General features: G+C 44.8%; 3 protein-coding genes across 11 annotated transcripts in view; 1 reads left to right on the top strand and 2 right to left on the bottom strand.

The window, feature by feature from the left end:
- Positions 1-13,699: 13,699 nt before the first annotated feature.
- Positions 13,700-51,396, bottom strand: Cbx5 (chromobox 5). 4 transcript variants are annotated; one of them, XM_090326762.1, is made up of 5 exons: positions 51,277-51,396; positions 31,766-31,944; positions 26,708-26,894; positions 21,620-21,720; positions 13,700-19,027 (listed from the first exon to the last, which is right to left on the bottom strand). In XM_090326762.1, exons 2-5 carry the CDS (start codon positions 31,900-31,902, stop codon positions 18,877-18,879), a joined length of 576 nt encoding a protein of 191 aa, XP_090182888.1. In that variant the 5' UTR covers positions 31,903-31,944; positions 51,277-51,396; the 3' UTR covers positions 13,700-18,876. The 4 variants fall into 4 exon arrangements, with proteins under 4 accessions (XP_090182888.1, XP_090182881.1, XP_090182866.1 ...); XM_090326755.1 differs by having other exon boundaries at positions 21,620-21,717; positions 51,277-51,359; XM_090326740.1 differs by lacking the exon at positions 51,277-51,396 and adding an exon at positions 33,600-33,666.
- Positions 51,397-51,976: 580 nt separating this feature from the next.
- Positions 51,977-58,184, top strand: Hnrnpa1 (heterogeneous nuclear ribonucleoprotein A1). 4 transcript variants are annotated; one of them, XR_016533870.1, is made up of 12 exons: positions 51,977-52,085; positions 52,649-52,765; positions 52,944-53,090; positions 53,196-53,406; positions 53,483-53,575; positions 53,669-53,761; positions 53,956-54,030; positions 54,224-54,379; positions 54,931-55,086; positions 55,362-55,428; positions 57,801-57,874; positions 58,037-58,184. XR_016533870.1 is itself a non-coding variant. In XM_090326716.1 (11 exons), exons 1-10 carry the CDS (start codon positions 52,071-52,073, stop codon positions 55,415-55,417), a joined length of 1,119 nt encoding a protein of 372 aa, XP_090182842.1. In that variant the 5' UTR covers positions 51,977-52,070; the 3' UTR covers positions 55,418-55,428; positions 57,801-58,184. The 4 variants fall into 4 exon arrangements, 3 of the variants coding, with proteins under 3 accessions (XP_090182842.1, XP_090182829.1, XP_090182852.1); XM_090326716.1 differs by having other exon boundaries at positions 57,801-58,184; XM_090326703.1 differs by lacking the exons at positions 57,801-57,874; positions 58,037-58,184 and adding an exon at positions 55,682-56,404.
- Positions 58,185-61,522: 3,338 nt separating this feature from the next.
- The window catches only part of Nfe2 (nuclear factor, erythroid 2), a 9,116-nt gene continuing 780 nt past the window's right edge, over positions 61,523-69,858 (bottom strand). Inside the window, exons 2-4 of one of the 3 annotated variants that reach the window (XM_090356453.1) lie at positions 68,606-68,711; positions 64,077-64,245; positions 61,523-62,543 (exon numbers count right to left, since the gene is read on the bottom strand). In XM_090356453.1, the coding sequence (XP_090212579.1) occupies positions 61,536-62,543; positions 64,077-64,211 (1,143 nt within the window). In that variant the 5' untranslated portion in view covers positions 64,212-64,245; positions 68,606-68,711 and the 3' untranslated portion in view covers positions 61,523-61,535. Of the gene's footprint in view, positions 62,544-64,076; positions 64,246-64,398; positions 64,890-68,605; positions 68,712-69,858 lie in introns of those variants that run through there. The other 2 variants (XM_090356436.1, XM_090356446.1) reach the window with 2 other exon arrangements.

Genomic DNA, 69,858 nt, shown 5'->3' on the forward strand with positions numbered 1-69,858 from the left:
CTTGTTGGTGTCAGTCAAAACGTGGTCCCCTAGCCCGGTGCCATCCTAGCCACTCGGACTGCTGAGATCTAAGGATCGCGGTTAGAGGCTAGCCCGGGCAGGAAAGCCCGTGCGATTCTTCTCTCCAGTGAACCACCAGAAAACCAGAAGTGGAGCTGCGGCTCAAGTGGCAGAGCACCAGCCTTGGGGGTGAGGGGGGGTGACGTTCGGGGACAGTGCCCAGGCCCTGAGTTCAAGCCCCAGGACCGGCACATAAAGGAAACGTGCCCAGCGATTGGCCTGGCGGAGAGGCCGTGTGCCCTGAGCGCACAGGTAAGGGCTGGGACCTGGGCAGCTCCTCCAGGGCCTCTGGGAGGGTGGGCGCTGCTGCCCCAGGCTCCGCTCCACCGTCAGCCAGCCCCGTCTGGTTAGGAGAGGGCCCCGCAAGCCCGGGGCGGGGGCGGGATGCGAGCTCCGGCCACCCGCGCGCTGTTGTCTGGGTGGGCGATCGGAGCACCTGGTCCGCCGCCCCGCGGGCCCACCGCCGCTTCCGTGGGGGCAGGGCTGCCGTCTCCACCTGAGCTTCTGGCCCTCTGGAACCGGGATCCGATGTGAAGGGGTTTCAGGTTACCGGCTTCCGAGCCCTCGGGAGCCATAGTCATCATCACTCGTCCCCCGCCCCCACCCCACCCCGTGACTGCCGATCTGCCCACCATCCCTGCTGCTTCTGCTGCATCGAAACCCAACAAGTTCTATCCTCACAGCATAAAGTTGGGTGCCTTAATGGTCTCCCTCTCCACGACCCACGATCACATCCCACTTCCACCCGGACCTCTCCTGGGTGTGGGAGGTCGGGGAGGGGGGAGGCGGGGAGAGTTCCAGGCTACTTGGATTCCTGATCGGTTGTCCCCAATCACGGATCTCTCTGGTTTATTCACACCCAAGTCCCCAATTTCCACTTCCACCCTCTCAGCTGAGCCCGTGTACAGCCTCAGTTTCCCCGATAGGGAACTGATGTTTCGGGGACCCACGCCCCCCATATTGTCACGCTCTTCCAGTGTGTCGCGGGCGCCGTGGAGACGCAGCCGGGGCGGGGCGGGGGGCGCGGCGGAGGGGAGCCCCGAGGGCGAGCGCCCGCCCTCCCGGGCGCCGCAGCCCGGGGAGCCCGAGGTCGCCCATTCTTAGCGCAAGGCGGACCCCTTGTGGCCATGGCCGGGAGCGCGGGCGGAGGAGAGGGCCCGATCCGGGGAAGCCCGCCCGCACCCCCACCCCGCCTGGTCCTCGTCTTCTCCCCGCGGGTAGTGACATCGCTGTGCTCAGGGACCCTTCTGCCCACCCCACCCACGAAGACCCCCTATAACCGGAAGCCCGAGAGCAGTCGTCTCGCTGAACCACACAGGAAAAAATAATTAGACGCAGTATCAATTGGGACTGCGGTTAGACTTCTGGAAGGACTTCTGCAGACTCGCGGCGGGGAGGCAGGAGGACCACAGAGCACAGGAACAGAAGGGTGAAAAGCGAAGCCTGCAGACGCAAGCTGGCCTGGAGCGGGGAGGGTGGGGTGCTGCGCCCCGCCCTGCGAAGGAAGCCTGGCCCGCAGGGGGCCGGGGGCTCCGCTGGGCCTCTGCCGCCCTCGAGTCCCGCGGGTGCCGGGGAGTGGAGCAAGGCCGCGCCACTCCCCCGTGCTTTCCCGCAGCCCTGCCACCGGGCCTCGCAGCGGGATTTGCATACATTGGCATACCCAGCTGCGCACAGCTGCATTCGGCTCCGGGCCATCAATTCCCGGCGGGATCTCGGCTCGGCCTGCGCCTCCGCTTCAGCGGTTCGCGCCCCGGGTACTCCCGGAGTAGCCTCGAGGCCCGTCCTATCCCCCATCCTCCCCACGGTCCCCTCGAGATCATGCCACTTCTTGGCCATCTGTCCTGCCTCGCACAGCCGCTGCAGGCTCCAGGCCTGAAACCCTGGGTCAGTGTTTTCTAGGTGTGCTCATCTTGTCCTGCTGGGGTCCAGAAGGCTTCTGGTCCCATGTTCCTGCAGGATTGGCACAGCAGTAGCTCCATGGATCATCTTGCTGGCTCATGCCTGTAATCCTAGCTCCTAGGAAGGCTGAGATTTGAGGATGATCCTTCAAAACTAGTCCCGGCAGGAAAGCCCTTGATACTCTAATTAACCACCCAAAAGCTGGAAGTGGAGCTGTGGCTCAAGTGATAGAGCCCTAGCCTTGAGCAGAAAAAGCTAAAGGTCAGCGCCCAAGCCCTGAGTTCAAGCCCTAGACACCGCCCCCGACCCCCAGACAAATAAATCTGATCCAGGACAATCTACCTACAATTCGCCTGAGCCTTGCAGAGTTAACGCTTAGGTTGCTTGTCCTGGCAAGCACACCTCTCACTCTCAGTCAGCGCCCCCGTTCTAGGGCCCTCAGTCACAAGAAATCAAAGCAGAGCTGGAGTTCTAGGGATAGAGGGCCAGCCTTGACAGAAAAAGCCAAGGGAAAGCATGAAGTCCACAGCAAACAGAACAGCACACGCACGGATTCGGTCAGTTGCTCTCACAGATCGTGAACCCTATTCTTTTCTGTGTTCTATTTTCAGCCACTGAGTCTGGGGGCCCAGACTTGGAAACCCTGGACAAACAAATAAATGAGATAAGTCCTGATTCTTCCAAGTACCCAGAGCATGACACAAACTTTCAGCTCCCTGCCAGTCCCAGGCTATCTTCCCAGACATCTCTGAGCACATAAGAGAGTCCATCCTCCCCCCAGTACCTTTGCAGTCCTCCCCTCTCTCCCCAGGGACCACAAAGCTGTGAGGGGTGCAGGAATGTAAGAGAGCACTGACTGAGAGCCAAGAGGGCCTCAGTTAGTCTGGTTCCCATGGTTCAGCTCATGCCTGTAAATCTTAGTACTCAGGAAGAAGAGGTCTTGGTGGTTCCAAGCTAGCCAGGCACAAAAAAAAAAAGAAAGAAAGAAAGAAAGAAAGAAAGAAAGAAAGAAAGAAAGAAAGAAAGAAAGAAAGAAAGAAAAAAAGATGGGCACAGTGGTGCCCAACTTCTAGTCATATGGGCAAGCCTGCTTAGGCATCAATAAAAGACACTATCTCAGCAAACAGGGAGAAGCTGGGTGTTGGTGGCTCATACCTTATCATCTTAGCTACTCAGGAGGCTGAGATCTGAGGATTTCAGTTCCAAGCCAGCCCAGGCAGTAAAGTCAGTGAGATTCTTTCCTCTAATGAACCACCAGAATACCAGAAGTGGAGCTGTGGCTCAAAGTGGTAAGGTGCTAGCCTTGAGTGAAAAAGTTCGAGGACAGTGCCCAGGCCCCGAGTTCAACCCCCATAACTCACACACACACACACACACACACACACACACACAAAGTGTGTAGTATTTCATTTGGTTAAAGGGCACTGGGTTCCTTGAAACTTCAGACAGATGACAAAGATGCTCTTCGTGCTCAATAGCCTGTGTGGAGCAGAGCTGTTCTCTCAGTCAGTCAGGAGTCTCAAGGCATTTCACCAGGGCACATTCCAGCAGGCAGGCGGACAGAGAGGGTCATACACCTGCTTCAGTCTTGGATGCTGTTTCCACTGTGGCTACCAGGGGGCAGCATAAACCCCCAAATCACCTCAGGCTACCTTACTGGGCTACAGACCACTTCCTCCCAGGACCAGTGAGTGCCCTTTTGCATGTCCTTTCCCTGTCCCCCTGTCCACCCTTCAGGAAAGATAAACCCCCTCCCCCCCATACACACACAGCCTCCAATCTTTTGGTTTTATGTGCCTTGGCTGATGTTGGACAAGCAACCAGGCTTCCTTACTGTCCAGCCCACCTCCTATCCTGACGACAGTCCCTCCTGCTCCTCCCCCTCGTGCTCCCCCTTCCCCTACCCCCTCCCCCCCTGTGGGCATTCAGAGACTGCTGAGGTACAACCAAATCCTCTGGGAACAGAGGAGTCCTGGGGGCGGGGGCAGCAGACTTAGTAGAGTGTGGTGATACAAGCTTGTCATCCCGGTTATCAGAAAGCTTAAATGAGGATGGTAATCCAGACTGGCCTTAGACCTTAACAGGAAACCAAAACCCATGAGAGTAATAAGGTCTGGGAGTGAAGTTCAAGGTGTAGAGCACTCACCTAGCAAGCAGAAGGCCAAAAAAAAGGTAAGGGGTAAGAAAAACAAAGCATCCAGGTGTCCATGACTTCCAGCTGCAGTCATTACCCAGGAGGCTGAGGTCTGAGAACCTTGGCTTGAAACCAGCCTGAAAGTTTTACCTTGAATTAGCCAGCAGAAAAGCTGGAAGTGGCTTAAGGAGTAGATTGCTAGCCGTGAGTGGCAAAAGTTAAGCCAGAGCCCCAAACCCTGAGTTCAAGCCCCAGGGGGGGAGATGGGGGTGGGGGCAGAATACAGGCTTATACCTGTAATCCTAGATACCCAGGAGGCTGAGACCTGAGGCTCTGGGTTCAAAGCCTACTTCCACAGACCAAACACTATCTTCTTCCAGGAAGAATCTACAACAACGGAACTCAAGAACTATCACAGAAGATGGCTATGGAAGCTGAAGGATAGGAGAGGGGAGATGATTGGAGGACAGAGAATTTTCCATCAGGCCAGAAGAACTTGAAAATGATGAATATAGTAATTTGCTTGATTTACTTACTCCACTCTGTATACATGTATCACTTTTTACCCCATAAATATAATTACAATTTGTCGTAACAGGTTTTTTTTTTAGACAATACACTGTGCCATAGAACTAATTTTAAATGTTAAGTAAGAAAAAAGCACAAAACATCACACATACTATGTAAACATAGAGATATGTCTCCAATGGACCAAATCTCATCAAGTATACAAAAGTAAAAATAGCTACTATATCAACATGATAGGATTATGGTTTATCCTTTTATCAATTTTTTGTTGTTGTGATTATAATAGAAAGAATAAAATATTTCACAAAATAAATGGAAGTGTTAGTCAACATTTGAAGTGAGTTCCCTCAGGAAACAGACACCCAAAGAGGATTAAGTGATGTTTGAGATCACACAGCTTGTAGAATGACAAAGCTAGACTTGAATTGCTTGTCTGCCTGCCTGCCTGCCTTTCTTACTTTCCCTCCCGCCCTTTCTTTTCTTCCTCCCTCCCTTTCTTCTCATCCCCCCCCACCTCTCTCTCTCTCTGACAATAGAGCTTGTATTCAAGGATTCACTCTCTTTTGTAGCTTTTTCCTCTCAAGGCTGGTGCTCTACCACTCGAGTCATACCTCTACTTCTAGCTTTTTGGCGGTTAACTGGAGATAAGAATCTCATGGCTGTTTCTGTCCAGGCTGGCTTGGAACCACGATCCTAGCTAGGATTACAGGAGTGAGCCCCAGCATCTGTAATGACAACTGGGAGTATCAGTATCTGCAACCCCCTGTACTGTCAATTACTCCACCCTTATCTCCCCATTTCTTTCCTGGAACCACCCCCAAACAGGTCTAGGGGATGAAAGAAGAAAGTATTGACATTCCAGGTCCTCCAGTCTTCCCCCACCCCCTTACTAGAGTGGGAACTGAAGTCATCCAGGATGCAAAGGCTACGATAACTCAGAACAGATGAGGGGGAATTCTAAGCTGATACATTGTGAGAGCTCTTCAGAATGCAGTTGCAACTGGCTGCATCTGTCAGGAAGAAGTCTCTGCCTTGAGGGAGAGCGTGCACAGCAAGGCCTGGGCCTTGGGTCTGAGCCCCCCTCCCAGGGATTCCACACCCTCGCACCTGTGTCCTGACACGCAGACTCCCTACACTTCATCTATTTTTCTACATTTTCCATCACTGCCCTTTTCTCATTTCCATCCCAGCCTCTTATTAGTTTTTTTCCAAGGGCAACCAACCTTCATTTTCAAAAAATGCTTTTGCTCTCCCTCTCACCCTTTCACTTCCTCTCCAAACTTGCAACTTGTTTCCCAACACCCAGATCTTTAATATAAACCACACACTCTCTTCTCTGCTTTGAGTGAAGGGTGAAAGAAAGCTGGGTGCTGGTGGCTTACACCTGTAATCTCAGGAGCTGAGGATCACAATTTGAAGCTAACCTGGGCAGAAAAGTCCATGAGACTCTTATCTCTAATAAACTACTCATAAAAAGCCAGAAGTGGGGCTGGGTGTTTGGCTTAGTGGTAGTGGTTTGGCCTTTGTGCTTGCCTAGCATTCTCAGAGACCTGATTCCTTGGTACCACATACATAACAAAAGCCAGAAGTGGTATTGTGGCTCAAGTGGTAGAATTCTAGCCTTGAGAAAGCCCAAGGACAGTGCTCAAGCCCCAAGTTCAAGCCTCAGGACTGGTAAAAAAAAAAAAAAAAAAAAAAAAAAGCCAGAAGTGGTGCTGTGGGTCAAGTGGTAGAGCAATATCCTTGAGCAAAGAGACAATACCCAAGCCCTAGGACTGGCAAAAATAAGAAAGAAAAAAATTGAAATGTGAAAGAAGCCCAAGAGGAAGTAAAAGGTGAGGAAGAAAGACCCAGTCTCAGAGTTCTAACTCCTGTGGGCTGGGGTCAGGAAATGCTCTGTACCTATCTCACTCAGATTCTGCACTTAGACACTGAGCTGATTAAAACACAAGAGAACACTAAGGGGGGGAAATTCTCCTTCCCGTGTTAAAAAGGAGCAGAAACTCTAGCCAGATGCCAGGCACCAATGGCTCAGGCCTATAATTTTAGCTACTCAGGAGGCCGAGGACCGATGATTTTGGTTTAAAGCCAGCCTAGGCAAAAACAAAGTCTATGAGACTGTCATCACCAAGTAGCCATGAAAAGGCTGGACATGGAGGTGAGGCTCAAGTGGTAGAGTTTTAGCCTTGAGCAGAAAAAGCAAAAGCTAAAGGAAAAGAGGAGAGGATAGTGAGAAGGAAGAGGAGGAAGAAGAGAGGATAGAGAGGAGGAGGAGGAGGAGGAGGAAGAGGAGGAGGAGGAGGAGGAGGAGGAAGAGAGGATAGAGAGGAGGAGGAGGAGGAAGCAGATCAGGTTCCTATAATTCCAGCTGAGACTTAAGGATTATGAATTTGAGTCCTGTCTGGTCTATATAGTGCGTGATTTTGATTTTCAGTTTTATGATAATACCCCAGATGGCTTCAATCAACCCCAAAGTACTTAAGAAATTCTCAAAAACTGATTAGGGTTGATTTGGCTTTCCTGTGCTGGAAATCAAGCACAGGGTCTCATATGTGCTAGGCTAGTGTTCTGCTGGTGTGTTAGACATTAGTCCTGCAAGTATCTTTTCCAGGTTAAGAACCCCAGTTTTATGACTCATTGTGAAAACAGAAGGACTAAGGATGGTGAGATCCTCAAATCTCCAGCAGGACAAAGATCATACCTTATCTCTCCCAAAGCAGGAGAAAAAAAAAATGTTTCTTTCTCCTTTGTTTTCCATGTGATTGTGTATGTGTGTGTGCTTGAATTCAGAACCTCAATGCTGTACCTTAGCTTTGTTCTATTCAAGGCTAGTGCTCTACCAATTGAGCTCCACTTCTGGCTTTTTTTTTTTTTTTTTTTTTTTTTGTGATTCATTGGAGGTAAGAGTCTCATGATGGGGCTGAGAGCATGGCCTAGTGGTAGCATGCTTGCCTAGCATGCACGATGACCCAAGGTTTGATTCCTCAGTACCACATACATAGAAAAAGCCAGTGGTGCTGTGGCTCAAGTGGTAGAATGCTAGCCTTGAGGAATGCTCAAGGACAGTGCTCAGGCCCTGAGTCCAAGCCCCAGGACTGGCAAAAAAAAAAAAAAAGTCTCATGAACTTTTCTGTTTTTGAACCCCAGTTCTCAGATCTGTCTCCTGAGAAGCTAGGGTTATAGGCGTGAGCCACCAATATCCAGCAGTCTATAGTTTTTCTCTCAGTCTTTTTCTTTTCCTTTCTGACATTTAAGTAAAAGCACAGGAAGCCAGGTGCTGGTGGCTCATGCCTGTAATCCTAGCTGAGATCTGAAGACTGTGTTTTGAAGCCAGTCCAAGCAAGAAAGGCTATGAGACTCTTATCTCCAAATAACCACAAAAAAAAAAAAAAAAAAAATGCAGAACGGGAGCTGTGGCTCAAAGTGGTAGACAACTAGACTTGAGCAAAAGAGCTCAAGGACAGTGCCCAGACCCTGAGTTCAAACCCCACAATCAATCACTTCTCCCCCCCCAAATTTATTTTTAAAAAAAGCAAAGCAAGAGAAAGGCACACTCAGTACCTGAGAAAGGACAAGGAGCAAGAGAAGAGAGAGTAGAGGAAACATCCCATTCCATGTCTAGAAGCAGGAGAAAAGTGGCCACTGGGCTACCTAAGGCAGCAGCCTGTCCCCCCCCCCCCAAGGCTGCCCTTCCCTTGGGGCATAGAGGCAAGCTGTCAGGGCTCCTTCTTCAAGTCCCAGCCAGACTCAGAGAGGGGCCATGAGACAGGACACAACAACAGCCAGACTCAGATCCCTCTGACCTGGCAGGGCTCCCTTGCCCACTGTGGTACTGTGTGTTTTTGAAAATTGTGTGGAGGAATCACCCACTCCATTGCTTCAGGCAAAGGAGAGCTCCAGTTCACCTGCCTGCCAGCTTGCTGCAGATGTGGAAGTGAAATTTCGCTAGCTGCAGCATCTGTGTGGCTAGTACCTCAGCTCCCCAAGGGCTTCCTTCTCCAGAAGGCCGCAGAAGGAAGGAGAAAGAAAAGGAAGGGGCATGGGGCGGGGGTGGGGGGAGGGAAATAGAGACCAAGACATGAGAAAGGGTATCAATGTTTGTGAAGTAAAGCACCTTCTATAATGTAACCCTTCTATTAATTACTATAAAAATATATAGAAAAAAAAGAAAAGGAAAGGGCACAAATATAACCTCAAACTTAGCATGGCAACAACCTCCAAATTTAGATTTACCATCCCACTCAATTCCCAACATCTCACCCTCCCTTCCTGGCTTATAACCAAATGAGGAGAAAGGCAGAGGAGAGGAGAGGATGATGGTCCAGGCATCTTCAGCTCCCCACCCCCCACCCCCCGAGTCTGGAAGCCATGCACCTGTTTCCAGAGGCAGTGTGGGGTAGGGAAGAGATCATAAAAGAGTCCCAGATTGCTGCAGAAGAGATAATAATTTGATGGGTTGAAATTAAATGTCCACAGTGAAGGTTGCTTATGGAATTTAAAGGGAATGAAGCAGACAGGGGGTGGAAAGACACGAGGGAAAAAAGAACAAAGAACAAGAAAAACACAATACAGCAAACAAAGAGGAGACGCCATAAAACAAAACAAAACAATAACAAAAGAATGACACAAATACAGACAGAAGCGGAGAGGAGGGAGGCAGCACCTGGAAAGCAATATGCTCCAGCTGCAGAGGGGAGGGGAACAGGAAGCTGGAGAGCAATGGAGACAAGGGCTGGAGCCTCAGAGGTGAGAGCCAGCCCCTTCCCTCCACCTGTCTTCAGATGGTGGGAAACATCAAGCAGGTGAGCAAACAGGGTTTTCTGCATGGCTCCTTGTTCCCCAGCCATGGTGCCTGACATGTGTGTGCACACGCACATGCATATCCCAGATGGCACCGGCTTCTACCTTGTCACTCCCTATCCAAAACCCAGTACAGATCACTCTCTCAGGCTTGGGTAGCACTACCCTGCATGTGTCCACAGGCTGTACTGGTCCCTTTGTACATAGTATTTTCAGATAACCCATCATCACAGGGCTCATACTTCCTTCTAAAGGGCAGAGGCTGCCTGGGGGCTGCCGGCTCTAACCTCTAATGAGCTGGTTAGAGCTGAGTGCACAGCGATCTGAGGAGTGCAAACCCCCACTCCCAGCTACTCCATTGCCCCCAGGCCACTAGCGCCACACTCATTTCATTAGCTCCCTGAGACAAAAGGAGAGACAGAATCGCCAGGTTCCTGGGGGTTGCTGGGGGGGAATTTAGCCTTCCTCACAGGAGAGATAAAAAAAACAATACATGATTGTCCAGGGGAGGGCAGGCTGCAGCAAACTTGTGCTTGTCTGTGGACCTGAGGCAGGGACAAACTGACAGAATGGGGACAGAACTAGAAAAAGATGGAAAGGGAAGGGGACAGACTAGTCCCAGGCCTCAGAGATAGGGAATAAATAATGTCCAGAAGGGCCCGGCTCTGAAGTGGACCAAATGGCTCTCCTGTCCCGTGTTTATGGAGTCATGGACCATTAAACCAGCCAACCTACAGATGTCTTCATAAGACTTTACGAGATTAGACGACAGAGATCCAATAACTCAGCAGAAGAAAGGGAAACAGGAGGGGAGAAATGCAGACTGGTCTTCAGGAGTCACACAGCTCCGTGAGACCACACACGGAGTCTGGGATCTGTTACCCCTCAACCTTTACTTCCTGTCCATATACACTAGATTCAGGGTTAAAAGGGGCAATGAGTTCTGGATTCTTCAATATATTCTTCCCTTCCCTAACCCAACTTCCAACTGGTCCACAGCACATCTCTGACCCACAGGCATTTGGTTCCCAGAGAAGATAGCTGGGTTTTTGTTATTGTTTGTTTGTTTTGTTTTTTATTTTTGGTATCCACAAGGCAAGTCAGGAAAATAAAATACAAGGTTACATTTACAGGCACACAAGATTTTAAAATGTGGTTTGGATTATTTGCTTGATGTGATGTGTCCTAATTTCTAGTGACCCTTACAGAGGGCCCAGAGATCCTGAAGGGTGATGTTTAGCGATCTGCTGCCAGGAGCAAGAGAAGGGACAAGTCAGATCTCATTCCCTTGGACTTGTGCCACCTTGTGGCTGCTTGAAGAAACTCAGCTCTTCTGGCTAGTCCTCCCTGACCCTTCCGAGTAGTGGGGGGGGGGGGGGGGGGCGCTACCATTCCAAGAACCAAATTAACAAGGTATGTAAGACTGGAGTTTCAAACTACCACTCAAGATGTATTTGAAAAGCAACCGTTTATTAGAACCAATACAAGAGTATGAAAAGAGGGAAGAGGGTGTGGAAAAGGGGGAGAAATGAGGTCTGAATCGGATGTCAGTTGTGAAAACACAGAAATGCCTACTTTTAAACATTTACATTTAAAAGGTGAACATATATGGAGAAATCACTTCGCCTTCAAAGATAAAATCAAAAGCAGATATGTTTCGTTGAAAGAAAACCAAGAAACACAACCAAAACTCCCCCACAAACCAAAAAGTCCATAAAGAATTCAATTTCTCATTTCCATTCAGGTATCTAACTACAAAGTGGGGCTGCGTACAGGACTGTGCGATCCTGGGAGAAAATCAGTCCCTTGAGTCTCGTATGGCGTCCATCCCGTGCGAAGTGCTGGGAGGTGGGCAGCCTGGCTCCTTGGCAGGAGGGAGCTCGCCTGTCTCCAGGACCCCACAGAACCATCTGGCACACCAGCGGGGACTGATACCAGTAGGGGCCCACACAAGAGTCAACAAAGCACAGAGAACTGGAATGTAACCTGAAGGAGCTAGGACCTTGTGCTTTTTCATGGGTTTACCAATTGGGGACCAAGGAGGGGAAAGGGGGGAAAGAGTCCTCCTTCTCTAAAGGGCGAAAAGAGGAGCTGGTTGAGCCCTAAACTGAGCCCACACCTGGGCAAACTAGAAAGTAGCATCTGAGGTTCAGTCTCAGATTGTGGACACTGAGAAAGACAATTGCTAGCAAACACAGTGACCTAGATGAAGCTTTAAGGATCAATGTCCGAAATTCCGAGCGTGACGATTTATTTCTGAGAGAGAAAGAAAAGAAATCCAATGTAGCTCTCTTCTGGGGGTATGGTGGGGATTGAGGAGAAGGTCATGTTTGTGGAATTATCTGGTTTCTTGAGGAGGCAGGGGGTTTACGAGCAGGTAGAGTGACATAGTTGTCCTGGGCCTGGGTGAGGGAGAAGTGGGGACAGCAGTGATAGAAGCAACCCTGCCTGGGATTTCCTAATCCAACGTTCCTAGGGTTGGAGACAGCCTCCCTTTGTGAATGCAAGACACAGGAAATACTGGTGCCGGCTCACACAGCAGCCTGTAACTGTGGACTGGTGAGACTCCCAACATTCATGAAAACACTGTCAACACCTGAACTAGCAGCTTTGATGAGGGGTGGGGGCAGAGGACGAGCCAGTCACTAAGCGGTTCCAAACCAGGAACCAGCTCTGTGAGGGCTGAGGCCTGTCACCAGGCCTACCCTTTGGCTCAAGGCGTCCTCCACAGAGGAGCCTGAAGTATTCTGTCATCCTTGATTCACAATGCCTCACAACACCCCTGTGAGGTAGGTCAGTATTATTACCCCCATTTGACAGATGGGGAACTGAGGCATTGAACGGAACGACTTGCCCAAGGTCAGCCAGCATAAACCAGTTGGGGAGGTTGGCACACAGTCAGCATCCACACAATTCTGCCATGTCTCAGAGCACGCTTTGGAGAAGAGGGGGCTGGGAGGGACATGGCGCTCTACACACTCCACCAGCCCACAGTACTAATTGGGGGTTTAGTATCTACCCAGCAGAACGTGAGGAACCTTGGAGAAACCATTTGCTCCTGAAAACCAGCAGTCAGTGGTGTTTTAAGAGAGAAAATTACACCTTAAACATTTAAAGACACAAATTCTTTTGAAAAGTAGACACAAAAACACATTTACTGAAGAGGTGAAGGAATAACTTCACATTGAATTCTCAAAGTATAGCCATGCAGGATTCCTAAAATACACAAAGAAGCCAAGACTACTCTCAGGGAGGAACAGTAGGGGTCTGCTGCCCCAGGGGAGGGCTTGCAGGGCTGTAAGAGCTGTCACACAGACATCTAGAACCGCTAAGCATTCCTGCAGCTTTACCTCTCTCCTGCCTGACCCTCACCGTGTCCTAGGCAGCAGCCTCCCAACCATTCTGCCTCAGCTCAACCCCCAAGAGTTGCAGCCTCTTAACTCAAGATTAAGTGGTGACTTTCATACTGGTACTACAAATGGACTCCTGCAATATTCCCTCCTCCTGCCAGAGGCTCCCTGACACAAGTTAAAAAAACAACAACAAAAACAAAAAGATCAGCAAGGCGTCCATGGCTCCCTATCCTAGCTACTCAGGAGGATGAGATCTGAGGATCAAGGTTCAAAGCCAGCTCGGGGCAGATAAATCCGAGAGACTTTTATCTCCAAATAGCCAGCAAAAAAAGGTGAGAAGTGGAGGTATGGCTCCAGTGGTAGAGTGCTAGCTTTGAGTGAAAAAGACAAGCAAGAGTGCAAGTAGGCCCTGAGTTCAAGCCCATTACTGGCACACACAAAAAAGCAAAAACAAGTAAGCAAATACTATTTTTTTTTAAGTTGTTCTCAATATAATTTCCAGGCAGAATGCCCCTCCTTCCTTCTATCCTCTTACAGCAGCAGTGTAACAGCAGGACTCTACATGTGACAGAAGCTCAGAATGACATCAACAAGCAGGACAATGTTCACCCAACACACCCATTTCTGGAACCATTCCAAGACCTGAATAGAATAGAGCATTCCCCCACTGACACAATTCCAGGGGATGACAAGGCTCAGGATTCCACGTTCCACAATGACAGATCAGATTCAGAATGTTTGAAATTCCCCCCAAAATATGCTTCTTAAAGACACAATAGTGGTATATGCCTGTAATCCCCACACACGGGAAGTTGAGGCAGGATCAAAGAGTTCCAGGCAAACCAAGGCCTGGAACAGAACAAGACCCTGTCTCAGGAAGGAAGGAAGAAGGGAGGGAGGGAGGGAGGGAAAGGGAGAAGATGGAAAGGAAAAAGGAAAGGAAGGCTGTGAAAGTGTGACAAACTGGCCACTTGGGCCTGGACAACTGTTAGGGTCATACCTGACAATGCTAGGGGACATTGCGAAAAAAGAGAGACTCGATAAAAAGTTCATTGCATTCAATTTGGCCTAATTTCTTGATAATAGTTTCCTATTAGATTTTCCGATTAATACTGATGGCTCTCACCTAGGCTGTGATAATTAGGTTTTGATCTATTGTGACATTAATGATCACAATCAGTTGACTTTGAAATTGTCTTAATTAATGACTCCTTGTCAGCCTCCAGAGCTGGGCCTGCCCCTCCCCCGCCACTCTGCTTTTAACTCTTTTCCTTCCCTTCTGACCTCAGAGACAAATGACACTCCATGATCATTTCTTACCATAAACAAGACTTGAAAAAAATGACTTTAATTTTCTTTTCTTTTTTCTGAAAGAGAAGCAATGAGATGACGCTAGGAAAAATGAGGACCTGGAGAAAAGGCAGGAGACAAAACAATCAATACAAAAAAGTCCATTTTAGAAAACAACCAGAAATCAAAGATGGTGTTCAAGTGGCAGTGACAGGCAGAAGTTAACTGTAAAAAGACAAGATGAAGGGCTGAGAGTGTGGCTTAGTGGTAGCGTGCTTGCTTAGCATGCATGAAGCCCTGGGTTCAATTCCTCAGTACCTCAGTCAGAAGAGGTACTGTGGCTCAGGTGGTTGAGTGCTAGCCTTGAGCAAAAGCAGCTCAGGGACAGTGCCCAGGCTGAGTTCAAGCCCCAGAACTGGCAAAAAGAGAAAAAGAAAAGGAAAAGATGAGGTAGATTAAAATTTAGGAAACTCAGCACAAGCAAAAAGAAACAATTTTTTTTATGAGGCTACTTAAAGAACATTACAGTTTTAACTTCTCAGAACAGTCAAATTCCTGATTCCCAAACAACCCAGGCAGAGATGAAAACTTCCATGACAAGGCTTGTTGCTTTAAAAAAAAAAAAAATCTTGTTGGGTAGCCTAAACTAGCCTCAAACTCATAACCTCTTATCTCTGCCTCCCAAGAGCTGGGTTTACAGGCGGCAGCACACTATTGTTTCCAGCTAAAACGGTGAACTTTAAGGTCAGACATATTTTTGTTGCTGTTGGTTATGGGGCTTGAACTCAGGGACTCAGCACTGTCCCCAAGCTTTTATGCTCAAGGCTAGTTCTCTGCCACTTGGAGCCACAGCTTCATTTCCGGTTTTCTGGTGTTAATGGGCAATGAGAGTCTCACAGTTTCCTGCATCGGCTGCTGGAACTGTGATTCTCAGATCTCTGCCTCCTTTGACTAGCTAGGATTACAGATATGAGTCACCAGCACCCCAACAATTTAACTGGACTAAGCTGTAATGAAGAGTTCAGAGTAATTGTGGCCCAAGCAGCAGGATAAGGACACCATGCTTCAACAAGTATTACGCAGAGAGGGGCGGGAGGGAGAAGGGTCATCTAGACTTTCTAGCACTAGGAGTGCCACGGGAACAAATGTTCTCTAGCCTTAAACTGCACACTGCCAGCCAGGATAGTCTTGCCAGCAGCTGCTGGTAACATGAGAGCCCAGGTCTGGAGTACCCGCTAAGCTGTCTTTGGCAGACTCCACTAGGGAGGATAGCACTGCAAAACTCTGTAGGCAGGGCTGTCGGTTAATGGAAGAATATGAACATTTGCAGTAGAAACATGTCCTCCGAGGGCCGGGAATTTGGCCTAGTGGTAGAGCGCTTGCCTAGCATGCACAAAGACTGGGTAGGGTACCGAATACACAGGGGGAAAAAAAGCAAGAAGTGGTGCAGTGGCTTAAGTGGTAGAGCTCTAGCCTTGAGAAAGCCCAAGGACAGCGCTCAGTCCCTGAGCTCAAGCCCAGGACAGGGAGAGAGGGAGGGGAAGGGAAGGAGGGAGGGAGAGAGGGAGGGAGGGGGGAAGATATCTTCTGAGAAGATTCAACAGAAAAAAATACACTTTGAGCACCTGAGACAGGTGTTTTTAAGAGTGTTTTGCTCTTGGCGACGAATGCTGCAGAAGGAAGAGGATTTCATGCTTTCTGCTGGTGCCTGTAGTTGTCCAGGCGCCAGCAAATGCTAGCAGGCAGCCATCTGCTTCCCTTTGTGCTGAGCACTGAAATGAGCACTGGCACCTCTGGCTCCCTGCTTTCCTACAGAGCCAGCCATGGGTAGCAAAGAGAGAACTAACAAGTGTGAAAAAATCTATAAGGAATACATGTCTCTTACTATATATATATATGACAGACCTCCATAAAAAAACTAGCACGCTGCAATTGGAGGCAAAGGCAGGGAGACAAGTTCAAGACCAATCATACAGGGTGAGACTGTCTCCAAAGAAATAACAGGAAAGAAAAACCATGATTCTATACATTGATTACAGAAAAAAGGGGAGGCGTATTAAAGGGGTTATGAACAGTCCACAATACTGGGGTCATTCTGGTCAAAGAAAATAAAGATTCTGATGAAGGTCTTAATATAAATTATAGCCATGAAACCAGATAGCCCAGACCCCTCAGGCCAATCTCAGAATTGAATACGGTTGCTTTCTTGTACAATGGCTATAAGCCTTTTTCTTTTTTTTTTTTTGCAAATGCCAAAAAAAATTAAAAATATCACTTTCTCAGGAACTCTGCCCTACTTTTTGTTCTATTTTCCTTTTGTGTGTGTTGTACTGGGGCCTTACACTTGCTCTAACACTGAGCGACACTGCCAACCTTTCTAGCTTTCATTATTTTCCAGATAAGGTCTCACTTTCTGCCTGTTCTACAATCCTACTTATGCTTCCTGTCTATTTGGGACAGCAGGTGTCTACTACTGTATCTTGTGAATTTCTTCCCCAAGCTGGGAAGAAATCCTCCCAATCTCTGCCTCCCAAGTAGCTGGGGTTACAGTTATGATCTGCCCTTCCTCATTCTACTTTTCTCCTGTTCTTACCTACTCTAAAAATACCCTTGGTTACTGGTATGTCAAACTGTTTTCTGACTGTACTTTCTGATGCTTGTCAGATTAAGTACAAACAAGTCAGTCATCCATCACTTGATGTAGCCTCCAATTCCTTCAGAGAGAAGGAGATAACCACTCCCCCCATGGGAGGCATGGGCTCTGAACTGTCACCCAACTACATTACCACTCGGAAGGAACTTCCTGGCTGTCTTATACCCAAAGCTTCAGTGTTCTAGCCTGCCTTCTTCTTGACAATGCAGTGTCATTTCTGACAAAATTTACACAAACACATCATTAATCAGCAGTGAGCAGGTAAGCAATGTAAACCAATGCCATGAATAGGTCTAGGACTTATATATGATCTGGCTCATCCGTGAACTGGAGCAGTACACCCATTCTCACTACTTTGAATAATCTCCAAATGATTGGATGCTCCTGGCAGCTAGCCAAATACTTTAAAAAATCAAAAGGAACTTCAATGGCTAATGAACTATAGAATTAAGGCTATTTCAAGCGCTTCTTTCCTTTCTCACCCTTTGGGGCTAGGACAGTGATGCTCAAAAAATCTGCTGTCTCCTTGCTTTGCCCTAGTTCTCTAGTACAACTATAAGAAGAAAAGGACACGGAAATATAGGGCCTTTCTTGGGGAACAATGCCAGAAGGAAGTACTCAGAAAACAACCTCTCAATACAACAACAAAGCAAGAGGAAGACAATAGGATAATGTTTTGTTGAACAGTGAAGGTGGTTATGCCGAAGTGCAAATAGCAGGACCTGTCACTTACTGAGATGGTTGTCTCCCAAGGAAATTCATGTCTTAAAACAGAGCCAGTTATGTGGCACATGCCTGTAATCCTAATTGCTCAAGAGGCTGAGAGCTGAGGATTGCAGTTTAAAGCCAACCCAGGCACTAAGTCCCTGAGACTCTTATCTCCAATTAATCACCAGAAAACCAGAAGTGGTACTGTAGCTCAGGGGTAGGATGGTAGCCTTGAGCTGAAGAGCTCAGAGACAGTGCCCAGGCCTATAGTTCAAGTCCCATGACTGGCCAAAAAGAAAAAAAAAAGGAAAGAGCAGTAGTGATCCTTGAAGGACTCTTGGTGGCAAATTTACGATTGAAACTGCTATGAATATTTAAAATACTGTGGCCAGTGGCTCTCCTCCAAGACTTCCCCACTGAAAATAATGGCATATAAGGGAAACTTGGGTCCACTGAGGAGTGAGAGTTCAGATCTGAAGCCTCTTTGGTAATAGGAATGCTTTGGGAGTCCACAAAAGTTGGCAGGGTTAGCGGGTGCTTAGCACCTTGGCACAAGCAAGCACCAGGCAATCACTCACACCGACACAAACACATGGTCTAACTATGAAGGATGGAAGGAAAGAATACAGACTGCTGATAATAAAGACAACCATACCCTGCCCATATCCCTCAGTTAACAATCTGGTTATTTCATGACAAACTGACAATGCCTTAAAGAAGCAGAATCAGGGATGGCTAAAAACAAGGCCAAAAGTCCTGGGGATAAAAGAAGTACTGTGACAAATTTCAATGTAAAGTTACAAGCTTCTAGCCCTCAAAAGTAGGGGAGTTATTTTGGGAGGATGGGTGAGGATGAGGATGACAACACAGGGCAGGCTAGAAGACCACACTAGAGACTGTGCATTCTCCCAGGGAAAGCTAAATGAGGCTGGGAAAACCCCAACAGGTAGGCAGGTGATACTGGCTTTTTGAAAGATGGGTAACATCCCTTCCACCCCAACCTAGCAAAACAAAGGTCAGCTCATCACCAACATGATCTAAGAAACAAAGCGATAAATGCACCTTCCTCATCACTGTCCTAAAATCCTCCCATCCAAAAAGCAATCCACTTTGAAAAAGAGCAAGACTCTAAGGTGATTAAAAAGTTAAAATTCATCTTGAGGTCACAGGAAAGCAGAAGGAGATCAGGGCAAAAGAAAACATTGTGGGGATGATACACAGTATGTGACTGCCTGGTCTTCACCGAGATACAGGATCAGGAATCAGACCATCAGTTATGTTACAAGAGAACCAATCTCATCATTCTCTCATGGAGCACAGTGATAAGCACTTTTTTTTTTTTTCTTTCATGGATGTGTGTTTAAGGATAGAAGGGGGTGGGCAGAAGAGAGTGGAGGCAAGGAGGTGAATGTGTTATGTACAAGGAGAAATGACAGAGGCCACCCCTTCCTTTAGCTCTTTGCAGATTCTTTCTCTTTGTTTTCCGCATCCTCAGGATATGCGTGCCACGTCAGTCTCTCTTCATAAAATGCTATCACAATCTGTGGACATTTCACATTAGCTTCTTTTGCGAGAACCAGGTCTGCCTCATCTGTGTCTTTCCTGGAAAGAAAGAAAAAGAGACTCAGAAGGAGAAGAGCCCAAACTGATTGAATCTGTCTATCATTCCACTATTGGGATGCTGCCGGCTTGATTTCTTCTCATGTCCTGGTTTCAAATGAAAAGGACCCTAACAGAGATGGAGGTTAGCTCAGTGACAGAGTTGAGGCAGTGCAGGACCCTGCCTTCAGTCAGCACCAATAAACAGAAACAAACACAAAATAAAGAAAAAAGCAGGCTGGGCACTGGTGGTTCATGCCTGTAAACCTAGCTATTTAAGAGGCTGAGATTTTAGGATCATGGATCAAAGTCAGCTTAGGCAGGAAAGTCTGTGAGACCCCCCCCCCATCTGCCCCCCGCCTCTCTCTCCAGTCCTGGGGTGGGCTTGATAGAACCTGGGCACTATCCTTGGACACTTTTTTGTTTTCAAGGCTAATGCTCTGCCACTTGAACCACAGTGCCACTTCTGTTTTTTTCTGTGTATGTGGTACCAAGAAATAGAACCCAGGGCTTTGTGCATGCCAAGCAAGCACTCTACCACTAGGAAGCACTCTACCACTAGGCCACACTCCCAGCCCCGTAAGACTCTAATCTCTAACTACCATAAAACGGAAGTGGTAGCACACTAGCTTTGAGCAAAGAGCTAAGGGATAGCACTCAGGTCCTGAGTTCAAATCCCAAGACCAGCAAAAAAATAAGTACATACAAAACAACAAAAAATAGCCTAACAGTTCAATATTTTCTCCTCCTCCTCTTTTTTTTGTGAGTCATGGGGCTTGTACTCTGGTCCTGGGCACTGTACTGCTGAGCAACAGCACTATTTCCTGGTTTCTAGTGGTTAATTGGAAATAAAAGTCTCAGGTTCTTTAGTGCCTCAGCAGGCTTTGAACTTCAACCCTTAGATCTCAGCCTCTTAAGTAGCTAGGATTACAGGCATGAGCCACCAAACCTGGCCAGTTCAAGGAAAAATATAAGTAAATGAGTTGAGTTATGACTGGCTATCATTTAACTACTGATTCAGACAGATACAGCATGCAGCTTCAGCCAAAAATGATGAATAACAAATTATGTTTATTCTACTGCCATAATTGTATGTGTATATGTGCATGTGACACAAATGTAATCACACTCACATGCAACTGTACTGATCGCGTACAAGTTGACTGAGTTCTGAGTCACCTAAGTGAGGAAGTCCCGTTCTTCCTCACCTCTGGCCTTTTAAATACTCAACTGTTTTGGTCAGAACTGTGAACTTGAACAGTAAGAAAATATAAATGCAGCTACAGGGGCTGGGAATGTGATTTAGTGGTAGAGTACTTGTCTAGCATGCACAACACCATGGGTTCAATTCCACAGCACCAAATGAAGTTGGAAATGGGGCTATGGCTCAAGTGGTAGAGTGCCAGCCTTAAGCAGAAGAAACTCAGGGACAGTGCTCAGGCCCTGAGTTCAAACCCTAGAACTGGCACAAAAAAAACAAACAAACAAGTAAATAAATGTAGCTGCCAATTTCAATTATCCATGTTATACAGATTTACTATCAAGTATAACAACAACAAAATAATCTTGTAACATGCTTCCTTAATTAACCATGATTCTAAATCAAGAATAAAATAAATCAAATCCTCCTGAGCTTGAACTACCTCCTTTTCTAAGAAGACTCAGTTTCTTTGTAGAAGTAAATATTATAGGTGAGGGGAAGAAAGGTAAAACATATAGCATCAGCACACTTAAATTCTGGATTATGATGAAAAAGCTACTCAATAAATGAACATAATAAGCAAACGTGACTGGGTAGAGGCAAAGGAAGCAATGGCTATGGCTCCTTTTGAGAAAGCATGATGGTTCTTCAAATAGAGGCTTCTAGGTAATCTGCCAGCAGTATTTCAGTCAGATAAAATGTTAAGTCTTATTGCCTAGCACTTGAGGCTCTGGCTTCCATCCCTTAACATCACAAAAACAAACAAATACCTAGCCTTTCATTATACAACTTTCAGAGTAATTAGCTTCCTTACTGGCACTATAGTGCCATCCTACTTAGAAATAAACAGGTAGTGAGGGCCACACCATAAATCGCTCTGTCTTTAAGAAACCCAACTGAGGAGGAAGTACTTCACTTTCCTCTAACAGCCAGTCTTTCAACCGGACGAAGTAACTTAGGCTTTGACCAGTATCAGCCCTAATGCTTCTTATTGGAATGGTTTTTCCCCTATAGACATCACTCAGTGGTTTTGGCCCACAGTGACCCAGAGCCTTGCCTGGCTCCCATCCCACAATCTCAGGCTTATGCTCTTACAGTAAATGATACAGTTCTGTGTAAACAGACACTGAGATCATGTTTACAGTTCCTACCCCAAACTTACCATTTTTGACATGTGCGCTTATAATATAATGTGGCTACATACTAGAACTTGAGAAAGCCATAAATCCATTCTGAACTATAATTTCCACTTAGTACTGAAGTTATTATAGGTCAGGGATCTTTGACATTCAAACTTCTTAGTTTGGGACATCTCAGCCTTGCCACCCCATCTCCACACAAATTCAAGTCACTGGCAAAGAAACACAATTGTAAAGTGAGGCCCAATCTCTCACCATTTCATTAGGAACATTAAATCGCCACAGGAATCTGTTGCCCCAATGATCTTTTCTGGTTCCAGTCCTCTCTCAAAGCCCCGAGCGATATCATTGCTCTGCTATAAACAGAAGATGAAGAGAGGTTATAGATTGGAGAAAGAGTAAAAAACCTGTTTCTCAGCTCAACACAGCACGGCCCACATTAGCATCACTGATACCATTTGTGTGTCACCAATTCAAGAGAATTCTCACAACTTAAATACAATGCCAGTGATAGTGATGCTAAGGGACAACTTTTGCAAAAAATTCAGACATTCTTGGTATTCTCTCCACCAGATCATGACCCTTAAACAACTTTAATCTCCTATGAAATACTCAGGAGTCATCAGCTAGTAATTCCTCTAATTCTGCTCTCTTGGAATCTCAAGTCTAAAATGACTACCACTACCTTGTAGCTTCTGAGACAACAAACAAATTTGTATTTATTTTTCATTGCCTCTACTTAAAATATATCGCCCACCTTTCTCTTTATTTTTTGTAGCCTTTTAATGTGCCCAATAAACACAGTACTTCTTTTCACACAGTAGTCTATACTCCGAATGATCAATCAGAGGTAACAATGATTCAAGGCTAACAGACAATGGCAGACTTCAAACATCCAAAACATGAATAGTCAGGAACCTGGCTGGAGAAGAGCCTTGTCTGGCTAATATGGACAAGCTGTGAACACTAGAACGCAAAGCTGGACTGCGATTTCAAACTAATTAATGAACAGGTCATGAGTTAAGTGGTGAAATTTGGACGTTAGCAACCATGATATCTAGACATAATGCATGCTCTGCTTCAGGCACTGGTCAGGACATAAGGAGCAAAACTGTATCCAAGCAAGATAATTTCTTTAAAACTTTAGTATAATAAAGATAATAAAAGGAGTAGAGCTGTGGCTCAAAGTAGTAGAGCGCTAGCCGGGAGCACAAAAGCCCAAGCTCTCGGTTCAAGCTCCATAACTTACCAAAAAGAAAAAAAATAAAAGCTTAGTTAGTAGTAACACAAAGGATATTCTTAGATCAATTACTGTACCAGATGAAATCTCTAGTGTCTGATTTTCATAAGATCTCTTTCATCTGATATGCATCCTACCTCCTCTGAGAAACACCAAAGCATGCGGGGTCCAGGTGGCCCCCAAAGACACCAGGACACACATTAGGAAGGAAATTCCATGCATGGAACAAGGGGAGATAGTGAATTTTAAAAACATAGCTTCTTTTGGGAAGCGTAAGGGGGAAGAAGTTCCCAGATGTGCACACAGCTGCTCACAGCTGGAACGCTGGCTCATGGACTGAGTGGTAAATCATTGCTGGCGGCCAAAACAGTTTGCCACATAGGAAGGGGAGGAAAGGGGGGTGGAAGGGGGAATAGAAGAAAAATGTTCAAGCTGCTGAAAAGGAGCCGAGGCGAGGAAAATGCTAAAATCATCACACAGGCAGTAATCTTAAATCAGGCATAATGCCGACTAACAAATTTCCTCTGCAGTGGTCTAAAGAAAGAAACGCAATCCCCCCTGTACCTTTAAAACATACAATCACCTATCTTCCCAGCTGCCGACCTGACAGCCACCAGTACTGCTGAGAATGCTATCAGGGGCCCCAGAAGAACACCATGATGTAAAGGGCATGTGGGGGCTGTTTTCAAGGTCAGCAGCTTCAGAACCTGGCCTAGGAACAAAACTCTGCTCTGGTCAGTGGTATGAAACCAGATTACTAAGATACATAGCTCCTTTTAGAAAGACAGAAACCCTAGGTTGAGGAAATACACATCATTTGTCACACATGCCTACTCCGAAGTTTTATACAATGTTGTTTTTGCTTTTTTAACTGAGCTAGAAAAATGAATCAAATGACAAATGCCTGCATACAAAGGAATACTAAAAAAGAAAAGAAAAATCAAGGCCTACGTCCTTAAAAAAAAAGCATTCACAAATCCTTTATCAATACAGTATATTATAATGATATACAGACCTCACCAGAACAGAGCAGTTCTTAAAATAAGGTTGCAAAAAAAAAACAAAAAACAAAAACACAAAAAACCTGACTAGCCAGGTGCCAGTGGCTCAAGCCTGTAATCTTAGCTACTCAGGAGTTTTAGATCTGAGGATAATGGTTCGAAACCAGCTCAAGCAGGGAAGTCCATGAGAATCTTATCTCCAATGAACTACTCAGAAAAAGCCAGAAATAGTGTTGTATGATGAGCTATACTTGAGCACAGACAAGCTCAGGCCCCGAGTTCAAGCACCAGGACTGGGGGGGTGGAGGGGAGAGCCCACTTTTAATTGCAGCCCGCACTCTCTCTCATTTCAATTCTTTTTCATAACTGGCCCTACTACCTGGCCCCAGGCTTGGTCTTAAACTCCAGATCATCTACCTCACAAGTTCTGGGATAACAAATGTGTACCACATCCGGCTAAAACCATAAAAGGCACAGGGACAGCGCCCAAGCCCTGAATTCAAGCTCTAGGACTAGCAAAAAATAAAATTAAATAAACTCAAATGCATGGGATTGCTTTTACCATAAAGGCTTTATATAACCTTACACAAATGGAAAGAGTAAAAGCTTCAAAGGCACATAAAATATAGAGAGAAAAGAGCAGCAATAACAATGCTAGTTACATCAGCACTGAAGATCATAAGGAGCAAAATGAATTAATCAAACCAAATTTTCATTAACTTTCCAAACAGAAGAACAAAAGCGAGCGAGTGGGGGGGGGGGAGAGAGGGGGGTTCTTAACTGAAAATGCGTGAATCAAGAGAAAGTATAAGCCAGCCAGGAGTGGTTCACACCTGTAAACTTAACCACTTAGGAGGCTGAGTTCTGAAGATTGTGGCTTTGAAGCAGCCCAACAGAAAAGGCCCTAGTTACACAGCAAGAAGTCAGACTGAAAGCACGGTTAAAGTGTGGTAACTCTGGAAGGAAAAGCCAAGTTAGAGTGTGAGGCCTAGAGTTCACACCTCAGTACTGGAGAAGGAGCGAGGGAGAAGGAGAGAAGGAGGGAGAGAGGACAGAAGAAGGAAGGGAGAGAGGGAAAGAGAGAGACAGAGGGACAGAGGCAGGGAAGGAGAGAGCAATTATATAGCTAGTGGACATCTGTTAATTTCAACACTTAAGAGGATAAAGGCAAGTGGGTCAAGAGTTCCAGGTCAGGCCTCAAGTGTAGTCTAATGGTAGAGTACTTGCCTAGCATGCACGAAACCCTGGGTTCAATTTCTCAGTACCACATACATAGAAAAAGCTGGAAGTGGTGCTGTGGCTCAAGTGGTAGAGCGCTAGCTTTGAGAAAGCTCAAGGACAGTGCTCAGGCCCTGAGGTCTAGGCCAGGACTGGCAAAATAAGAAATAAAAAAAGAGTTCCAGACCAGCCTGGACTATATAAGAAGATTCTGCTACAAAGAGAAAGAGAGAGAGAGAGAGAGAGAGAGAGAGAGAGAGAGAGAGAGAGAGAGAGAGAGAGAGAGAGAGAGAGAGAGACACAGAGAGAGATATGCCAGGGCTGGCTCACACCTGTAATCCTAGCTACCCAGGAAGCGGAGATCTGAGGATCATGGTTTGAAGCCAGTCCAGCAGGAAAGTCCGTAAGACTCTTATCTCCAACTAACCACCAAAAAAGCCAAAAGTGAAGGTAGTAGAGTAAAAAAGTTCAAGAACAGCACCCAGGCCTTGGGGAGGAAAAAAAGGTAAAATAAAAATGCAGAGAGAAAATGTAAATGCCATTGAACTATAGGCTTGGAAATGATCGACTGTATCAATTTCACCTCAAGGAAAAACATAAATGTTTAAAAAGAAGTGCTGTGAAATAATATACAGAACGTAAAGAACCCCCCAAAAAAGGAAATAAAGGACCCCCTCTTTAATCTGTTTTAATGTTATTGGAAGACTCTGTATTTTGGGGTACCTTATATATGGAGTTTATGGGCATAGAATCAATGGTAAGCAAGTGACAAAGTACAGGCAGCCAGATTCATCAGTGGCACCAGACATTGATGAAAAGAAACTCAGCAATGCAAGGGAGTGATGGGAGGGAGAGAATGAGAGAGAAAGATGGAACAACCTATTCCCTAGCAAAGGGAAGAAATGTACATAACACTTTCTGATCTGGAAGAAAATGTTTTATTGTCCATGTTCAAAGAGTTAAACCTTTTGTTCTATGTAAAACTAAAGGTTTTTTTGTGTATTTCAACATTTATAAATTTTGTAGACAGAATGATGATGCTCAGTATTATGAAAGTAAAAAAGTGACTGTGATATTAGCTAAGTACAACTATGCCACAGTATTGTAAAATATATGTAACTACTTAATTTCAATTTAAAAAAAAAGTACTGTCAGTGGAAAAGAAAAAAGTGAAGTCCTGGGGGACTGGTGAGGGAGAGGGGTAACAAGTTTGACAGCAAATACATTCTCCTACCTTACATATGTAACTGTAACCCCTTGTATATCACCCTGACAATAAAATTAAATTTAAAAAAAGAAAAAGAGTGAAGTCCTAAGCATTTCAGAGCTTATTTCCTCCATTAAAAAAAAAAATTCAAAAGGTCTCTCTCTCTCTCTCTTTTTTTTTTGGTTGGTTGGTTATAGGGCTTGAACTCTGTGCCTGGGCTTGAACCACAGCGCCATTTCTGGTTTTCTGGTGGTTAACTGGAGATAAGAGTCTCACAGACTTTCGTGCCCCAGTTGGCTTTAAAGTGCAATCCTCAGATCTCAGTCTCCTGAGTAACTAGGATTACAGGAGTGAGCCACCAGTACCCAGCTCAAAAGATCATTTTAGAAGACTTTTATGTATATGTGCATACATAATCCACTATTCCCTCTAAAATAACTAAACCTTCTATTTTTTTGCCACTTCACTAAAAATTCACTTATATTTCTCACTCAGCCAGAAGGGGGCACTGCAGTTAATCAACTTACCTCCCTGGCTGCTCCTTTGTTCAACCATTTACCTTATTTACCTTACCTTGTAGGTTCTTCATGAGAACAAATAACTAAAATTAAGGATCTTTTTGGATTCAGATGCCAAAAGAAGAATATGTAAGGAAAAAGGAGAGAAAGCTTACTCACCTCTCTCTTCTTTTTGGATTTAATATCATCGGTGCTGTTTGAGAAATTAGATTTCCTCTTGTTACTTTCCGACTTCTCCCTGGGTTTATTATTTTCGCCTTCCTTCATCTTCTTATACTTTTTCATAAACTCAGAAATTAGTTCAGGACAATCCAAGTTTTTTTCAGGTTCCCAAGTATTGTGCTCCCTGGGCAAGAAGAGTGGAGAGGAAAGGCAAAGAATCAGGGATTAAATTCCACTACCTTATTTCTTGGTCTCTCTCCTTTTCACTTTTTGCAATGCTAGGGATTAAATCCATGCTAAGCAAGTACTGTATCACCAAGATATATTCCTAGCCCTTTCCAATGCCTTGAAGAGGAAATGTAGCCAAAAAGGACAGAAATCCTACATACTATGCCTTAATAGAGATTAAAAAAAAAATCTTTTCAAACCATTTAAACTCATATATCTGGTACTAAATCCTTGTCTCACTACCAGCAGATACGTCATCTTCAGGAAAAGCCACACTAACATATTCCTGTGGAAATTGGCTTTAACAAGAATTTTAAAAACTCAAGAGGAAGAATATGACCATTGCCTAGCAGTAGCAACAGTAGTTGCTACTCATCTGTGGACTCACTGTCTGTGGTTCTACTTATTCTTGGTCAACAGCAGTCCAAAAACATTGACTAGAAATTTTCAGAAATAAAGCTGGGCATGGTGGCTCATACCTGTAATCCTAGCTACTCAGGAGGCTGAGATCTGAGGATCATGGGTCAAAGCCAGCCCAGCACTAAAGACTGTGAGACTCTTATCTACAGTTAACCAGTAGAAAACCAGAAGTGGGCTGTAGCTCAAAGAGGGCAGTAGCCTTGAGCTGAAGACAGTGATCAGGCCTAGAGTCCAAAGCCCCATGACCAACAACAATAAAAATAAAGGAAGGAATGAACAAAGGAAGGAAAGAAGGAAGGAAAAGAAAAAAATTTCAGAAATAAAACAGTATGCTTTTAATTGTTTATTGTAATGTGGAGGAATTTGAGTCCTCCCACACAGTAGAATGAATCTACACTGCACAGGGCACCCCCACCCCCACTGGCTGCCGTCTCTATTATCAGGTAGTTGTAGTGCTTGTGTTCACACGACTGTGCAGGAACAGTGTGCACTGTCACTACTGCACATGCCTCTGCCATTCCACATCGACTCACTGCCCAGGCACTTGACTCTAGTGAACATCCTGCAGCATCATCACACACAGCTAGTACAATGTACTAAGAAGTAGGTATGTATTATACGTGGGCACGCACATGTGCTGACATTGGGAGGCTGGAACTTAGGGCCTCACATTCTTGCTTGCATTTTCTGCTCTACATTGACATTCTATTACTGGAGTTATACATCCACTACTACTACTACTACTACTTCTTTTTTTAAAACTGGGCCTGGACTGACTCTACCACTTGAGCAACAGGTTTTCTGGTGGTTAACTGGAGATAAGAGTCTCACGGACTTTCATGACTGGGTTGGCTTTGAACCACAATTACAGGTGCCTGGCATACCTCTACTTCTAAGAGCTTTTAAGAGACTACATTCACATAGTTTTTATTGTATTACATTACCACAATTATTCTACTTTCCAATTAGTTATTACAGCTAACAACCTCCCCTGTACCTAGTTTATAAATATAAAAGACTGGTACTTGTTTGTTTTAAGCACCCTCTGTTATTCACTGATACTCAGGCAGGACTTTGTCGCAGCAATGCTGGGGTAAGGAGAAAGCAGAATTTGTTCCAGTCATTTATGAAATTTCAGGTATTTATGACCAAGTAAGAACAAACTTCTATTTATCTATGGTAAAATAGTTAAAAGATAGAAAGGTTGTTTTCCCCTGTGATAGTATATCACAGTTTAAAACTAAGTAGCTCAGGTTGGCCTCAACCTCTAAATGATGGTGCCTTTTTTTAACTTAATTTTTTTTTTTGCCAGTCCTGGGGCCTGGGAACTATCCTTGGACACCTCTTTTTTTTTGCTCAAGGCTAGCGCTCTGCCACTTGAGCCACAGCATCACTCCCAGCCTTTTCTGAGTATGTGGTATCAAGGAATCGAACCCATGGCTTCATAACCCTCTACCTTTAGGCTATATTCCCAGCCTCCCCCTCCCCCCCGCCTTTTTTTTGCCAGTCCTGGGTTTGAGCACAGCCTGGGCACTGTGCCTGAGCTTCTTTTGCTCAAGGCTAGCCCTCTACCATTTGAGTCACAGCCCAACCAACTTCCAGCCTTTTTTGTGGTACTGTGGAATCAAACCCAGGGCTTTATGCATGCTAGGCGAGAACTCTTCCACTAGGCCACATTCCCAGTCCAGCCCCAAACTCTGATTCTCCTGCCTCAGCTTCCATAGTGAAAAGGTTAAAGGGAAAACCACCTAATCAGGTTTCATAGTTTTAAGTACATAAAACATAAAAGGGCTAAGATTATAGTGTATACCACCACATCTGGCTTAAGAGATCATTTTCGGGGGCAGGGAGTGTGGCCTAGTGGTAGAGTTCTGGCCTTGCATGCCTGAGGGCCTTGGTTTCTTTTCCTAGCTAACACATAAATAGAAAAAGCTGGAGGTGGTGTTGTGGCTCCACTGGCAGTGCGCTGACCTTGAGCAAAATGTGCCCAAGAAAAATGTAGAGTCCCTGAGTTCAAGCCCCGCCCCAGGACTGGCCAAAAAAAAAAAAAAAAAAAAAAAAGAGAACATTTTCATTCTTTTTTAACACCCAAATATTTACACTGATGATTCAATGGGCCTACAAAATACCCTAAGGTTTTTAATGTCTCTCAAATTCAGTGGTTCTCATAGCTACTTTTTAGAAATATGGAAAGTGTTTTCTGACCACTGCGCTATTCCCATTTAACATCAGTGCTACAGAAGCTAAGCAATCTGAAATGTACATTTTCTCAGCTAAAGCCCAACCCCACAAGAAGCCCTCATTTGTTTAATGAAATCATCTGTTATGGGCTGAAGACTTTAACTGGAAAAACATGGAATCTGTTTTCCGCCCCCTTAGGGCAATACTAGGGTTTGGACTTAGCACCATGTACTCAGTAGGCAGGCAATCTACCACTCGAGCCACACTTCAGATCTGCTGTTTGCATTTGGAAAAGGAAGTCTAGTGAACTTGGTAGCTAGGATTATAATAGATGTGGACAACATGCACTTAGCTTTTAAAACTTTTTTTTTTTTTTTTAAAGCCAGGGTCTTATGCATAAGGCTGACCTCAAACTCAGCATTCTTCATACATACCTCAGTTCCACCAGAGCTGGGATTACAAATGCATCCCCCTGGTGTGTTTAACATTTTTACCAATGAAACACTGACCTCCGATTGATTGCTTGGTTAACTGACAGTAGTACTGGAGTTTGAACTCAGGGCTCTATGCTAGCTTGGAAGATGCTCTGCCACCTGAGCCACACGCTCCCTCCCTCTCCACACTTCGGATTTAAATCTTTCTTTAAGATGTATGCTTTAGACTGGGAGCTGGTGGCTCACGCCTGTAATCCTAGCTACTCAGGAGCTGAGATCTGAGGATCAGGGTTCAAACCACCCCAAAGCCAGCCTGGGTACAAAAGCACAGAAGTCTATAAGACTCTTCAATTAAGCACCAGAAAACAGGAAGTAGTTCTGTGGCTCAAGGGGGTAGGGTGGTAACCTTGAGCTGAAAAGCTCAGGATTTCAAGCCCCATTACCACCACCACCACCACCACCACCACCACCACCACCACCACCACCATTCTTCCCCCTCCCCCCCCACCCAAAAAAAGTGTGCTTTTGCCAGGAGCTCCAGTGGCTCATGTTTGTAATCCTAGCTACTCAAGAGTCTGAGCTCTGAGGATCATGGTTCAAAACCAGATAGGGCAGAAAAAAATCCCTGTGAGACTCTTACCTTCAATAAATCACTCAAAAACTGAAGTAGTTTGGCCTAGCGGGAGAGTCTAGCATGCACAAAAGACCCGGGTTCAATTCCTCGGTATCAATTCCTCCATTGCACATACATAGAAAAACCTGGAAGTGGTACTATGGCTCAAGTGGTAGGGAGCTAAACTTGAGAAAGCCCAACAACAGTGCCCAGGCCCTGAGTTCAAGCCCCAGGACTGCCAAAACAAACAAACAACAAAAAAGAATCACTGAAGTGGCATTGTGGCTCAAGTACCACTATCCTTGAGCAGAACACAAAGACAAAGAGGCTCAGGGCCAGTGCCCAGGCCGTGCAATTCAAGCCCCACAACTGACCAAAAAAAGTCTGTTTCTTTCTGGGACCATTCTAATACCCAATACTGGAGAATGATGGGATGGGATATGGAATCAACTTTTTCTCTTTTCCTTTCCTTTGCTTGACTGTATACATTCTAGCTTAGTTATGTCCAAAGAATACTAACAATACTGGTTTATACTTATACTGAGCTTTTGTGTATGCTCTGTGCATCTACCCAGCAAATCTATATATTTATCCCAGTTTTTATTTTTCTTGGCAGTGCTGGGCATTAGATGCAGAGCCTTGAGCATGCTAGCAAGCACACCAATAGTGAGTTGTATCTCACATCCTTTATTTGACTAAGCAGATAAAGACGAAGGAAATGAGCCAAGAGCATCTAGCTAAAAATCTAGACCAGATAATCACCTCCCAAGTGTGTGCTCTAGGTAGTTCATGACACTGCCTCTCAAGCCAATGGAATATCATCAGCTCCTACGGAACAAGCAGGGGCTGTGTGGTCTGTCCAGGAAACATGTACAGGTTGGTGAAAAAGATAAAGATGGTGGTGGAGGGCCGGGAGTTTGGCCTAGTGGTAGAGTGCTTGCTTAGCATGCATGAAGACCCGGGTTCAATTCCTTGGTACCACATACATAGAAAAAGGCTAGAAGTGGTGCTGAGGCTCAGGTGGTAGAGCTCTAGCCTTGAGAAAGTCCAAGGACAGTGATCAGACCCTGAGCTCAAGCCCAGGACTGGCAGGAAAAAAAAAGGTGGTGGTGGCTCATGGACCAGTAAAGCAAGGCATACCTCTGCAGAGAACCTGAAAGGCCACAGAAAAGCACTTACTCAGAAAAGCCTTTCCACTTCAGCAGATACTCCACTTGCCCTTTTACCACACGCCTGTCTAACACCTTTTCCACGACGTATTCCTCCTCATCCTCAGAAGAAGAACTGTCAGCTGTCCTCTTGCTTTTCTTTCCCATGTCGTACAACGTTCCACCTGAAGGAATAAGGCCACTGGGTTCCTACAGAGGGGAAAGACAAAAGGGTCAGAATCCCCTGGTGAGGTTAAAAATTGTCACTTCTTTATGGGCTAGTGAATGACACAAAACTGCTGCAAAGTTGCTCTACAAATACTCTACTGATGCTCTGAAAACATTAAGAAATGGGGGAGGGGGTCCAATCCTTACTTTCCTAGCTGAACTTTCTCTTCAATTGAAGAATTGTCCAAGACCTCTAATTACACATTCCAACAGAAGTTGTTCAACGTTTTTGTAACTGTTTACAAGCAGGAACTCAAACCAGAAATGTGGAAACTTTGCAGCTAAACCAACAAGGACTGAATGAAAACTTTCTCCTCCAAGGTGAATAAGGGCTTTTATAAAATGAAAACAAGTAAAGCCATTAAAATATAACTTTTTCTGTAATCTGAGCATCTTGTCCAGGGTCTCTTTTGCCACATGTTCAGGTACATTTCCCGCAGACAAACTGCGCCTGTCCTTCTGAGCATCCATCAGCTCACAGCGCTGGAGCTGACATCTCCAACACACCCAGCCTCCATTTCAGCAAACTCATTTGGGGATGGAAGGGAAGCAGAGAGGAGAAAGAAACTTTCAGTTCTAAAATGCAAACTTAGTCAGTGGATTGTTCTGTAATTCCCAGTGGTCAAGTAACCAAAACAGCAAAGGAAAAACCTCTCCTCTTAAACTGAAGTTGACTTTGGGCCAAAGGAAAAGGAGGAAGAAAGAGAAGTCTGGCCCCAGACTCAGTATCAACACCAAGCCTCCTCAAAACACAGAGGAACCATTCATAGGCCCAAAGAGAGCCCAAGCAAGGCAAGACAAATGGAAACTGAGTTAAGCTCAGAAGTATGCACATCAGGGGGTGTTCAACAGAGAATTTACTTTGTAAAACTCCCACACTGTTGTGAACACAGTCATTTTTTAAGAATTCTTCCTGACCCCTGTTAAATGGTGCCTATAGTCTGAATTATAGAATTGCATAAGTTGCTTTCTTAGCTGAACTCCACGTTTATTTTGCTGTGTTATCTTCAAAACCACTCTTCAGTACTGTCTTTCCAGAGACAGGATGAGGAATAATCTCAGGATTATGTTCAAGGAAGCAGCAAAGTTGCATTTACCAAGTCCCTTCTGATGAGTAAATTTTAAGAAATCATCACAAGAATCCATTGGCTATTGTTGGAAACAACTTACCAGAAATAGGTAAGATACCTAAGGAAACTGCCTGCACTGCTGCCCTTACAGTTAAACTTAAAACATTTGGATGGGGTGTGGGAGAACGTAGGTAGATTTTAAGTAGCCCTTCCATGTACGGGGAGAAGAGTCCGGAGAGTCTAAGAACCTACCTGCTTAGGTTTATTTAAGATAAAACCAGCCTGGGCCTCACCACACCCGGAAGGGCGGGTTCCGGGCGGTGGCCCCCGCCCCCTCCCCTCGGAGCGAGCTTCCGCCCAGGGTCAGAGGCCGGGCTGGGTGTGCAGGGGCACCGGGAGGCCGAGGGCCTCCGGGCCCACCGGGACAACAGGGCTAACACATGTGTTCTTCAGCGGGAGGGGGGGTCGAGGGGGACAGAAGAGGTAAAATTTTCCCTTGTCCCTTCATGCAGAAGAGAAGCCCCCAAATAGGAGATGAACGGGGGGGGGGTGCCCTCCTTTACCTACCAGCTCGCCCCGGTTCTTCCTCCCCGCCCCCACCCACGGCCCGGCGCCACTGCGCAGCTGCCTTGGCCCGTTGCCGTGGCAACTGGCAGCCTGGTAGACGACGGGAGAGGCAGGAGAAAAAGTTGAAATACTTTCCTTGTCCGCTGAAGACTGGCTGGAGAAGCTGCAGGGTATGTCCCTGCGACTAAAGGCTAAGGCACTCAGACTTCAAGGGGCTTCTTACTTCTTAGCTCGAAACGCCAGAATTTATGTTTCTAAAAGCACTGAGTTTTAATCTGTATCATTTTAGGATCATCGAACAAGACTGCAGCTCACCGGAAAAGGGAAGGGACAGGCTAGGTCTTTGTACAACCGGGCAGTACAACCATCCCCCCATATCCAGCCCACCAGAAGCACTGGCGACAAAGCCTTCCCACCATCTGCCACAGTACAGTTAATTCAAATCGCTTGAGGATTAAATAACAGAAGAGTTTCGGGAAAGGGGAAGCACTTTATAAACACACTACCTATGTTTCCTTGTGTGAGAGGATCACTAGATGCAGGATTAAAATTAAAAGATTGAAATATTGGCAAGCCAAGTTTGAAATTATAGGTGCGGGGGGGGGGGGGGGGGGAGGGGATTAGCTTCTAAGTGACCTAGTTACAAAATGAAGGGTCAAACAAGCTGGCTGCAACCATCATTTCATCTCAATAGTTGTTGCTGTAAATGTCCTGGAATAGTTCTCCTAGTAATTATCACCCATCTGATTTTACATATATATATATATATATATATATATAATTTTTTCCCTGTATATATAAATACCTGGGAGGGGGGAAAGCCTGTCAAGACAGAGGCTGAGATTGGGGAGTTGGGGGGTGAAGATGGGATGGAGTGACACAAAGTTTCAGAAATTTTCCTTTGGCCAGGCACTAAGAAAAAATTTAGAACTCTGAAACTCTACTTGCCCAGGCATCTGCATGCACACTAACCACTGAACCATACCCCCAGCCCAACCCAGTCCTAGAGCACTCTCAACCCAGAGGGAGCAGTTGCTACAGCAGAGTAAGGAAAAAGGACCATCAAAAGAACTCCACTAAATGATGATAGTTTTGACTATCAAATAGTAGGAACAATAGCCTTAGCATGAGAGTAAAATAGATTATTTTCCCCTAGCTTTGCTGGAGATTGAATACTGGGCCCTAAGCTCACTAGGCAAGTCTCTTACTACTTGAACTACACTCTCAGCAGGTTTTGTTTTTTTTTTTTTTTTTTTTTTAGCCACAAGGGATTTTCTCTGGAGCAAATTCATCTGGAAACTGAAGTAAAAATTGCTTTTAGAGGGATAGGCACAGTGGGCTACTATGATTTCAGCTATTTGGGAGGTAAAGATCAAGAGGGTAGGAGTGGGAGGGTGGCCTAGTGGTAGAGTGCTTGCCTAGCATGCACGAAGCCCTGGGTTTGATTCCTTAGTACCTCATACACAGAAAAAGCTGAAAGTAGTGCTGTGGCTCAAGTGGCAGAGCGCTAGCCTTGAGAGACAGTGCCCCCGAGTTCAAGCCACAGGACTGGCAAAAAAAAAAAAAAGGTAGAGTTGATTGCCTAACATGCATGTACCCTGGGGTATAATTCCACAGTACCATATAAACAGAAAAAGCCACAAGTGGCACCGTGGCTCAAGTAGTAAAGTGCTAGCCTTGAGCAAAAGAAGCTCAAGGACCATGCCCAGGCCCTGAATTCAAGCCCCAAGACTGGCAAAAAAACAAAATGGGCTGGGGACCTGGCTCAGAGATAAAGCACCTGCCTAGCAATTAGCAGGCCCTGGGTTCAAGCCCCGTAGCCTCCAGAAACAAAACATGAAAAAAATTGGCACCTTTCCTGATTAAAGATTAGAAAATAATGTCAAAGAAATTAAAACAAGATCCAGATTCCGGGATTAACTTGTCTTATACAGTCTTGAGAAAATAAAATTTAGATCTTACCCAAGCATCATTAAAACATAACAAATAAAGCCAGGCATGGTGGCTTATACCTGTAATTCTAGCTCTCAGGAGGCTGAGATCTGAGAATGTGATTCAAAGTTAGCCTGGGCACAAAGTGAAACTCATTTCCAATTAACCACCAGAAAAAAAGGAGGTGGCTCTGTGGCTCAAGGGGTAGGGTGTTAGCCTTGGGCTGAAGAGCTCAGGGACAGTGCCCAGGCTTAGAGTTGAGATTCCACACCAATCAAAAATAAAACAAAAAAGGGCAGAATTTAACATGTTCTTAAGGTAGAAAACTTTATACCCAGGAACACCTGCAGCTCAACATGCTGGCAGATAGCAAGAAGAGGAGAAACCATGCTTTATACAGGCACTAGAAGTAAATTCACTAAGAAATAGGGCAAAAGATTCTAATGTCAGGCCAAGAGTTTGGCCTAGTGGTCAAATGCTTGCCTAGCATGCAGGAAGACCCAGGTTCGATTCCTTGGTACCACAAACATAGAAGAAAAAAAAAGCCGGAAATGGTGCTGAGGCTCTAACCTTAAGAAAGTCCAAGGACAGTGCTCAGGCCCTGAGCTCAAGCCCAGGACTGGCAAAAAAAAAAAAAAAAAAGACTCTAGTGTCCCCTTCAAACATCAGAACATAAAGGCCTACATCAACTTCCTCCTCCTCCTGCCTACAGGGCACTCAAGCTGAGGTCCCTTTCTCTTTGGGAAATGGATTTTGTAACAGCTGACAAATCAAATTAGGCCTAATGCCAGGAGTCAGACTCTAACCATAATATTCTTTAAAGAATGGTATGCAATTGTCTTGTAAATCTCCCAGACAGTCACAGATCAGAAACTGGCAAGGATGACGACACAGCTCTGATGGAATGTGTCTTATCTTAACCTTGAAGTTACAGATTCGCTCAGGAGCAGCAGCAAGAAATGAGAAATGCACCCAGACACAGAAGGGGACATAATTCTCTTTTAGACAGAGTGACCCAGTGTATTAGGGTCAAATGAAACACAAAGCCAGACGGACAATTTAAAGCTAGAGCCTGGACCAGATAAAGCATCAAGACTGGTGGTTCACTCGGAGCCTGGGAGGAGGGGGCATGCTGGTATGAGAAATGAGACTAGACTGGCAGGATGATGGAGTGATTAAGGCAGGATCCTGATAGCATGACTGAGGAAGAGAAGAGCCTCAGCACAACCTTATCCTCATGGAAATCTTCAGGGGAAGGATGATTGGTGTCTCAAGTTTCTAGAGTCTTTCAAGCAAAACAGCTTTCCAGCCCCACTCTGAATACAAGTAGAACCAGTAAAAAGAATTAATCATGGAGAACTTAGAAGGAGCAGAAAGTGGGGGCTCTTCAACCCTTCATATGGAGAACACACCACAAATTCACTTTATTGGCCTCTAAATGCTGGGAGAAAACACTGAAACCAGGGATCTGGACAGAAATCGTCTTGGAAAAACATGGAAGAACTCTGTGGACAGACTCACATTCCAACACTCTTTTAACAGATTATACTCCCACTCCCCACCCCCCAAAAAAGCGGTGAAACAAAGGAAAACAGTTCTGGGAGGGTAGCAAAATGTTTAAAAACTACCCATCTCCAGCAATTATGGAAAGGATAGTACAAGAAACTGGGGTGATCTCAGCAATGGATGGATGGTCAGCCCTTGGCATTAACCAATCAGTTGGAAAAAACCACAAAACTACCCACACAAGTCTCCTTATCAGGCTGCTTGATCTGTTCAGACTGCTCTAGTCCCGTCCCCCACAACCTGTAAATACCAGCTGTCCTCCTGGCTCTCCTTAGGCCTCTGTGTAGGACATTTAATTTTCGCCACTTAATGAGCAAAAGCACATATTAGGGAATTCCAGAATTCTAAGCTTTCTTTTATTGTTAGAGAGAATGAAAGCCAATACATAAACGGCATCACTGAACTATTTTAATAGTTAATCAAACCAAATGTCAGGGTACATAACCAATGAGTCCTCCTTTCATTTTTGAGATTCACTAAAAATTCCATGCGTCCACTAAGTGGGAAAACAAAACTCTCCAGGTCATCCTTGCCTCTTCATGGCCAAAGAGCTAGGAAGGAAGGGGGCATGTATATGCATCGATCATCACCTACCATATAGGCTAATTAAATTTGTTACTGGTGAGTGGCTTTGGTTGGCCCAGGCTTGAGAAGTTCCCACATCTGGATTAAGGTCCTTGGGGAAAGACAGGCAGTTCAGGGAAAGATTAAATTGTCAGCTACAGCTCTGTCTTCTAACTGTCCCCTGCTCTGTCCTATTCCACAAATAAAAGGTGAAAACATACCATGTTTACAGAACCATTTTAACCTGCTGGATGTTCTTCGCTCTCTATAGATATTGAAGTACCAGTGGCCATAAGTATGTTACAACACATAACAGCATAAAACTAAAACATCCCTCTATAAAGATGTTTTCTTGCGCTGGATTTATGATTTCCCAAGTATTAGCCATGTGGCATTTTAACAAAAACACAGCACAGAGATGCACATTATAGCTGTCCTGGCTGTCTCAGGTTTTGTTAAATGGGCTGATAACTATCACTCCACCTCCACCAAAAGCCTTAAGTACCTAATTCAAGAGGAGTTAAAAGCTTTTTAAATGTCTATTTAAGAGACTGGATTAGGAGAGAGTTGAGGAGGAAGATTAACTGTGGTCGTTAACACTCCTATCATTAACAAGCCACATATAGACAACACAAACTTTATTAATAGAGGAGTGTCCAGAGAGGAAGTGCTCTCCCTTTGGTAAGCAAAGCTACAGTTCCTGGTCCTTTAAAAATCAGGCCAAGCCCCCAGCCTAAACTGCACATTACCACACGGTTTATACTGATATTAACCCTTGCCATCAGGGGACATTCCAGTTGCACAGAGCATGGCAGTAACTTTCTTAAACTCTAATTCCAGACAGCTGTAATTATATCATGTAATAATGTTTTGATTACCTATAAAGTTTAATTTATTGTGGACATAAGACCTAATGAATAAATATGTTAAAACATGCAAAAAAAATATCAGGCTAAGAGGGGCCAGGAGCATGGCTTGGTGGTAGAGTGCTTACCAAGTATGCACGAAGCCCTGGGTTCAATTCCTTGGTACTATATACACAGAAAAAGCCAGAAGTGGTGCTATGGCTCAAGTGGTAGTGTGCTAGTCTTGAGAAAGCCCAACGACAGTGCTCAGGCCCTGAGTTCAAGTCCCAGGACTGGCAAAATGGGAAAAAAAATCAGTCTAAGATGCTTAGCTACTCAGGAGGCTGAGATCTGAAGATCAAGGTTCAAAGCCAGATCAAAAGTGTGCAAGACTCTTATCTCCAATAAACTATCCCCCAGAACCTGAAAGTGGAACTGTGGCTTAAGTGGTAGAGTGTTGGGGGCCGAGTAACGCCACGTCTAGTAACTTTCTGCTGAGACAAGGCAAGGCGCAACAGGCAGGGCGTAAGACTTGATTACCATTGGTTACAAATGTGTTATTGTTGATCACTCTCTGCTGGGACCTAGAGTGAAGGTATATTAGCTGGAGGGACTTCCTCAGAAGGGGGTTTTTTGGGAGAGAGGATTTTCCTGCCTTGATGAAGCTGCGTGCCGTCTCTGTTTGTGCTCCAGGGAAGGAAGGCTGAATGCGGGAGGACAGTGGGTCTTTCCTCTCACAGCTTGGACTGGTCGGGTGTGTTTTTCTCCATATTCTGACTAGTAGAGAGAGACTGGGAACGACAGTAGATTGCAAGCCTTGAGCACAAAAGCTCAGGGGCAGCCCAAGGCCCTGAGTTCAAGCCACAGGCCAGGTACATACACATTCACATACACAAACAAAAGTGTTGACTGCAGAACTCAATTCTAAGAACTGTTTGAAGTATCGGTAGGGCAAACTGGTATATGTAGTAGTATTATACAAATTCTTGATATCATAATTATCTGAGACATTTTTCCCCTTTAAAAAAAATCTACTGAAACTTGTTCTCTCAAGTGTCAATCTTCTTGAAATTTAGTTAGGGTATATCTAAATCCAACCACTGGGCAAGAGGTTAGATAGCCAGCTGTTTCAAGATTTATAAGGAAGTGGAACCTGGCACTGTAATGGGAAAACTTCTTCCAGATGGAGCATTCTAGCAACTCCACCTCTGGAATGCACTGAACTAGTCTCAGGGCACCCCGCTCTCAGGTGGGTGCTAATTTCACATGCTCTCCTTTCTTAATTAAATGTGATGAAGCATGAACTTGTGGACCCTGTCACCTCTCACATAACTCTCCAGACAAATGGATAGTAGCAATGTTTGAATAGAATCCCATGAACCTCAAAACATATAGGCATCACTTTGTCAAATCATGCTCACAAAATGAATAAGAGTTAAAATGGAAAGTCACTATCCTGGCATTATCTGGCAGATTTGGGGCATCTGCAGCTCAAGAGTTACAAAGGCCATTTTCAACCAATTATCTACTTAAAAAAAAAAAAAGAACCTGTACTAAGACAATTTGGGTTCTTTCAATAGTCTTAGTTAAGCAAAGACATTCAAGAGACATAAAAAGGAACTTGCATAACCATAAAATAAAATCTTAAAAATATTTCCAATTTAACTGCTGAGATTTATCTAAATCAATATACTAAAGCCTGATTTATCCTTGCTGACAATAAAGGAATTTTTATATAATTGGAAGAAGAAGTATCTCAGGCCATAAACTTAAGGGAGTTAAGAGAGCATTCTTTCCACAGATGGCACAATTTTGTGCTTTGCCATCACCTCAGTGTATTTGCAACATGAATTATATTAGAGTCATAGCCTACAATTTAGACAAATAAAATCAAGCCAGTATTGAATTTTTCTCATCCCTTACAAGGGTATCCTTGGCAGCTCCTGGGCCATCTATTATGATCCTGACCAATTTCGTCCATGGCAATTTAAAAGCTGTAAAAAAATACATAATGGGTGATGACAGGGGAAACAAACCCACACCAGAAGTTATTGAACCTTGCAGGTCTTTCTGAGTGTCTCTATTGACATTTAAGTGTGAGTTACTATGCCACAATATCATAAAAGTGTGCTCTATACTTCAGATATATTGATAGTTAAATGCAAGGAAAGGCCACCATCAGATAAACGGCTAAAGGCATGGCCAATTTCAGACCACCCAGCTCTTCTAGTGTTTTGACATGTTACTTAAGCCAAGGAAGACTTTTCTTTCTGTGGGGTTTCCAACTACATTCCAAATTCAGATTCTATGCCAAAGGGATGATTAATACAGTCATTCTGTTCCTTGCTCTAAAACTGTTTAGTTGGCTATGGGATATTTATTGAGGGCCTAATAAGTGTCAAACATTACAAGGGCACTAAATCTACTCCAGTCTACAGAAAAAAAAAAAAGAAAAAAACCTTCAAGCTCTTTAAGTTCTTCCTTAGTTAAGTCAGCAGTGTTTGGTACCTATCTAAAGGTAGTCACAAAATAAGAGACCACTTGCTAAAGGTGAAAAGATGAGGACTAGAAGCAGACATAGATCCCTTCCCAAGATCACTAAATGATGGTTAGCTCATTAAACTTGCAGGGTGTTATTTTCCGTGTGTGTGTGCGTGTGTTTTGTTTTTATTACGTTGGATTGTGAAAGAAACAAACACTAGTGTTTTCTTTTTTGGGGGGGCAATCCTGGGGCTTGAACTCAGGGCCTGGGCACTGTCCCTAAGCTTCTTTTGCTTAAGGCTAGCACTCTACCACTTGAGCCACAGTGCTACTTCCAGCTTTAGCTGTGTATGTGGTACCGAAGAATCAAACTTAGACTTCTTGCATGCTAGGTAAGCACTCTACCATAAGCCACATTCTCAGCCTCCAAAACTGGTGTTTTCTTGGCATGATTTTTTTTTGGGGGGGGGGAGATGGAGGTACATACTTGGGCTTGAACTAAGAGTCAAGTGTTTGCTAAGCGGTAACTCAGTTTCTAAGCCACAGGGTCCTTTTTTGCAATGATTATTTTGAGATAAGGTCTGTCTTTTTTACCATTAGCAAATACATAGACCAAGATCAACCTTTTTGTGTGTGGGGGGGGGCCTGTGGGGGGGGCTTGGGCGGTGTCCCTGAGCTCTACAGCTCAAGGCTAGTGCTCTAGTACTTGAGCCACAGTGCGACTTCCAGTTTCCCAGTAGTTAATTGGAGATAAGTCTCAGACGTTTGTGCCTGGGCTGGCTTTGAACCTCCATGCTCAGATCTCAGCCTCCTGAGAAGATAGGATTATAGGTGTATGCACCCAGCCCTTTGTGTGTATGGAAGTACAAGTCCTAAAGGGCTTAAACCAGAGACAGTGCCCTATCTATGGGCTTTTTTGCTCAAGGCTAGCATTTCAGCTTTTTAGTGGTTAATTGGAGATTAATCTCTCAGACTTTCCAGCCTGAGGTGGCTTCAAACTACTGTCATCAGATCCTAGCCTTCTGAGTAGCTACAATTACAGGCAAAAGTTACCAGCTTTTCAATGATTACTCTATACAAGCTCAAGACACCATAGCTAATGGTTGAGAAAGTCTTATAAATTTTTTGTTTTGGCTGGCCTGGAACCAAGATCTCTATCTTCTCAATCTCAGCCTCCTGTGTAGGGATGATTCGAGGTATGAGGTACAGTGCCCAGGTTGTAAGATAGCTTTTAACCACAAATGCCAGTCCTTAAGAGATATAGGCCTAATTAGTGACCTTTCTTTCTTTCTTTCTTTTTCAATGTGGGTACTAGGGCTTGGACTTTAGGCTTCTAGTTGGGCTTTCTCTCCCAGCCCCACTCAGCTAACAGACTATCATTTGTGTCATACCCCCATTCCTATTTTGCTCGTTATTTAGAGCTAAATGAGTCCCTCAGATTTGTCTGTCCAGGACACAGGTAGTGTCTTCTAGGACACAAAGTGCAATAGCAGTTTTTCATATTTATTATCTAGTATTTTGAGACAACCCAGGTTGGCCTCAAACTCATGATCTTCCTCAGCTTTCCAAGTGATGGCATTAGTGCCATCACACCCGCTTCTTTATGATTTTTTTTCTTTCATTTATTTGCTGGCCCTGGTGACTGACCTTAGGGGCACCATGCTTGTGTATGGCTAGAGGTCTACAACTGGAGTTACGCCTCCAGACTGGCAAACTAGAGATGAGGTCTCACTGAATTTTCTGCCTGGGCTGGCTTCAAACTGTAGTCTTCCAGGTCAGCCTCCTGGGTAGCTAAAATTAGAGAGTGAGCCACCAGCACCCGGCTCATTGTCACTTTTTAATTTATTTATAGGACCAGTGTTCCTTCTTTTATTCCAAATATGCTAATTTGTAGTATCTATATTTTCCTGATTTATCAATTTTATTCATCTTCTCAAAGAACCTGCAATTTTATTCTTATTCTTTTCTTTTTTGTGGGTCATGGGGCACTGTCCAGGAGCTTTTCAGCTCAAGGCTACTGACTTACCCTTGAACCAAGCCCCACTTCTCGTTTTCTAGAGATTAATTGGAGATAACGAGTCTCAGGTTCTTTTGTGCCCAGACTTGACTGGCTTTGAACCTTGATCTTCAGCTTTCAGCCTCCAGAGTACCTAGGATTACAGGAATGATCCACCACACCTGGCTCACACACTTTTCTATGACCCAGAAGATGGTCTGCATAAGTATTGCACATGCACTTGAAAACACTATGCTGCTGTTATGTGAACAATTCTGCAAATACCAAGTATCAGACTAGTTAACAATGTTCTTCGAGACTGCTATTTCCTGAAGGATTTTTCTATGCATTTGCTTAATCAATCAGAGGGAAAGGTACTAAAATTTCCAGGTATAATTACAGATGTCTAAAACTTCCTGTTTTCCCACATGTACAATGAAACTTTATTATTTGAATGCTGGAGTTGGAACTTAGGGCCTTTGTGCATGCTAGGCAAGCACTATTACCACTGTGGTATGTATTCCAAATCCTTGAAACTTCTATTTTTAGCTGTCTAAACACTTAAGATTATTATGTCCTCTTGACAAATTGATTTTTATTACTTAACCTGCTGTTATTTGTCCTACCTAACTCATAGGTCTGTTATGGAAAAAGAACAAGAGAACACTTTGGGAAATATATAGGAAACAGAAGGTAAAATGCTTGATAATAGAGGAAGTTAAAAATAACTTTAATTAATTTTCTGAGTAATCTGCAAGTTTATCTGTGCTTGTCTCCAACTACTTATATAAATGAATTTTACCGTTCTTTCGGATCTTTAGATATAATTTGCCATTGTAAAATATCTAACAAATTAGCAGTATATTACCCTCTGCAAGCCCCTGGGAGGTAAGCAAGTCTTACTGATTTAAGGATGAGAAACAAGGCACAGAGAGTTCAAGGATCTGCTTCAGAAAGCAGACTTAAGATGTTCCAGCTTGCTAGATGACCTCTTTAGCACAGGGCATTTTATTCTGACATAATTATACCCGCTGGCTCAGATATGAGCTTGCTTTATTCTAAGAAATATAGATTAAAATCAGAGAAATACTTGAATTCATCTCGGTTCCTCTGTTCCATGGAAGAAATAAATAATAAGTGTATCATAAAATATGATCTTAAAATAGTCTTTTCAAGTCTACCAACTTGATTTCTAGTATCCTCCCTAGCAAGGAAGCACATTGGAACAGGCGTTCAATCAATATGAAGACTCTGTTCATGACCTAATTTCAGGTAGAAAAATCTGTCAGTGTTTAACTGTGATGAACTACTATTACTGGAAGGGAAAATTCATGCTACACAGTTATCTGCCTCACTAGGAATAGAGTAAAACTGACCAAAGTAGCACCTTATACCCTCTGCAGAAAAATCTTGTCTTAAAAAGGCTAAGAATATTTTGCACATCACCTTTAGAGTAACAAGAAACTAAAAAAAAAAAAAAAAAAAAAAAAGCCAAGCACAAGCCAGGCTGCTGTGGTTCTCACCTGTAATCCTAAACTCAAGAGTCAAGGTTTGAAGTCAGGCTAGACAGATAAATCCACAAGACTGATTTCCAAATGAGAAAGCTGAGCAACTGGCCTGGAGTTAGAGCCCTCTAGTACATCATCAGGAAAAAACAAAAACTTAAGCAGAGCATAAAGGTAACAAGTACAGTTTTGGTATTTTTGTATTAATATACCAAGGAACTGATAATCAGCTAGTAAGTTAGTTCTCAACTCTTAGGCAATGGCAATGTAACACCATAAGACTTCACTGGCACAAATGTTAGAATAAGGGACTGGAGTTTGGCCTAGTGGAAGAGTGATTGCCTAGCATGCATGAAGACCTGGGTTACATTCTTCAGTACCACATACATAGAAAAAGCCAGAAGTGGGCCGGGAGTTTGGCCTAGTGGTAGAGTGCTTGCCTAGTATGCACAAAGACCTGGGTTCAATTCCTTGGTACCACATACTTAGAAAAAGCCAAAGGTGGTGCTGAAGCTCAAGTGGTAGAGCTCTAGCCTTGAGAAAAATCCAAGGACAGTCCTCAGGCCCTGAGCTTAAGCCCAGGACTGGCAAAAAAAAAAAAAAGAAAAAGAAAAAAGAGGGCTGGGAGTTTGGCCTAGTGGTTAAAGTGCTTGCCTAGCATGCACAAAGACCTGGGTTCGATTCCTTGGTACCACATACATACAAAAAAAAAAAAGCCGGAAGTGGTGCTGAGGCTCAAGTGGTAGAGCTCTAGCCTTGAGAAGTCCAAGGACAGTGCTCAGGCCCAGAGCCAAAGCCCAGGACTGGCAAAAAAAAAAAAAAAGAAAAAAAAGAAAAAGCCAGAAGTGGTGCTGTGGCTCAATGGGTAGAGCTCTAGCCTTGAGAAAGCCCCAAGGACTGGCCAAAAAACTTAGAATAAGCTCTTGATTTGCACTTGTAATTACTGGTATAAAAAATGATGGCCGGGAGTTTGGCCTAGTGGTAGAGTGCTTGCCTAGCATGCACGAAGACCTGGGTTCAATTCCTTGGTACCACATACTTAGAAAAAGCCGGAAGTGGTGCTGAGGCTCAAGTGGTAGAGCTCTAGCCTTGAGAAAGTCCAAGGACAGTGCTCAGGCCCTGAGCTCAAACCCAGGACTGACAAAAAAAAAAAAAATGAACTAAGCTGGGTGTGGTACCTCATGCCTATAATTCTAACTACTCAGGAGGCTGAGATCTGAGGATCAAGGTTGAAAGCTAGGCCGGGCACAAAAGGACCTGAGATTCATCTCCAATTAACCTCTAGAAAATAGGAAGTGGGGCTTGGTGGGGTAGGGTGGTAGCCTTGAGCTGAAGAGCTCAGGGACAGTTCCCAGACCCAGAATTCAAAGCCCCAGGACCCACAAAAAACAACAAACAAGTCCAGCAGTCATTTCTTATCAGTTTAGCCTTAGCATAAGGCCCTGGATACTGGATTCAATCTCTAGCACAACAAAATATATTTTTGGGTTTTTTTTGCCAGTGGGGCTTCAACTCAGGGCCTAGGCATTGTCCTTAGACAGTTTTTGCTCAAGGCTAATGCTCTGCTACTTGAGCCACAGCACCACTTTTGGCTCTTTCTGAGTAAGTGATACTGAGGAATCGAACCTAGGGCTTCTTCACCCATGCTCTCTGCCACTAGGCTATGCTCCCAGCCCAAAATAAACCTTTTGTCTTAAAAGTTTCTAGCTATCACTTACCAATGGGTTCTTTGTAAGATGGAGACTGTGGACCAAAGAGAGCAAAATAAAATAGTTCACAACATTACAGCACAAGAACTGGGAATGTGGCTTAGTGGTAGAATGCTTGCCTGCAAGGATGAAGCCCTGGGTTTGATTTCCCAGTACCACATTAACTGAAAAAGCTGGAAGATGCACTCTGGCTCCAGTAGTAGAGTGCTAGCCTTGAGCAAAAGAAGCTTAGGGACAGTGCCCAGACCATAGTTAAAGACCCAGAAATGGCAAAAATAAATACATAAAATGACAGCACTAGTTAATGGCAAAAATAGATTAATAATTCAGGTTTTGAGCCATCGCCATCATCATCATCATCATCATCATCATCATCATCATCATCATCATCTCTTTTTAGTGGTGGTAAGGCCTGTACCACTGTAGCTTGTCAGACTTGTACTCTGGGCCTGGGCACTGTCCCTGAGCTCTTCAGCTCAAGGCTACCTCCCTATCCCTTGAGCCACAGCACCACTTTTTTTTTTTTCCTAGTGGTTAATTGGAGATAAGAATCTCATGTTCTTTAATGCCCGGGCTGGCTTTTAACCTTGATCCTCAGATCTCAGCTTCCTGAGTAGATAGGATTACGGCGTGAGTCACCACACTGGCTCATTCACTTTTTAAAATTAACTTATTTTAGGGTGGGAGCATGGCCTAGTGGTAGAGTGCTTGCCTAGCATGCATGAAGCCCCAAGTTCCATTCCTTAGTACTACATACACAGAAAAAATGGGAAGTGGTGCTATGGCTCAAGTGGTAGAGCACTAGTCTTGAGAAAGCTCAAAGGCAGTGCCCAGGCTCTGAGTTCAAGCCCCAGGAGTGGGGGGGGGGAAAGGAAAAAACAAAGTCAGGGCTCTAGGTTCATTCCCTAGCACCAAAACAAAATACATAAAGGTTAAGATACATGCAAAACTATTTACTGACCCCAAAAGAAATATGCTTCAAACTGGACATAATAGCTCACACTTACAGGCTGAGGTAGGACTGAGACACTGTCTCAAACAAACAAAAAACAGAAACTAAGCATTGTGGCTCATTCCTGTAATTGTAGCTACTTTGGAGATTAGGAAAATTAAGGAGGCTGGACTGGGCAAAAAGTTCAAGGAACCATATCTAGGATGAGAAAAGCTGGTCCTAATGGTACATGCCTGCTATTCCAGCTAAGGGAAGAGGTATAAACAGGAGTTGATCAAGGTCCAGAGCAAAAAGATCCCATCACAAAAATAACCAGGGCAAAAGGGCTAGTAGCACAATCCAAGTGATAGAATACCTGCCTAGCAAGCTTAACACTCGGAGTTCAAGCCCCACACTGCTCCCCACCTTGCCTCCCAAAATGCTTCAAATAACCTTAAGAACTAAGATCTCTCCAAAAGGTAAGTCAAGACAACCACAGGATACAAATCAAAATAAACTGGCAGAAAGGCTTGATATTTACATAGCTGCTAACAAGAACTGTGCAGCTTTTACTGCAAACATACTAGCTACTTGATCTGCTGGACAGACTAAACATAGGCAGTTGTTGTCAACGTGGGTGTTCTGCCAGCACAAGTATAAAGTTGTCATCAGAAATGAATATGTGGCTTCAAGTGGCTTACAGAAATCCAACAAATCTATACTGTGGATTGTATACAAGCCAACTCTTCTCAGAAGTACCCAGACTTCTTTTTACTAGTACAATGATGAATTGAAAGTTATCTTCTAAAGCCCAGCTTGGTGGCTCACGCCTATAATCCTAGCTACTCAGGAGGCTGAGATCTGAGGATCATGGATCAAAGCCAGTCCTGCCAGGAATGTCAGTGAATCTCATCTCCAATAAATTATTAAGAAGAAGCCAAAAAGTAGTATTGTGACTCAAGTGACAGAGTGCAAGACTTGAACACAAAGCAGCTCAGAGACAGAGCCCTGGCCTGGAATTCAAGCCCTACAAGAACCAAAAAAAAAAAAAAAAAAAAAGTGGAATTGTCATTGTGGTTCATGCAGTAGAATGCCAGCCTTGAGAAAAAAAGCTCAGGGACAGTGCCCAGGCCCTTAGTTCAAGCTCCAGGACCAGAACAAAAATAATGGTTTTAAATATTATACAATGTGAAGGTGAGGTAGAAGGATCACAAGTTCAAAGCAAGCCTAGCATACATGAGTTCCTGTTTTTAAAAGGGGGGTGGGGAGAGGAAGCTGCTGGAGGAATAGCTCAATGATAGAGCTCTTGCCTAGCAAGTGCAAAGTCCTGAGTTCAAACCTCAGTACTGAAAAAAAACAAAGCACTACTTATAAAAATGTTTTCATGGGGGCCGGGAGTTTGGCCTAGTGGTAGAGTGCTTGCCTAGCATGCACGAAGACCCAGGTTCAATTCCTCGGTATCACATACATAGAAAAAAGCCGGAAATGGTGCTGAGGCTCAAGTGGTAGAGCTCTAGCCTTGAGAAAGCCCAAGGACAGTGCTCAGGCCCTGAGCTCAAGCCCAGGACTGGCAAAAAAAATTAAAATAAAATAAAAAATATTTTCATGGGCCAAGTTTGGCCTAGTGGTAGAGTACTTGCCTAGCACACACGAAAACTCAGGTTCTATTCCTCAGCACCACATACATAGAAAAAATGCCAGAAGTGGTGCTCTGGCTCAAGTGGTAGAGTTTTAGCCTTGACAAAACCAAAGGACAAAGCTCAGGCCCTGAGCCCAAGCCCAGGACTAGCCAAAAAAAAAAATCTGAGGATCAAGGCTTAAAGTCAGCCGGGGCACTAAAGTCCATGAGACTCCTATCTCTAACTAACTACCAGAAAACTCGAAGTGGTGCTGTGGCTCAAGTGGTAGAGCACTAGCCTTGAGCTGAAGAGCTCAGAAACAGCACCCAGGCCCAGAGTTCAAGCCCCACGACTGAAAAACAGATTCTTTTTCAGAAAACCTTCAACCTAGATCAGTAAATTTTCTCTTTTCTAAAATACCATTAAAGAGCTATGAAAAATCTCCAGATTTATTTTTATTTATTTATTTTTGTCAGTTATGGGATCATGGTGGACTTTCCTGCCCAGTCTGGCTTTGAGCCTCAGATCTCAGCCTCCTGAGTAGCTAGGATTATAGGCATGAGCCACCCCTGCCCAGCTTCCAGAACTTTCTTAAAACACATAAAAGTCAAATCACTTTAAATGTATACCTCCTTTCTCTTTCCTCAGCTAATATTTTGCTTTTAGCTCCAGCAGATTAGTAAAAGGTGTTCCTTTCAGATTTACTAAATAATCTTTTAATTTTAGATGCAATAGTGGTCTTTGAAATTCTAAGTACTTCAAGTTTTGAAAGACAGGCTAAAACCCTGTATTATTGAGTGGGGAGTGTAGCTTAGTAGTAGAGTGCTTGCCTAGCATGCATGAAGCCCTGGGTTCAACTTCTCAGTATCAAACGCACAGAAAAAGCTGGAATGTGGCTCAAGTTATAGAGTTCTAGCCTTGAGCAAAAGGCTAGAACTAAGTACCCAAGCCCTGAGTTCAAGCCCCAGGATTGGGAAAACACACACCTTTGTATTAATAAGAACTTGGTTCTCCAGAAGCAAAAGGTAAGCCTAGTTAGTATTTTCAATGTGATCATTTCAGAATTCCAATGGAAAAATTATCACCAAAACTACCCAAGAGACAGGTTTATCATACCTATTAATGATCACTATAGTTCTTAGCTCCACAACTGCATTAGCATTCCTATTGTACGTTTATCCTTTTGAAAGTACCAGAGAATGCAGAAATCTTTGTTCATTTAAAGATTCACTAAAATCATTGTCTTTGCATAGTCAGAAGGTCTCAAATCATATTTCATATGGTGACTGCATTTAAATAAATCAATTAACAAGTAGTATAACTTTAACAGTTAATAAATGATAATTTATGTATACTTTTCCAAAAGATACTGGAGTAAGTAGAGTGTACATTAGCAAGATAACTAAACTGTATTTAAAATATTACCCAAATGAAGACTCCTTTTTATCCAAAGTCAGGCATCCTCAAGAGGAGATCGAGAAAAAATTTAATGCTGTAAAGATATTTATGGGAAGGAAAAGTTTCCGCCAAAGAGAGATTACAGCACTGAACACACACACACACACACACACACACACACACACACACACACACACACAATAATAATGAAAAGGGACAGTGAAAAAAGTACATGACTGGAAACACAAAGACAAATGATTTTTTAAATTCATTTTTAATGACAAATTATCTCTGCCGAGATTTAAACATTGCAGACACAACCTGCCTCAACCCCACGATGTCCCTAATATTACACTATGATACGCAGCCTTCAAAAACAAATCTAGTCTGCAGGACCTACAAATCTACACCTCATTACGATGTACATTTTTCTTAGACGCCTTTCAACGCAGCTCTCGGTTATCCTAATCGTTTCAACACATTAAGCACTTTTCTTTAAAAAAAAAAAAAAAGTGGAATCTCAGAATCTAGAGTGGAGGGGGGCGCTCGGAAAATGCCAAATTAACACAAGGCATGGAGGAAGAAATTTTACACTTGCCCTTACAAGGTGTATGCCATGGAAGCCTAAGGAGAAGTCATTGTGCATAAAATAACCTCTCACATCTCCCACAAAAGATGGCTTTTGGCGGAGCCTGTCCATGTTCTGGCTCTAGGTAAGGTCGACCTATTTACCAGCCCGACTCCCGCGCTCTCCAGTGGAGTTGAACCTCAGCCTCCAGCAGATGGCAAACCTACCGCGCGCTAGGTGCTCATTGGGTCGAAGAGCCGCCGCTCAGGAGCCGAATACCCGCCTCCTTCATTCTGATGGCCCAAGGGCCTATCAACCGGCAGCTCAAGGCAAAACCAATTGGCCTCTACACTTGCCAGTCAAATTCTCCGGCCGCTCTGCTCCAAAGAACCTGCAGGACTAAAACATCCCGCCCCCTATTCTCCCATTGGCTGACCGTATCCATCGCTGCCCCTTCACTAACCCCCCCACCACCCCGCGGTCCATTCATTTCACACAATAACGGGCCCCGTTGGAGCCGGTTCGAGACCTCATATGGGTAGACAAGACTCTCAGCCACTTACCCGGGATCGAGGGTAATCACTCACACTAACGCCAGCCCTGTTCCTCTGTGGTGAGGCCGCACCACCAGCCTCCGCTACCGCCGCCTTCTGCGCAACGCCAACCGCCCGCCAAAACGGATCCTTCCCTGCGCCTGCGCAACCAATCCCAGGAGCGGACCTTTTCTCTCCGCCCATTACGCCTGCGCAAACTGAGACACAACTCCCGCCACTACGCAAGCGCCGTACTTTCACCGCCCTCTCCCGCCCGCCATTTCACGTGTTCCAGGCAGGCGGAACTTCTTAATACGCCTGCGTAAACTCGCCATTTTACTACACATGCGCCCAATTGGTGAGGGTCGCCAGAAGCCTCTTCTGCGTAGTATTAGCCATGTTCTTGCCAAGCGAATCGAACATAATGGTTGCGCGTGGAGGGTGAAAAAGGCACTTAAAAATCGTGGGGAAAAAAAAACCTTCAAAAATAAGTGACTGGCAAGATAGCCAATCAGGCTACTTACGAATAACATGGCTCGGGAACCAATGAGCTCTCAGGGGCGGGGACTGCGTAGTACGCCCTAACGGATGACGTTTCACATCCTGGTTGTACCGCGGACCAATAATAGTGGGAAGCTGTTTCAAATATCCAATCAGAACTAAGCAGGGGTGGAGTCTACCAATGCCAAAGGCGAGGAGGCGGGATAAATAGGCGAGGCTGACGGTACGCTGGCAGATACGCCTTTTCGCTTACTCCTTTCTCTTCGTGGCTGCGACCGAGGAAGCATCCCTCAAGTGTCTCTTCCCACCCTCCTCTTGCCGTCATGTCTAAGTCCGAGGTAAGGAGACGGTCTCTGCAATTTGATCTTCCCCCTCTTCTCTAGGGTCGGGTGGGAGGCATTTTTTTTTTTCCCTGTTGCTGCTGTTAACACTAGTGCTTGCAGCCGTTTTACGCAGGTCTCTGCCAGGGCCTACTCCCAAAGTTCAGGTCGCCATTTTGTTTTCATGGCCGCCATGAGGCCGCCGGCTGCCAACCATTATCACACGCTTGTCCCGTTGCTCGTAGCAAAACTGTTAAGCACTTGCTATCTAGAATCTTTGCTTGTTTGGTTTTTCTGCTTTATTGAGTTGTTGCCGCTTCCTAAAAAGCTATGAAGTGCTTCACAGACATTGCAGCCCTTCCCGCTTCGGCCTGGCCTTTTGTTGCGCGTGCGTGAGAGGAGTTAGAGCGCATGCGCCCGGCGCTCCGCACCACCCCGGGGGATGGGCCGTGCGGCACGTGGCGTGGGGCGGTAATCGGGAACAATAAGTGCCCTAGGCTTGAGCGTCGGAGTTGAACCTCACAAATGAGGATCCATGCGAAAGGCCCCACTAAACCCTGTCCCCTCCCCTTTCACTTCAGTCTCCTAAGGAGCCCGAACAGCTGCGGAAGCTCTTCATCGGAGGGCTGAGCTTTGAAACGACCGATGAGAGCCTGAGGAGCCATTTTGAGCAATGGGGAACCCTCACGGACTGTGTGGTAAGACTCTTTAGGAGTGGTCGATTTTTCTCTTCTGTGCCTGACAGTAGTTACTCCTTGAAAGCTTTTAATTATCCCACTATGAGCTTTGTGTTTAATCTGTAGCCGTGGAAATTGAAGAGTTGTAGGCTGGTAATGTTTGCTCTGTTGGCCTTAACTCAATTAATGCTCTTCTCAGGTAATGAGAGATCCAAACACCAAGCGTTCCAGGGGCTTTGGGTTTGTAACTTATGCCACTGTGGAGGAAGTAGATGCAGCTATGAATGCAAGACCACACAAAGTGGATGGAAGAGTCGTGGAGCCAAAAAGAGCCGTCTCCAGAGAAGTAATCGTTTGTTTAATTGCACGTCATTTGGAAGTGTAAACATTTATGAAACCATTGGGAGAGGAGTCTTTCTTAACAGTTTGGCATGTCTTTTACCTCCCCTAGGATTCTCAGAGACCAGGTGCCCACTTAACTGTGAAAAAGATTTTTGTCGGTGGCATTAAAGAAGACACTGAAGAACACCACCTACGAGATTATTTTGAACAATATGGGAAAATTGAAGTGATTGAAATCATGACTGACCGAGGCAGTGGAAAGAAGAGAGGCTTTGCGTTTGTAACCTTTGACGACCATGACTCTGTGGACAAGATTGTCAGTAAGTATCAGATTGTTGTGTATATGTGTATATAAGGTTCTAAAGTCTATATATCCTAAATCTTGTATTCTTCCAGTTCAGAAATACCATACTGTGAATGGCCACAACTGTGAAGTAAGGAAAGCCTTATCAAAGCAAGAGATGGCTAGTGCTTCATCCAGCCAAAGAGGTATGCTTATTGCTTCCAGCTTGGCATCTTAGAGGGAAAACTGGGTTATTGAGCTGTGTCTTAACCTTGAACATTGTAACTTACTTTTTAAAGGCCGAAGTGGTTCTGGAAACTTTGGTGGCGGTCGTGGAGGTGGTTTTGGTGGCAATGACAATTTTGGTCGTGGAGGAAACTTCAGTGGTCGAGGTATGTTTCCAAATCCAGCTAAAGATAGGTGCATACTTGGCTAGATTATCTTTTCTCTCTTTCCAACTTAAATAACTATTGGCCTGTATCTCCAAGCTAACATTTTGTTTATCTTTAGGTAGCTTTTCACTAAACAGAAATTTAGTCTGTTTGTAATTCAGACAAACCTAGTTTAAATTTTTACTTTCCTTTAGGTGGATTTGGTGGCAGCCGAGGTGGTGGTGGATATGGTGGCAGTGGGGATGGTTACAACGGATTTGGTAATGATGGTAAGTTTCCTGAAGAGTAAGTAAAATTTTTTAGCAGCTTGCACCTTTAGAATAGGCTAGTAGAGACTAAAATTCTAGTGCATGAACAAGTTCAAAACACCCATAATACGCATGCTATTAGGCCTCTAGCCATCTTGCAAAGATTTTGCTGTCAAATACTTTTGTCTTATTGAGAAGAATTGTATTCTTGTAGGTGGTTATGGAGGAGGCGGCCCTGGTTACTCTGGAAGCAGAGGCTATGGAAGTGGTGGACAGGGTTATGGAAACCAGGGCAGTGGCTATGGCGGGAGTGGCAGCTATGACAGCTATAACAACGGAGGAGGCGGAGGCGGCTTTGGCGGTGGTAGTGGTAGGTATCCAGTGACCCAAGTATTTGGTGTGGTAGCTAGATTAGCATTTTAGAGTTTCTGCCTGTATTGGATTTTGAAGCTTTTAAAAGCATTGTGTGGTACACTGCATGGTACGTTAAAAACAGGCTTGCTGTGCTACCTCCTCCTGGCTTTAAGCTGGGGCCGCCTCACTCCCGAATAAGTGGTTAGGTGGATAGTGATTCTCTGCCATTTGAGTTAGATTAGCACTGTGGTAGGATTTAGTATATAAAGTCCTTTGGGACCTAAGGCAATTAGTTGATACATCCATTAAACATGTATTGGCCTTGGATGCACAAAGGCCTATTCCATTCTTATGTCACTGGGAAAACATGTCATGTGCCTTTGAGTTATTTTTCTTTCAACAATGGATTTTTCAACTGAATGCCTTAACCCCAGGGAATGAAATGGAAAACTTGGAGCTACCAGTTTGGGAGGAAGCACACAGATAATAGAATTTTCATTAATTTTGACACAAAATTGTCCATTGTCAGTCCTCACCAGGTAACAGACAAGGGCCTTGTATTTCCAGGTAGCAATTTTGGAGGTGGTGGAAGCTACAATGATTTTGGCAATTACAACAATCAGTCTTCAAATTTTGGACCCATGAAGGGAGGAAACTTTGGAGGCAGAAGCTCTGGCCCCTACGGTGGTGGAGGCCAATACTTCGCCAAACCACGAAACCAAGGTATATTTCTGTGATCAGATAAAGGTATCTGTACATCTAGTGTTAAAGACTTCATAATTTATTCAGAGTGGTATGCATGTGGCAATGCAAGACTGGCAATTTTTAGAATGGGAGGAAATTATAATCAAACTAGGCCTTTGTTGATTAAGACAAGCGCCTTTTGAATATTCAGATTCAGCAGCCTAACCTCGGCTGCTGACCTCAAATACAGAGAGAAGCATTGCCATTACATGGATGTTGTTTCAAAGGCTTTGAAAGATGAAATTTCATTTCAGGTGGCTATGGCGGTTCCAGCAGCAGTAGTAGCTATGGCAGTGGCAGAAGGTTTTAAATTACTGCCAGGTAAGTAAGCACCTTTTTTAATTTTTTTTTATGGTGGCTTAATTTTTTTTTTTTTTTTTTTGTAATTGCTAATCCAGTAACCCTGGTGTAGCTGAGCAGTGCAACATAGTTAACCTTATAATTGCAGTAAATTTTTGGATATTAAGTTAATATTCAGATCAGCAAAATTTGTGGGAAACAACTTGGTATTGGATTTGTAGCCTTGAGTCTTAATATGTTTAGATTAACAACTTTATTCCATATTGTTCAACAGGAAACAAAGCTTAGCAGGAGAGGAGAGCCAGAGAAGTGACAGGGAAGCTACAGGTTACAACAGATTTGTGAACTCAGCCAAGCACAGTGGTGGCAGGGCCTAGCTGCTACAAAGAAGACATGTTTTAGACAATACTCATGTGTATGGGCAAAAAAAAAACTCGAGGACGGTATTTGTGACTAATTGTATAACAGGTTATTTTAGTTTCTGTTCTGTGGAAAGTGTAAAGCATTCCAACAAAAGGGTTTTAATGTAGACTTTTTTTTTCTTTTTTTCTTTTTTGCACCCATGCTGTTGATTGCTAAATGTAATAGTCTGATCATGACGCTGAATAAATGTGTCTTTTTTTTAAATGTGCTGTGTAAAGTTAGTCTACTCTGAAGCCATCTTGGTAAACTTGCCCCAACAGTGTGGAGTTAGAATTACTTCAGGGTGATGCCAAATTTCACTTGAAATTTACTTGGAACTGCTTGGGTTCAGAAGCCATTTCTTTCAGAAAGAAACATTGGTATACTTAAACTGACAGTTACCGTGACCTTGATAAAATTCACCATTATACAGGATCAAAGTCATGGAATTTTATTTGGTTATGAAAACAATGGTTGGCACATCCTGTGCAATATCTAAATTGAATAATGGTACCAGACAAAATGATAGATGGGAATGAAGCTTGTGTATCATCCATTATCATGTGTAATCAATAAACGGATTTAATTCTCTGAATGGAATGAAAACTGTATGGATTTGGGGACTGGCAGAGATTTGTACTTCCCCACACACTATCCCTGCTAAGTGTTGAATGTTTCTATATCACAATGCAAGTTCAAAGCTCTGCCAGAGTACAGAAGACAGCTGCTGGCTAGTGCCACCTAATATGTCCACAGATGGTAGTGTTGCAGACTATTCATAAAATTACAAAATACCCATAACAATTTAATATAAAGAGCAGGGTACATTAAAGGAAAACTGCAGTTTGATTTTTTTTTTAAGCTCCCTCTTCCCCCCTCGGGTTATTTTTATTGTTGGGTTATTGTTGGGTGGGTCTTCAGAGATTTTTATAAATCAAGTTTGGAGATTTGAAATTAAAAATTCGAAATTGTTTTCTGCACAGTTATATCAACTGCAGTTTTCTTTTCAACATGGCACAAGGTCACACAACATTCAGAAGTGTTAATTGTATAGAAAACAAATTTAAAACAGTTTATATCTAATGTCTGTACATAAGATTCTTTTTGAGCCTTTGGTGCCAATTTAATTTCAGTGCCTTTGTACCTAGTAGCTCAGACACTTGTTTTCCATTAGGACTGTATTCCATTCTATGGATGTATTCTTTTGAAGTTGTGGCAGGGGGGTGGGGAAGGTGGATGGGATGTGGTGGGGGTGGGAAAGCATGGATGATAGTTACATGATACTGGCTGAGTTTGCAATAGCAGGTGGAACCTTAACTGTTGAGGGAGTTTGCAGATACCTCAGGATTCGTGACAATGCCTTTAAAGATCCAGGAGATGTTCAGCTACTAGGAACTGCTAGCAAGCATAGCGCGAATGGCTTCAAGCTCAGACACTCGGCAGCTGAGAGTAGACACTTGTGGTATGTGGAGAACAGATAAGCCAGGGGCAGGCCACGACACCCTCCATGAAAGCTAGGAGGGAGTGAAATTTCAGTGACCATCGCAAGGAAGGAGACAGACGAGAGTAAGGCACACCTGACTCTTAGGACTAGCAGTCAGAACCAGAAGGAAAGGTTTTATTGCTATGCTGGTAGGTAAGAACAGATTTTACTTACATCCATATAGTTATATAAAATCCAGTTTTCTATTGAACATACTGAGCCAAAAATTAGTCCAGTTAAGCTGAACTTGGTTTTATCCTTTGAATTTTGAGATTAGCACCCTATTGGCTTCAAAATGAAGTGGACATATTTAAATTTATTTCTACTGTAAAGTATTTTTCCCATTTCCTTAAAAGTGGCTCAAGTAATAAATATACATGCATATATTAGTATCTTCCCCAGAATGGTGGGAGGCTGGGTGGATCATTAGTGGGAGGAGGGGGGAATAGTTTGAAGTTGGGGCTTGGTCTCAAAAAAAGCTAGTTCTAAAAGTTGTTTACTTTTCTAGGGAAGAATCTGCTACAGGCTTAACAGCTCTTTAAAAAAAAAATTAAAAAACTATTCCAAGTTCATGGCTAAAAGGTAAGTTCTTGTCAATCTATCTAGTATTTTGTATTCCCCAAGTGTAAGAAACATGGATAAGTTTTCTGTGGTCAGCAATTGGAAGGAATGGGTGGTCTGGGTGGGACCCCTCAACTCTTCTGAATATTAATGTTTTGTTTTCCCCCTTCACCCCCCCCCCAGGAACATCCTTGTGAGGACAACCTTTATTTTCAGCCACTATGCTTTATCTCACTGCCATGCAGTTGATTCAGCTGTTAAAAGTATTAGCAGCTCTAATCATTCAGTTCTGTGAATGGGCTTTTTAATAAACTAATTTATTTTTGGCTTTTTTGTGTGTGTGTCATCTTGGTATTTATGGTAGATCATAGGGTACTATTTGACTTGAGTGGAAAATGGGTGTTAATTATCATTTGATTTCCACCTCTGGCTTTGGTTTGGGGGAGGGAGGCTAAGATAACATTAGAGACCTAGGCAATATATAGTTAGGGTTGCAGGCATGACCACAAGTCCTAATCAAGAGGTTCTCATGAAATAAATTTTGGCAGATTTGCCTGCCCAGGCTAGGCTGATTTTGGACCAAAATCCAATATCTGCTTCCCAGGTAGTGAACCATGGCCCTAAATTAAACTTAGGTGGGACATTTGCATATTAACATGTTACTAGCTTTTTTGGGGGGGGGGGTGTCATGGGGCTTGAACTCTGGGCCTGGGCACTGTCCCTGAGCTCTTCATCTCAGCCTCCTGAGTAGGATTACAGCTGTGAGCTATTGTGCCTGACATTCCTGTTATTTTCTGAGATCTTTACATTGTGCTCAGCATTTTTTTCTCCCATATTCACAGGCTTGAGCCTCAGGGCCTGTGCACTGTCCTTGGGCTTTCTCAAGGTTAGTGTTCTACAATGCAGCACCATTTCTAGCTTTTTCTGTGCATGTGTTACCAAGTGCTGCATTCAAGCCCCAGAACTGGGGCACACAAAAGCTTTTAAGTGTATTCCTTAAACCTAGAAAAAACTACATTTTGAGGCGGGGAACTTAGCCTACTGATAGTGTTCACCTAGCATGCACAAAGGCTGGGAGTGGCACTGTGGCTCAGGTGGTAGAGTAGTATCCTTGAGCAAAAAGTGTCTAAAGACAAGTGTTTACAAGCCCTAGGGCTGGCAAAAATCTAGGGCCAGGAGTTTGGCCTAATTGTAGAGTGCTTGCATAGCATGTATGAAGAAATGGGTTTGATTCCTTAGTGCCATATACATAGAAAAGCCAAAAGTGATAAGGTGCTTCAAATGCTAGAGTGCTAACCTTGAGTAAAAGTTCAAGGACAGGCCGGGAGTTTGGCCTAGTGGTTAAAGTGCTTGCCTAGCATGCATAAAGACCCGGGTTCGATTCCTTGGTACCACATACATAGAAAAAAGCCGGAAGTGGTGCTGAGGCTCAAGTGGTAGAGTTCTAGCCTTGAGAAAGTCCAAGGACAGTGCTCAGGCCCTGAGCTCAAGCCCAGGACTGGCAAAAAAAAAAGTCCAAGGACAGCCAAGCACTGTGGCTCACATCTGTAATCCTTGCTACTCTGGAGGCTGAGAAGCCTCAAAATCAGCCTGGGCATAAAGAAAGAACCTGAGACTTGGCTCCAGGGTAGGGCAGTAGCCTTGAGCTGAAGTGCTCAGAGACAACACCCAGGGCCAGGGGTTAGGGTGGTAACCTTGAGTTGAAGAGCTTTGGGACTTTGCACAGGCAGAGTTCAAGCCCCAGGACTGGCCAGAAAAAGAAATTTCAGAATTAAAATTCCACATTTCTCCTGTGTCCTACATCATCTCAATACATTCAATGCCTATCAAAATGGAAGTGAGGTTTCCCTATTGGGATGGAGTAGTTGTAGAGGTAAATACTTCCAAAAGCAAGCTATGTGAGTGACTGAAAACTATACAGCTCTAAGCAAGGAAATGTGTTAGAGAGATTTTCAAGGGTATAGCTAAAGAATCTGAAAATTGGAGATTGTGGTAGCCCAAGTTTTAATCTGAAACTACTTGGAAGGCAGAGATGGGGAGATGGAGCACAGTTCCTAGGTATAAAAGTTGGTGAGGCTCAGCCAGGCTCAGTGGCTCAAGCCTGTAATCCTAGCTACTCAGGAATATGAGATCTGAGGATCAAGGTTCAAAGCCAATCCAGGCACAAAAGAACCTGAGAGTCTTATCTCCAGTTAACCTCTAGAAAACAGGAAGTAGGGCTTAGCTCCAGGGTAGGATGGTAACCTTGAGCTGTACAGCTCAAGGACAGTACCCTGGCCAAGTTCAAGCCCCATGACCCACAAAGAAAAAAGTTCGTGTGGCTCCATCTCAACCAATGGCTAGGTATGGTGAAAGAAAAAGTAGGATAGCGGTCCAGATCCACCTGGACATAAAGCAAGACTCAGCCTACAAAATAACCAAAGCAAAATGAGACTGGTAGAGTGCCTGGCTAACAAGTAATGAAGCTCCAAGTTCAGCCCCAGTATGGCTGGAGCGGATTGAGAAAAGGAAGAATCTTACTTGCTTAAAAGGCTAAAGATAGGTAAAGAAGATAAAAGAGCAGAGGACTATGAATACCTGAATTGGGTTGAGTTTGTCTCATACAACCAGCGAAGACTGGGACATAGCTCAGTGGCAGAGGGCTTGCCTGGCATTTTCAAGGTCCTGGTTCCATCTGTAGCATCTTGGAAACAAAGTTTTACAGGAATGGATATTCTACTCTACTACAGAGAAGATTTTACCAATGCTTGGAAGTGAAATGCTCAGAAACTTTGTGTCTTATGGTAACTTTCATTCCACTCAAGAACAGCTCAAGCAGAATAAATAAATTACTTAAAAAATAACTTTGGGGGCAGGAATTTGGCCAAGTGGTAGAGTGCTTGCCTAGCATGTACGAAGACCCAGTTTGATTCCTCAATACCAAATACACAGAAAAGGCTGAAGTGGTGCTGTGGCTCAAGTGGTAGACTCTAGCCTTGAGAAAGCCCAAAGTCACTGCTCAGGTCCCTAAGTTCAAGCCCCATGACTGGCAAAAAGAACAATTTTATGTGGTACTGAGGAATCAAGCCCAGGCTTCATACATGCTAAGCAAACACTCTACTACTAAGCCACATTCCCAGCATCATTAGCATTATTATTGTTACATTCTAGGTTTTTTATGCCCCAAGAATTGAGAGGAGCGTTAGGGCCTTGCATAGAGTCTAACCAGTTTCTGTAGCTATTACAGTATTATGAATGGGTGACCATGAAGAAATGTGGGATTCCTCAGTCTGTGAGACAAAAAGCCAGAGGAAGTCTCTTGTAGAGGACCAACTGAGCCAAAAAGATAACACAGGCCCTGAGTTAAAGACCCATTACCAGCAAAAAAAAAAAAGAGAAGACACAGTAGAAAACTTTCTGTAGAGCTCTTTATATACCAAAAGACCAAAGCTTTGACAGATGAAGGTTGGAGGCCTAGGAACTTAAGTTTTTCCCTGGCCTCGGGCAAGCTTCATAGAAGACACTGCAGACCTTCACAAAAGTTGGGGCTCCCCCTTGTACTTGAGATCTGGAGAACTCAGCACCTTCTGGATGTTGAGGTTTGGGAGTACATTTATCAGAAGGGAATGAGGGAAATCCCCATCATCAACCCCCGCCCCATTCCCCCATCATGACCCTCAAACACACACATACACAGGCCAGCTCAGTCTGTGGCCTCCATCTTAGTACCCCGGGGCACAAGAAATATGGTCCCATCTGCAGCCTGCTGCAGAGCGTACTCCTCTGGAGAATAGCTGTTGCCTGATTCATCCCTAAGATGCTGAAAGATATCTCGATACAGCTCTGCCAGCTGTTGGCGCATGACCTCCAGGGTACGGTCTGCCTCTCCTCGGGCCCTGAGAAGCCTCTCCCTCTCAGTACCCAGTCGTTCCAGCTCTCGCTCCAACTGCACAATAGTCTCCAGCTTTCTCTTACGGCAGTTCTGGGCAGCCACCTTGTTCTTGCCCCGACGTCGGATGTCCCTGACCAGAGCCAGCTGGCTCTCCGTCAGTGGGTACCGTGCCAATAGCTCATTAAAGTCGTCTACCGGCAAGTTGACAATCTTGTCCGTAGGGAAAGGAATCTTCATGGCCAGGGCCCGGCGCTCATCCCGACTCCCTGCTTCCCCCCGTGTAGCAGGCTTAGCCCGTGCAGGGCCAGAGGAGGCTTCTAAGGCCAAGGGGGTTTCAGCAGGTGGTAAGGTATAATTCGGGTGTGCCAAGGAGTTAGGCATAAGCGAGTAAGAGTACTCCACTGGGTACATCTCTACATACTCGCTTGGCCGCAGACCAGCCTCTGTCCCCTCCAGCTCAAGGGATTCAGCATCACTGTAGTTGAGAGATAATCCTGAGTCTGATTCTGGATCTTCTTGGGGCTTGGGTGGCCCCACTGGCAGCCCAATATCCAGGAGGGCTAAGGGATCAGTAAGGGGCTCGTTGAGCAGGCCTGAGAGGGTCAGTGGCTTAGACACTGGTATGGCCATGTTGCCATAGGGGAATGAGGGGTCTGGAACTTGGGATGTGGCTACTGGGAGTTCATATGGTGGTGGAGGAAGGTTGAAGCCTGGATCTGGATGGACTGAGCAGGGGCAGTAGGTTGAGGTTGGTGGAGGTCCAGAGTATGGAGCCGGAGCTGGAGGTTCAAATGATGGCTCATTTGGAGCAATGAGACCCTGCAAGAAAAGGCAAAGAGGTTTGGAGACAGACCAGGGAGAAAAACCATCACTGTGTTAGGATCAAGCCAAGCCAAGACCTTTGTTGTTTTTTTTTCCCCAGTCCTGTGACTTGAACTCAGGGCCTGAGCAGTGTCCTTGGGCTTTCTCAAGACTAGAGCTCTGCCCACTTAAGCTACAACACCACAGCACCAGTTCCATCTTTTTTTTGGGAGGGAGGAGGGGGCGTGGGACTTGAACTCTAGGTGCTGTCCTGAGTTCTTCAGCTCAAGGCTACCACCCCACCACAGCACTACTTCCCATTTTCTGGTGATTAATTGGAGATAAGAGTCTCACAGACTTTTTAGTGCCCAGGCTGGCTTTGAACCACTATCCTCAGATCTCAGCCTCCTGAGTAGCTACGATTATAGGCACAAGCCACCGCACCCAGCTACTTCCAGGTTTTTCTATATACGTGGTACTGAAGAATCAAACTTGGATCTTCAAGAATGCTAGGCAAAGCACTCTATTACTAAGGCCAAACTCCCAGCCCCAAGCCAAGACCTTCTGAAAGAACCAAGGAGATAGAACCCAAAAGTTGTCAAAAATCACTGGAAGCTTCTTGCAAAGAAGCCCCTTAACTGGGCTGAAATGGTTCCTGTTCCCTTATTTCCTTCTGGAAGACAAGGCATGGTTATCCAAGACAATTTTTTAGAATTCTTTCTGGCCATGCTTATCTTGGGTCAAAGGTTCAAGTTCAGCCTGGGGCCATCCCCTGGGTATCCAGCAGAGGGAGCTGCTGTGTGAGAGGAAGGCCTAGGGCATATCCTGCAAGTGCTGGGGCTTCAACAGAGGAGGTAAAGAGGGGCGGGCACAGAGCCCAAGATGGGGATGAAGAAGCACCTTGGAGAGCCTACACAACCTCTGCCATCCTCTTCAGTCCCTTAGTCTCTGCCCAGGTGCAGCAAGGAGGAAGAACATGTTGGAAATACAGCCCCCAACCCACCTAGGGGAGCCACCTTGCACCAGTCCAGCTGGAGACAAAGGCATCATTGTTTAGGCAAACAGACATTCCTTTGTCCAACATGTAGGAGGAGAGGACCCCGGTATAGCCTGACTCCCCTTTCTGAGGCCCCTGAACTACAGCTTTGCTACCTGAGTGAAAGGGACCCAGTTGCTAAGGACAAGGGAAGGAAATGAAGGAGGATGGGCAGGATTAGAGGAGGGGGAGGTCAGAAGGGAAGAAGATGAGGGCAGAGCAGGAGGTCAGGGAGAAATGTGTGACCAAGGAAGCTGCTGAGAGGAGCCTGCACCCTCCACTCCCCCCGCCCTCTCCTAGCTATCCTTTCCCCATCACTTCTATCCTCTGCACCTCCACTCCCCTTTCTCCTCAACATTCCTCATTGTTTCCATGCACCCCACCCACATACTCCAGCATTTCATTTTTCAGTGTCTGCAACACATTCAGCCCTGAGCCCTGGCTTCCTCCATCCCATTGTCTCAGCCCCAAGCCAGCCTTGAGGCTTCTCCATCCTTCTTCTCCCTAGGGCTTACCTGTAGCTCAGAGATGGACATGATCTCTTGCCAAGTCAGTTCCATCTCACCCAGCTCTGCACTGAGCAGCTGTGTCAACCTGTTTCTGCTCTGCTGGGGAGGACAAGGGGACATACTAGTGGGCCAGCATTGCATCCGTTTCCCCCAAAGCCTGAAGGGCTCCAGCAACCTGTGTCCAAAGAGGAAAGGTATTAGAGCTGCTCCTGCTAAATGTCTGCAAGTTTGTCCTGCCACATGAGGGAAGGACAGTCCCTTGGCACCTCTTATCTGCTGGGCTGTAAGGTGCAAATTCCATTCCTTTGGAAGCCTAGTAGGTCTTTACCTCCAGACAAGATGCTTTCTCAATCCCCTGCTTCTTCTGAAACTTCTTCCAACTATATTCGTGGCCAGAGACAGAGTTGGAGCTTCTGAGGCTTTTTTCCCCCCTATCTTGATCTAATTTTCCATTTTGGGAAAGGAACCATCAGGAACCACTTTTGCTTTTTTCTTATTTCTTCAGTATTCAAGTTTCAGCTTTTTCTTCCCAAGATGAGAGTGAATACTTCGGGATCCCCAAGGCATATGTCATGGGAAGTACTAAGCAGACATGCCCTCCCCTTGTCTGAGATATGGACCAGCCTGGTGATGATAGCAGCCCTGCCCTCTCCTCCTATCCTCACCCCTGGCCTTCCCTGCCTGGGCAAGATAAGAAGCTTATCAGCTACAGGCAGTAGAGGCAGAGGAGGAATGGACTCTGGGGACACTGGACCTCTACTTCATGTCCTTGTAGGATCTTCTTGGCTATATCCCAACCCCAACTCAACTAGGGGTTGTTCTTTCCTCTTCAAGGAGATATAACAACCACACGAGACTTACTAAATGATTGTGAGGAACTATACTGGTGTTTCATATGCACTGGTTTTCACAAAGACCCTGAAAAGTCCTTTCAAAACTTGCTAAATGGCAGGATGAGGTCTAGAATATGGTTCTACTCAACTAAGACACTATCCAGGTCCCTTCCCATCCTCACTACTGGCTTGCCATAGGACACCTCTGTCTATTGTGTCTGAGTCTCAGTCCCTTTTGTTGTTTTCTGGACAATACCTCTTTAGGTCTTTGAATACCTCTTTCCTTCTCAACCACTTTAATTGTGTGTGTGTGTGTGTGTATGTGTGTGTGTGTGTTCATGCGCATGCACGTGCCTGTCTTGAGGCTTGAATTTGGGGCCTGGGGAGTGTTCCTGAGATTCTTTTGCTTAAGGCTAGTACTCAACCACTTGAGGCATAGTACCACTTCCAGCTTTTTTGAGTAGTTCACTAGAGATAAACATCTCATAGACTTTCCTGCCCAGACTGGCTTTGAACTGGGATCCTCAGATCTTCTCAGCCTCCTAAGTAGCTAGGAGTACAGGCTTGAGCCACCAGCACCCAGCTCACCCACCTTCTTTTGATCTGGCTTCCAGCTGCAACTCTGCCATAAAGTAGCAGCAACAGCAATGTGTGTGTGTGTGTGTGTGTGTGTGTGTGTGTGGTGTGCAGTGTTGGACAAAGTCATCTCACTGCTTTGCACCTGTTCCTCATTTGTAAAACCAGGGATCTGGACAAGGTTAAGTTGGAGGTCGTATTTGACATAAATTTAGAATTCTCAACAAACTCTCACCTCTTCCTTTAACTTCCATTTTTCTGACAGGCTCTCTCTTCATCCTACTTCCGATTCCCTGACATCTATCTCTCTGGGCATCTCTTCTCCTTGTCTTCAGCATGAGATGCTGAGTAGATTTGGCAAAGTCTTCCTGATCTCTCAGAGCCAGATATTGTACACACACACACACACACACACACACACATACACACACACACACACCCCAACACATTAGTGAAAGAAAATAGCCAGGGAGAAGAAAACTTCTAGAAAGACAAAGGATAGGCCCAGTGACTTCATGACTTTAGACTACCTAACACGAAGATGGCCCATCACAGCCATTCAATGTGGAATCCATTCTTGGACTTATCACAAAATTAATGGGCACTACAAAGTATCCTTTTCAATAAGGATGTCTCTGAGTCCCTACCTCCACCTCCTTGCTATATGTGTCATCTTTAGAGCAGGGAGTTGATATAAAAACAGGCCCTCGGCCAGTAGGCAGAGTGGGTGGGGTGTTTATGTCTGTCCAGGATGTCATTTCAACACAGGAACCCCACCCTCCCCACCCAGGTTCTGGCGGAAATTGCCCAAAAGCAAAGTGAATGGAGAAGGGGTTTAGAAGCAAGACTGTGACTCTTGCTTCATATCCACTCTACCCCCACTTTGTCTCTCTGACCTTCCTGGGTCTCTCAGGTGCAGTACAAAGATTCTGCCCTAGGAGGCAGGAGACTGAGTTTTCCAGCCTTCAGTGTGCATGATCTTAGCTAGATTCTAATGGTTTATTCCCGTAATCCTAGCTACTCAGGAGGCTGAAATGTGGGAATCAAGGTTCAAAGCTAACCTGAGAAGGAAAGTCCCTGAGACTCTTATCTCCAATTAATGACCAAAGAGCCAGAAGTGGAGCTATGGCTCAAGTTTGTAGCGTGTCAGTGTTGGCCTAAAAACTAAGAGTCAGTACCCAAGCCCTGAGTTCAAGCCCCAGTAATGGTATACACACACACACACACACACACACACACACACACACACACACACATGACCTTAGGTAAGCTGTTTCATATTCAGTCTCCTCCATTAAATGGATATAGGAATAGCAAACTTCATTGTTACAAGAGGAATTAAAGTCCATCCAGCTCAGGGAATTGCAAACTTTATTGTGCACTATTTACCTGGAGTACATGTAAAAATAGATTCCTGAAAGCCACCTAGTGAATTGAACTAGTGAATTGAACTGATAATGCAGGAGCCCAGGAAACAGCATTTTTAACAAATGCCCTGGAGATTCTAATGAAACAGGCTAATCTTACTCCTGAGAACTAATGACAAGGACAAGAGGTATGGCTCAAGTGAAAGAGTACCTATCTAGCAAGGGAGAGGTCCTGAGTTCAAACCCCAGTACCATCAAAAAATAACTTTTTTTCCTTTTTTTTTTTTTTGCCAGTCCTGGGTTTGGGCTCAGGGCCTGAGCACTGTCCCTGGATTTTTCTCAAGACTAGGGTTCTACCACTTGAGCCACAGCACCACTTCTGGCTTTTTGCTACGTATGTGGTACCAAGGAATCGAACCCGGGTCTTCATGCATGCTAGGCAAGCACTCTACCACTAGGCCAAACTCCCGCCCCCCCTTTTTTTTAACCAGTCCTGGGGCTTGAACTTAGGGCCTGGGCACTGCCCTTGAGCCACAGTGCCACTTCCGGCTTTTTCTGTGTATGTGGTACCAAGGAATTGAACCCAGGGCTTCATGCATGGGAGGCTAGCTCTCTACCATTAGGCTATGCTCCTGGCCCCAAGAAATTTTTCTTTTTCTATTTTGGCAGTCATGGGGCTTAACCTCTGGGCCTGGGCGCTGTCCCTAAGCTCTTCAGCTCAAGGTTACCACTCTACCCCTGGAGCCACAGTGCCACTTCTGGTTTTCTAGTGGTTAAGTGGCGATAAAAGTCTCACCAACTTTAGTGCCAGGGATGGCTTTGAATAGCAATCTTCAGATCTCAACATTCTGAGTAGCTAGGATTACAGGCATGAGCCACCATGCCTGGCTCCAAGAATTTTTTTTTTAAGCTAAAGAAATGGCAAAGAGACACTAAGGAGACCAACAGTATGAATTTTCGAGGAAGAACACAAAGCCAGGATGGAAATGAGTAAATAGACTGTAGATTTCTTCTAGCTTCAAACTCTTAATCTAAATGAAGCTGGAGGCTGAGATCTATCTCTGGACACCAATATAACTCCCCTTCCATGAAGACCTGGAGCTCAGTTTCCCCCTCTTCCTAAGAGAGGAAGAGAAAGGGAGCATTGGGAGATAGGAAGCTGGGTAGAGGGAATTGAGGAGAACCTTTGGATCAATACCAGCCAGCTTTTTGGTGCAACAGTGAGTTTATACCAGGACATAGGAGGAGTGAGAAAGTGCCTTCTAGCTGGGTGTCTATGGCTCATGCCTGTAATCCTCGCTGCTCAGGAGTCTGAGATCTGAGAATCATGGCGGTTCAGAGTCAGCCTAGGCAGGGAAGTCCTTGAAATTCTTCTCTCCAATTAACCACCAAAAAGCCAGAAATAGAGTTGTGGCTCAAATGGTAGAGAGCTAGCTTTGACCAAAAAGACTGAGAGACAGCACCCAAGACATGAGTTCAACACACACACACACACACACACACAGAAGAAGAAAAGAAGAAAGTTCCCTAGATGCTAAGAAATGATTGGGGCCTATAGAACACCACACAGAGTGCAGAAATTGGAAAGATTGGGAGAGTGGGAAAGTCTATTCTTCTTCTTCGCTCCCCTTCTCCCACCACTCCCAACCCCATGTTGGGGGTCACACTCAAGGCCTTACTTAGACTGGATAAGTGTATCAACACAACTATACTCCCAGGACTCCTACTAAAGATCTCACCACAATCCCTAAGTACTCACAGAAAGATATGGAGCTTTATGTATGGAGATGCAGGATCATTTGGAGAGAGATGCTAGAGAGAGGAAATCATGTGCTTTCTACAGCTGTCCCAGGCCTCTTCATTTCCTGGATAAGGGGAGGGGGCAGTGAGGAGGGGGTTTTCCCAAGGTTCCTGTTCAGAGGCTTATTAAACTGTCCAGGGGTCAATACAGAGTAGACAGAGGGGAAAGGGATAGACTGGGAGATCAATAAACTGAAGATATGAGCTTGGCAGATAAGCAACCTAGTTGGGAAGATTAGGGAAAACTTCCAAAAAAGAGGCACCCAAAGGTGACACAGAGAAACAAACAGATTGAGCATGGAAGAGGAAAGATTGTAGCAGAACAAATTCAGGTCTCTGGGCACACACATGACTCAGTGTGTGGGAACAAGAGAGGGGGATGGGGGACACACATCCACTCTCCTGTCACTCTGTCCTTAGATGTCAAACTCCAGTTCTTTGCTACCAATGGCTTAGAGACAGCCCCAGATGATCTGATCCCTCCTTCAAGAATCCCAGTTGAGGACTGGGGAGTTTTGCCTAGTGGTAGAATGCTTGCCTAGCATGCACAAAGGCCGGGGTTCGATTCCTCTACACCACATACATAGAATAAAAGCCAGAAGTGGTGCTGTGGCTCAAGTGGTAGAGCTTTAGCCTTGAGAAAGCCCAAGGATAGTGCTCAGGCCTCTAGGCACTCACACCCTGACTTTAAGCTCCAGGACTGGAAAAAAAAAAAAAAAAAGAATTCCAGGTAAGTTGGGCGCCAGTGGCTCATGCCTATAACCCTAACTACTCAAGAGGCTGAGATCTGAAGATAGCAGTTCAAAACCAGACAGGGCATGAAAGTTTGTGAGACTATTATCTCCAAATAACCACCAGAAGTGGCGCTATGGCTCAAATGGTAGAGCGCTATTCTTAAGCTGAAGAGCTCAGGGACAGCGCCCAGGCCCAGAGTTCAAGCCCCACAACAGCCTTTAAGGAAAAAAAAAAAAATCCAGGGGGTTGGGAGTTTGGCCTAGTGGTAGAGTGCTTGCCTAGCATACAGGAAGACTCAGGTTTGATTCCTCTGTCCCATCTACATAGAAAAAAATCTGGAAGTGGTGCTGAGGCTCAAGTGGTAGAGCTCTAGCCTTGAGAAAGTCCAAGGACAGTGCTCAGGCCCTGAGCTCAAGTCCAGGACTGGCAAAAAAAAAAAAAAAAAATCCTGTTGAAGGAACCAGTGAGTGCTTTCCT

Source organism: Megascapheus bottae, chromosome 2 (genome assembly GCF_031878675.1).
Source record: "Megascapheus bottae isolate mThoBot1 chromosome 2, mThoBot2.hap1, whole genome shotgun sequence".
Lineage (NCBI taxonomy): Eukaryota > Metazoa > Chordata > Mammalia > Rodentia > Geomyidae > Megascapheus > Megascapheus bottae.

Bases quoted from the DNA above. Each gene is read 5' to 3' on its own strand.
- Hnrnpa1 (XM_090326716.1), top strand. The intron at 52,766-52,943 runs GTAAGACTCTTT...TGCTCTTCTCAG, and splicing joins GAACCCTCACGGACTGTGTG to GTAATGAGAGATCCAAACAC. The intron at 53,762-53,955 runs GTATGTTTCCAA...ACTTTCCTTTAG, and splicing joins AGGAAACTTCAGTGGTCGAG to GTGGATTTGGTGGCAGCCGA.
- Cbx5 (XM_090326762.1), bottom strand. From the start codon at position 31,902: ATGGGAAAGAAAAGCAAGAGGACAGCTGACAGTTCTTCTTCTGAGGAT. The intron at 26,895-31,765 runs GTAAGTGCTTTT...CTTCTTGCCCAG, and splicing joins AAGTGGAAAGGCTTTTCTGA to GGAGCACAATACTTGGGAAC. The intron at 19,028-21,619 runs GTGAGAGATTGG...CTTTCTTTCCAG, and splicing joins TTAATGTTCCTAATGAAATG to GAAAGACACAGATGAGGCAG.